The following is a 67,390-nucleotide window of genomic DNA, read 5'->3' on the forward strand; positions in this document are numbered from 1 at the left end:
ACCAGCGGCCGTTCTCTTCAACGGCTTGGGGGGCATGACGCGGTGAACAATGGGATAGGTGGGCGGGGGGATGGTGGGCAGCGACCGTTGGAGCTCGAGCTCGAGCTCACCGCTTTCCAACGTTTAAAAGGACGCAAGATTCCAAACCAACAACCGCCGCCGCCGCCACCACAGCCCGGAGACCGCGCCAAACAACACGCCGCTTCCGATTTGTGCGTCACTTCCTTAGCAGCGCCGCCAACCCAGCACAAGTCCTATCCTCTCCCTCTCTCTCTCTCTTTCCCCCCTCCACCCCCAGTCCATTTTAAGGGTGAGTTATTTGCCGAGCAGGTATTACGAGTTACAGCGTTATCCGGCTCCATTATGCTATACTTCCCAATGTTGACCACTCTCATCCCCCGGGCAATGACATTCCGCCGTCAATAGAGACGATTTTGAAGGTTTACACACAGGCTGAGCCGTTCCAAATGGTCCCGACCCCTGCCCTGATTCATGTTAATGTCATTAACGTGATTCCAAGGTGAAGGTCCTATCGGACCCATCGTCACTTTCCAGCGGCCCAGAATCATAAACCGGAATTTTCCCCACCCTCCAGCAGGCTGCTCCTACCAGACACATAATCCTCTCTCCCTTGTCAGCATTCTGTATGGCCCACACTTCTGGGACACCCTTTCCACTCCTGTTACCCATCCCAAAGACCGCTTCCAATGCAATTGCGGAAGGTGCAACACTTACCTGTTTAGCCCTTCATTATCTAACGGCCCCAGTCACACCTTGAGGTGAGGAGACAATTTACCCGCAATTCGCTCATGGGAACAGGAGTAGACCATTCAGCCCCTCGAGCCTGTATCACCATTCAATGAGACTGTGGCCTAACTCCATATTCCTTAACAAATAAAAAACTCCAAAATTAACAACACATCCAGCATCCATTGCTGTATGTAGTAAAGAGTTCCAAACAACTACCATCCTTCGTAGAAGTGCTTCCTAACACCTCTCCTGAATGGTTTGGACCTAACTGTCAGAATATGTCCTCTAGATTCTTCCATGTGTGGAAATAGTTTACCTTTACTTTATCTTTTCCTGTTAATATCTTGCCTTGTTCTGATTTTTTTTATCAGATCACTCCATAACCTTCTAAATTATAGAGAAAATAGGGCTAATTTGTTAAATCTCCCATTATAACAATCACTGAAGTCCAGATATCATTCTTATAAACGAACATTGTAATTCAAAGATTTGGATATCCTTCCTAAGGTGTGGTTCTCAGATATGCTCATAGTACTTCAAGTGGGGTGTAACCAAGGATTTCTATGACAGCAGCATAACTTCTGCATCCAGTCTTCTCAATATCAAGACCAGCATTCAGTTCACTTGATTATTTTGTACATCTGTCCATGTCATTTTAAAGAACCCTCAAGTCTCTTTGCATATCCATTGTATTTAACTTCATTCCATCTAGAGAGTACCTTATCTATCCTTTTTCGATCCACAACGGATAATTTCAAACTTGGTCAGTTCTCCTATAACGCGATGGTTGTGTTCTCATGTAATCCTGTCTCATGAAAAATCGTGCTTTAACAAGTGCTTAGTGTTGCTCCTGTAATCATGTATAAAAATTCAGACTGTAAAAACAGCATCCCCAATTCGTCAATGCCGTTTCAGCGAATAAGTGTTGATGAACCGTGCCTAACAAAACAAACCGTATGTATATTAAATTTCACTTGCCACAGTTTTACCTACTTAGTCTATCGATATCCCTTTGTGATTTTATGCTATCATCTACGCTGAGTACAATGCAATCTAACTTTTGTGTAATCAGCAAGTTTGGATACATAACTTTTTATGTCATGATCCAAGTTGTTCATAAATAATGTGAATAATTGAGGCCAGAACATAGATCACCACCAGGCTCATCCTGCCAATTTGAGTACTTTTTGTTAATGCACTCGTGGGACATAGGCATCGCTGACAGGCCAGCAGTTGTTCCTGATGAAAGGCTTTTGCCCAAAATGTCAATTTTCCTGCTCCTCGGCTGCTGCCTGACCTGCTGTGCTTTTCCAGCACCACTCTAACCTAGACCCTGGCCAGCATTTATGGCTGTCCCTAGTTGCCCTTGAGAGGGTGGCAGTCCACATGCTGAAGGTCGACCCATAATACCTTAAGGGAGGGAATTCAAGGATTTTGACCCAGAGACACTGAAGGAATGGCAATATATTTCCAAGTTGGGATGGTGAATGACTTGGGAGGGAAATTTGCCAGAAATGGTCATGTGTTTGGAAGACTCATGATCTTCACACTTTCAATCCCCTGCCACTCAACCAATTTCCCCGCCATGTCAGTACTTCAATCTAGTTTACTGTACCTGTATATGTTGTTTACAATGTAGTTTCTTCTACATTGGGCAGATGAAACAGACTGGGTGCTTGCCAATATTTCTGTCTCAGACCTTCTGCGGTGCTCCTATGAAGCTCAATACAAGCTTGAGAAACAATACTTCATATTCCACTGAAGAGCCTTACAGTTTTCAGCATTCAGTTTAACAATTTCAGAGGCAAACCGCTGTTTCCTTATCTTTTTAATCTTTTCCCGGGTCCTGTCACAAAATGGGCTGCTTTCTGCACAGTCAGCCCAATTTCAACTACAGGTACTCAAAGTCTTCATTATCAGCTTCTCTTCTACCCTTATGGTCAACAATCCCTTTGTCAATACTTTTATTCCCTTCTGAGCTCCATCACCACCTAGCCACTCATTCCTCCCCCTACCTTTTCCTGGTTGCTTTCACTTTTTCACACAGGGTAGTGACTGCCTGGAAATTGCTGCCAGAGGAGATAGCAGTATTCAAGAAGCACCTGAATGAATACGAAAGGAATAGAGGGATACAGATCCTGTAAGTGAAGACAGTTTTAGTATGGAAGGGCAAAATGTGTCAGTACAGGCTTGGACAGCTGAAGGGCCTGTTCCTGTGCTGTATTGTTTTTTGTTCACTTCTGAAGTATTGGATTTGAAACATTAATTCTGCGCTCTCTCCACAGAAATGTTCAGTCGAGTTTTTACAGCGGTTTGCTTTATGTAAACCAATTGCGTTTGAGTACATACATGAGAGTTACTAAGCCAAAGGAAGAGCCTCTGGTATTTCTCACCTCTCAAAATGGTCGGTTGACAGTGACCGTGTTTGCGTGTATCCAGTGCCCTTGCAGTGTTATTTATAAACTTGAGTTTTAAAATGGACAGAATCACATGTAGCTAAGTTTGATTTTATATTTCCATATTGTGTAGTTCAAGAAGGGGAAGTCCACTATCTCTGATTGGCCCTACCCTCACTCTGGCCCTCTTCTTGTTCCTCACATAAGTGTAGAATGCCTTGGGGTTTTCCTTAATCCTTCCCGCCTAGGCTTTTTTATGCTCCCTTCTAGCTCTGCTAAGTCCATTCTTCAGTTCCTTCCTGGCGACCTTGTAACCCTCTAGCACCCTGTCCAATCCTTGCTTCCTCAGCCTTAAACAAACTTCCTTCTTCCTCTTGACTAGATGTTCCTCATCTCTTATCATCCAAGGTTCCATCACCCTATCATCCCTTCCTTGCCTCAGTGGGACAAACCTATTCAGCACTCAGAGCAAGTCTTCCCTAAACAACCTCCACATTTCTGTTGTGCGTTTCCCTGAGTATGTTGCCAATTTATGGTCCACAGTTCCTGCCTAATAACAGTGTAATTCCCCCTCCCCAATTAAATACTATAGTCATGAAGAGGGATAGGAGCAGACAGTGTGGGGAAAGTAAACAGCAAGGAATTGTGATCATGATCACCAAAACGCACTCCCACCAAGAAATCTGACATCTGATCAGGTTCATTGCTCAGCACCAATCTAATATGGCCTCGCCTCTAGTGAGCCTATCTACAAATTGAGTCCGTAATCCTTCTTGGACACACCTGACCAAATCTGCTTCATCCAAATTATTTGAATTAAGGAGGTTCCAATCAATATCAAGGAAATTGACAACCATGACAACCCTATTACTTCTGCACCTTTAGAAAATCTACCTTCCAATTTGCTCCTCTGTGTCTCTGTTGCTATTGGGGTTCTACAGAAAACTCCCAATAAAGTGACTGCTCCTTTGCTATTTCTGACTTCCATCCATACTGACTCAGTAGACATCTCAAGGACCTCCCCTGCTGCAGCTGTGATATTATCCTTAAATAACAATGCCACTCCCCCACCTCTTTTACCTTGCTCCCTATTCCTTTTGAAACATCTAAATCCCGGAACATCCAACAACCATTCCTGCCTGTGATATCCAAATCTCCATAATGGCCATAACTTCGTAACTCTTCGTAATCCATGCTGTAAGTTCATCACCCTTATTCCTGAAATTCTTGTGTTAAAATAGACAATTCAACCCATCACACAGACTGCAACTTTGCCCTATGAACTGTCTATCCTTTCTCACGATTCGGCACATTCTGTTTGCCTGTTCACCAGCTACTCCATCATCTGATCTGTAGTTTCGGAAGCCACCAGCCACCACCCCCCACCCCACCCACCCCCCCCCCCCCAAAAAAAGATATGTAGTTTAAAGTCTCCCAAAGAGCTCTAGCAAACCTCCCGCCCAGGACATTGGTGCCCCTCCAAGTCCCTCCTTCCCCAGAAGGTATCTCAATGATCCACATATCTGAAGCCTTACTACTGCTGAAGTGGAGGCAGCTATCATTGTGCATTCATCTGAATGTCATCAATTCAATTCTGCAGCATTCAAATTTCTAATATCCTTTTCTATCCCCTCTGTCAAGAGTTCTGAGACTGTAAAAGATCAATGCCAGATAAAAGATTGTAATGCCTTACATATTCCTTATTTTGTTTTGGTTTCTTTTCTTCAGCACACTGTCAAGATCCAGTAAGCAGCTCCTCAAGTGCTCCCTCATCATGGCACATGCTCTGCTGTCCTCCTCCTTATAATAATGACATTACAAGTACATTGGCAGCTTTTTTTTATGTTTAGTAATTGACCACTATGGTAAACAAATTACAAACATAAAATATGGTCTATAAAGACAACTTTCATTCAATAATACTGGACAGTTCAGATTCCAATCAACCATGATCATCGCAGGTAGCAAAATACATTTTCCCTTTGATTCATTGTACTACAAATCACATCTGCTAGTATTGCTATTCACTGTTTAAACCTTAAAGCAGTATCAACCAAATAGATTTTAAGTAGAAACTCTTATTGATAATATACATGCAGTAACAATGTTGCTATATTAAATACGAATGGATACAAAGTATTCAATATTATTAAATGTTAAGTTATGAATCTGATCCAAAGTAATCAGAAGCACATAAATCAAAAGCAGTTGGTCAACTTCTGACGAAAAACTTGAAGCAACGAAGTGGAACACTGCAGATTATTTGTTTGGTGTTTATGTCATGAAGCTGGAGGAAATGGCAGAGGATGAATAGTGTTGAACATGCAGGCTTATAAAATGCAAAGTGTGAGGTTGAGGCGAAGGAGTGAGAGCAGAGATACACAAATTAAACTGACAGATTAGATCCTTCAATCAACCTTGCTTGGGGGAAAATCCTCAGTTGATGAATCAGAAGCACCAATCTGGAAGGTTGCTTCATTGGAATAGAAACAATAGAGTCTATAACAGGAAGAGTCCTTACAGAAAGCAGGACGTGAGGAAGATTCATCATTCAATAGTTTTAATAGCAAGAACAGTGCATAAGATAATTCAAAAAGTTCAGACTAAATTGAAAGTTTCAGCATCATTACAACTGCAAACTTGATCATTCTTATCCAGAAATTCTTCATCCACACAAATCAGCTCAGTATGCAGATGAAAAGTCCACCAATACAAAAACTAATTAAGCTGATCAAATATTTGGCCTCCTATTCTCTGATCTCTAACAAATATTCTGGGCTCAAAGTTCATAATGAAGAAAAATTCTATAGTGTTCCATTAACCATATTTCGTAAAGTACTGGATTAGATTTTCCAATGGCCAAAGTCTGAAGATGACACTATTGCTACAGATATTCCAAATTAAATCTGTTTTTTTTTCCCCCACAAAGCCACATGCAAAATTTGTGTATATATTTCAGCATACCAATATAATGTTCTGTGGAACTATGTCTTTTGCTGCAGGCAAAAACTATATTTCTTTAGAATTATTTTGAACCAGCTTTGAACTAAAAAGAAAGCAATCATAGAAAATTTAGTTCTTTACTTCAAACAAAAGATTTCATCAATAGTGAAAGGCATATACAAAACCCATGGCATAATGAACAAAGTGCTCCATTTACTGTTACAAACAAATTAGCTTGCATAACAACAAATTAGTCTTTCCAAATTTGAGAATATTTTCAAAGGGCAAAAATTGTCTGACTGTAGAATTATTTTTAAAATTAATTTTCACACAATTTGAAAAAAGGCGGAGATATATTTCAAAGGATTCTGCAAGTGAAGAGTGAACAGACATACTAAGACAAAGATGCATTTCTTTGAAATTTGATTACAGAAACTACTTATTACTATCAGGAATTTCTCAATGAGCTTCATCTCTCATTTCACTTCCCAGATCTGCCATGCACCTGGTCTTCCCCCTTAGTACTCATTCCCAACTATCTCCAGTGGCCTTAGCTACTCATTTAGCATCATAATCAGCTGAGATTTTGGCAGCTTGTGATTATTTCACTCATCTCTGAACTGTATTTCACCGTTTATTTGCTTATAACTTAATAAACTGACTAATCAGCAATCCACATTATTCTTCATGTGCACTTCAGTATGCAGGATTTCAACCTAACCAGGTCTGGGAAGATAACAACCAAAAACAGTTTCGTACTTTGAAGTTGTTCCTTTTAAACCTACTTCTCCAAATTATCTCCAAGAAAAAGACTTCTATTGATAAGTCAGAGCAAAAATGGATTTTCATTTCTAAACATGTGTTCACCAAGCCATCCTCTAAACAGTTAACAATTATTAAAGATCAATCTAATCCTGCAGATTGACTTGATGGAGGGCTCATGTATAGAATTGTCTTTAGCTTTAAGTGAGTCCCTATGTTTTATGACATCAAAGTGAGCTGTACCAGAAAGCATAATTATCACTTAGCGAGTTTTGAGAAGATTTGTAGTTCAAGTTGAGGTTCTAGCTGTAGGTTTGCTCGCGGAGCTGGAGGGTTCATTTCCAGATGTTTTGTCACCCGACTAGGTGACATCTTCGATGGGCCTCTGGGCGAAGCACTGTTAATTCCTGCCTTCTATATTTGGGTTGATGATGTCATTTCCTGTTCTTTTTCTCAGGGGGTGGTAGATGTGTTCTAACTTGATGTGTTTGTTGATTGAGTTCCAGTTGGAATGTTATGCTTCAAGGAATTCTCGTGCATGTCTGTGTTTGGCTTGTCCTAGAATGGATGTGTTGTCCCAGTCGAAGTGGCGTTCTTTGTCAACTGTATGTAAGGATACTAGTGAGAGTGGGTCATGTCATTTTGTGGCTAATTGAGGTTCATGTATCCTGGGGGCTAGTTTTCTGCCAGTTTGTCCAATTTAGTGTTTGATACAGATCTTGCACAGTATTTTGTAAATAACATTAGTTTTGCTTGTTGTTGAATCTTTCAGTTAAGCGAGCAAACCTACATCCATAATTATCACTTATTCTTACTACAGCTCCCACCTCCACTTGAAAACTCAGGGAAAACAGGCAGTAGCTTTTATTCTCCAATCTTATGTAACATTTGTTGTAGACAAATAACTTGACCTTGTAATACAGAATGGCTTCTTTCTACAGCATAGGGCAGGTTTATTCATTTGTGTAGCAGCTCATATGCTTTAGAGTGGTAGAGCAAGATCTTTCTCTATCCCTATGAGCAAGTGCAATCAGTATATCCTGGGTGGGTGTTTGTATTCAGGAACAAAACATTTGGGAAAGTACAATGGCACAATTGATATATGTAGAAAAAGGGAATTGTTTGAAAAGGACTGGCAGGGAGCGGTTTGGTAGTTTGCTAATAACAATGGGAACGATTGCAGTTTTTTAAAAAATGAGTACATAAAACTGGTCAAAAAGCTTGTTCGAAGTGTTATAAAAAGGAGACAGGACTGGTCAGTTTGGTTTTAGAAAAAGTAATGAATTCCCAAGAAATGACAAGTACAAGAGTCAGGAGATTCTAGGAAACTAGAGAACCATAATTTTAGCAATTAAGTAGTTTTGAATGGGCCTTTGAGAGGAAAAAATAATACTGCCCACTTCTAATTTCTCTAGGCACTAAGAATTAACCAGATAGCATCAGATTTGTGGTACATGCAGAGCAAGCCAAGTAGAGCCAAGCAGGATATTCTTCATTTGGATGTTTACAATGAAGCTCCTGACAGGTCAACTCCAGCCCAAAAATGATCAAGATTTATTGAATTCTATTTCAACAGCGTGACTGTAACCTCCTCTGGATAGTCAGCCCAGTAGATCACAGCACAGAAACAGACCCTTCAGTCCAACTTGTACATGCCAACCAGAGATCCCAAACTAATCCAGTCCCAGTTGCACAGCACCCGGCCCATATCCCTCCAAACCCTTCCTATTAATATACCCAACCAAATGCCTTTTAAATGTTGCAATTGTACCAGCCTCCACCACTTCCAGCTCATAGCATACACGTACCACCCTCTGTTTGAAAAAAATTGTCCCTTTATCTTTCCCCTCTCACCCTAAACCTATGCCCTCTAGTTTTGGACTCCCCCACCCCACGGAAAAGACTGTCTATTTATCCTATCCATGCCCTTCATGATTTTATAAACCTCTATAAGGTTAGCCCTCAGCCTCCAACGCTCCAGGGAAAACAGCTCTTGCCTATTCAACCTATCCCTATAGCTCAAATCCTCCAACCCTTGCAACATCCTTGTAAATCTTTTCTGAACCCTTTCAAGTTTCACAACATAATACTACACAGATATTACATAGCTGAAGCCTTTAGAAATTGTGTGGGGGACAAAGTAAAAACCCTCTAGCTTTTGTTACCTCTATACCAATAAATGAGCAGGCATCGATCACAATGCCGAAAGCTTTTTCCAGTGTTCAATTTTAAATCTTCAGAAATTTTAAATTCAGAAAGGGAAATTAAAAGATAATTAACATATAGAACATTACAGCACAGTACAGGCCCATCGGCCATCGATGTTGCGCCGCTCTGTCATACTAATCTGAAGCCCATCCCACCTACACTATTCCATGTACGTCCATTTGCCTGTCCAATGACAACTTAAAATGCACTTAAAATTGGCAAATCTACGACCATTGCAAGCAAAGTATTCCATACCCTTACTACTCTCTGAATAAAGAAACTACCTCTGACATCTGTCTTATACCCCTCGCTTTAAAGTTGTGTCCCCTTGTGTTTGCCATTCCCATACTTGGAAAAAGGCTCTCCCTGTCCATCCTATCTAACCCTCTGATTATCTTGTGTGTCTGTATTTAGTCACCTCTCACCTTCTCTCCAACGAGAACAACCTCAAGGCCCTCAGCCTTTCCTCGTAAGACATTCCTTCCATACCAGGCAACATCCTAGTAAGTCTCCTCTGCACCCTTTCCAAAGCTTCCACATGCTTCTTACAATGCGGTGACCAGAACTGTACACAATACTCCAAGTGTGGCCATACCAGAGCTTTGTACAGCTGCAGCATAACCTCCTGGTTCCAGAACTCAATCCCTCTATTAATAAAGGCCAAAACACTGTATGCCTTCTTAACAACCCTGTCAATCTGTGTGGCAACTTTCAGGGATGTGTGTACATGGACACAGATCTTCTCTGCTCATCTGCACTAGCCCAGTACTTTGCATTCCGATTACTCCGGCCAAAGTGTATCACCTCATACTTGTCCACATTAAACTTCATTTGCCACCTCTCAGCCTAGCTCTGCATCCTATTTATGTCTCTCTGCAACCTACTACATCCTTCGTCACTATCCACAACTCCACCGACTTTAGTGTCGTCCGCAAATTAACTAACCCACCTTTCTAAGCCCTCATCCAGGTCATTTATAAAAATGACGAACAACAGTGGACCCAACACCGACCCTTGCTGTGCGCCACTAGTAACTGGACATCAAGATGAACATGTTCCATCAACCACAACGCTCTGTTTTCTTTCAGCAAGCCAACTACTGATCCAAACTGCTATGTCTCCCACAATCCCATTCCTCCGCATTTTGTATAATAGCCTACTGTGGGGAACCTTATCGAACACCTTACTGAAATCCATATACACCACATCAACTAGTTTACTCTCATCTACCTGTTTGGTCACTTTGTCAAAAAAGTCAATAAGATTCGTTAGGCACGACCTACCCTTCACAAAACCGTGCTGACTGTCCCTGATCAGATTATTCTTTTCTAGATGGTTATAAATCCTCTCTCTTATAACCTTTTCCAACACTTTACCAACAACTGAAATGAGACTCACTGGTCTGTAATTACCAGGATTGTCTCTACTACCCTTTTTGAGCAAGGGAACCACATTTGCTATCCTCCAGTCCTCAGGCACTATTCCTGTAGACAATGATGATTTGAAGATCAATGCCAAAGGCTTGGCATTCTCTTCCCAGAGGATTCTAGGATAGATCCCATCTGGCCCAAGGGATCTGTCTATTGCAGTATTTCTAATATCTCTTCCTTGTGAACCTCTATCTCTTCTAGTTTAGATGCAAGCATCTCTATGTTCCTCGCCAACATTTTCATTTTCTATAGTGAACATTGTAGAAAAATATTTATTTTGTGCTTCCCCTATCTCCACACACAACTTCCCACTATTATCCTTGATTGGCCCTAACTTAACTCTCGTCATTCTTTTATTCCAGACATACCTATGGAAAGCCTTAGGGTTAACCCTGATCCTATCTGCCAACAACTTCTCATGAATTCTTCTGAGCTCTCTCTTTAGGTCTTTCCTGACTTCCTTGTAACCCTCAAGCGCCCCGAGTTTTCACATTTTGTCCTAACATAAGCCTCCTTCTTGACCAGGGATTCCACTTCCTTAGTGAACCACGGCTCACGCGTTCTATATCTTCTTCCCTGCCTGACAGGTACATACTTATTCAAGGAAAAGCTCCTGTGTCTCCTAGATAAGCTCCATATTTTTAATGTGCTCATCCCCTGCAGTTTCCTTCCCCATTCCATGCTTCCTAAATCTTTCCTAATTGCATCGTAATTTCCCTTCCTCTCGCTGTAACTCTTGCTCGGTGGAGTACACCTATCCCTTTCCATCACGAAAGTAAACCTGACAGAATTGTGATCGCTGTCTCCAAAGTGCTCACCTACTTCCAAATCGTAACACCTGGCCAGGCTCGTTACCCAGTACTAAATCTAAAGTGGCTTCGCCCCTTGTAGGCCTGTCGACATACTGTGTCAGGAAGCCCTCCTGCACACACTGGACAGAAACTGACCCATCTATAGTACTCTTACTGTACTGTTCCCAGTCAATATTTGGATAGTTGAAGTCCCCCAAGACAACTACTGTCTCTCGCACTATAAAGAATCATCTTTGCTATCTTTTCCTCTACATCTCTGGGACTATTCGGAGACCTGTAGAAAACTCCCAGCATGGTGACTTCTTTCCGGTTTCTAACTCAGCCCATACTACCTCAGTTAACGAGCCCCCAAACATCCTTTCTACAACTGTAATATTGTCCCTGATCAACAATGCCACATCTCTCCCTCTTTTTCCATCTTCTCTGTTCTTCCTGAAACATCAGAATCCCGGAACATGCAACAGCCATTCCTGTCCCTGCTCTATCCATAATGGCCACAACATCGAAGTCCCAGGGACCAACCCACGCTGCCAGTTCACCCACTTTATTATTTCGGATGCTCGCGTTGAAATATCCACACTTCAAACCAGGTTCTCGCTTGCCAGTGTCAGATACTTGATTTGGGAACTCCCTACTCTCATCCTCTTCTGTACCTGCCCTACAATTTTGGTTCCCATCCCCCTGCTGTATTAGTTTAAATCCACCTTAATAGCTTTAGCGAATTTCCCACCCAGGATATTGGTACCCCTCCGGTTTAGACGAAGACCATCCTGTTTGTAGAGGTCCCACCTACCCCAGAAAGCGCTCCAATTATCCAAGAATCCAAAACCCTCCCTCTTGCATCATCCTTGTAGCCACGTGTTCAACTCCTTTCTCTCCCTATTCCTCACCTCACGAGCACGTGGCACGGGCAGCAAACCAGAGAAAACAACTCTGTCCTAGCTCTAAGCTTCCATCCTAGATTAGATTAGATTACTTTACAGTGTGGAAACAGGCCCTTCGGCCCAACAGGTCCACAGCGCCCCGCCGAAGCGTAACCCACCCATACCCCTACATCTACATTTACCCCTTACCTAACACTATGGGCAATTTAGCATGGCCAATTCACCTGGCCTGCACATCTTTGGACTGTGGGAGGAAACCGGAGCACCCGGAGGAAACCCACGCAGACACGGGGAGAACGTGCAAACTCCACACAGTCAGTCGCCTGAGGCGGGAATTGAACCCGGGTCTCAGGCGCTGTGAGGCAGCAGTGCTAACCACTGTGCCACCGTGCCGCCCAAGCTCCCTGAATTTCTGCCTCAAGTCCCCATCTCTCTATCGACCTATGTCGTTGGTGCCAATGTGGACCATGACTTGGGGCTGCTCTCCCTCCCACCGAAGGATCCCAAAAACATGATCAGAGACATCACGCACCCTGGCACCCAGGAGGCAACACACCAAATGTGAATCTCTCTCGTTCCCACAGAACCTAACTATAGAGTCCCCAATGACAACGTTCTGCTCCTCTTCCCCCTTCCCTTCTGAGCAGCAGGTGCCCCACTGCTTTCCCTTGGTAAGTAGTTTTTTAGATTAGATTACTTAGTGTGGAAACAGGCCCTTCAGCCCAACAAATACACACTGCCCCGCCGAAGCGCAACCCACCCATACCCCTACATTTACCCCTTACCTAACACTACGGGCAATTTAGTGTGGCCAATTTACCTGACCTGCACATCTTTGGACTGTGGGAGGAAACCCACACCGACATGGGGAGAACGTGCAAACCCCACAGTCAGTCACCTGAGGCGGGAATTGAACCCAGGTCTCTGGCGCTGTGAGGGAGCAGTGCTAACCACTGTGGCACGGTGCCACCCTCACAACAGTATCCAAAACAGTATACGTATTAAGGGGAATGTTTCCTCTACTCAAATCAAGTTGAGATGATAAATGTATAAACTGCATTCAGAAATGTTTGAGCTTTTGACAGTACTCTGGGTGACAGTGCAAAGGAATCAAACAAACGTGACTAAAGTAGTAGCATATATAATGAAAACAAAGTTGCAATATATAGGAGCCAACTAAAATATGGAGAGGAAAACAAAATTCAAACACGGTACTGAAAAATTAAAGTGACCAGAAATCAGAAAAATATGGTTACACTTGTAAGCTGTACAATCGCAAACTGCTCTTCCCACAGTACAGCAGATCACACTGTAATCAAATATAAGTTGACATTAAAAACAAAATCACTAAGGAACACCTCAGGGGCCTGGTTGTCAAGATGAAAGAACAAAATGGAAAAGACCATCTAAACAAGATCATGCAAATCCTCATTACCATGTTCAACTCAGCTTGATTTAAAAATTCTCATGGGCATGCTTGCTAGCTGGCATTTATTACCCATCCCTACTTGGCCCTGAGATGGTGGAGGTGAGCTGCCTTTTTGAATCACTGCAGTCCATCTGCTTTAGATGAACCTACAATGCCATCAGAGAAGTATGACCAGAATCCCGAACCAGCAACAGTGAAGGAATAAAGATAGGGCAGCGAGTGGCTTGGAGGGGAATTTAAAAGTATTCCCATGAATTTCTGTCCTTATCCCACTAGGTGGAAGTGGCCATGGGTTTCGAAGATGCTGTCTGAAGATCTTTGAATTTCTGCACTACGTTTTGTAGATCATATGCAACGATGCTGAGTATCAGTGGCGGAGGGACTGGATGCTTGTGGGTGTGGTGCCAATCAAGGGGCGTGCTTTGTCGTGATTGCTGTTGAGTTTCTTTAGTGTTATTAGGGCTGGTGGGAAATAGGTAAGTGAGGAGTATTTCACCATCATGCTATCTTGTCTTCTTGATGGTGGGTATCCTCACTTCCCATTAATTAGCCAGATTACTCGCTTTAAAAGCATGCTTTTACAAAATACCTGCCCCCATCAACTTTTTCAAAATGTATTGCTGACCTCCCAAAAGCAGTCACACGATGAACAATAAATTTAAATCCTTGTTTCCAAATCCCATTCTCCTTCATCCCACGAATTCTCTGTAAACTCAGATCAAACTCCAATTAAATCCTCAATGTGTTTACAATCTCACACGCTTTTCCCAAGCATTGATAACACCTTGGATGGTCTCAGGCTGCTTTTCTCATACTCTTCTTGTCTGTAGACAGAAATTATGTGACGATATTCTCTATGTCTCTTTTGTCCAACCATCACCAGTGAATCAGCGTCAGTTCTTCCATTTGGCTCAAAGCATCTGCTGGTTAGTAAATAAATTGCTCAATGTAGTATTTCTTTCTAATGCTGATCTATGGGATATGGGCACATCGGCTAGATTAGCAGTCAAGAGTCAACTACATTTCTGTTAATCTGGGGTCACAGCAGACCAGGTAAGGATAGCAGTTTCTTTTGCTAAAAGACATTCGTGAGCCAGATGAGTTTTTCCGACAATGGTCATCAAAAAGACTTCATTACAGACTTTCACTGAATTCAAATTCCACTATTTGTCATGGGGGGATTCAAAATCAGGTCCTCAAAAATGACCTGGGTTTCTGGTTTAATAGTTTAGCAAGAATACCACTAAACCTGTGTATAGCGCTGATCAACGAATCACAAAGAATATTACTGCCCAGCTTTGGAAGAATCTCAATCTTATACAGTAGATTGCCCTGTTTATTTTAAAAAGTCTACCTCCAAACAAGCGTGGGTTGTCTTTCCCAATATCTCCTTTGGCTCAGTCTGTGTTTTCACTGATTACAATGTGAAGCGTCCTGAGATGCTTCGCCATACATTAAAATAGTACGCAAATACACGTTGTTAAACATCCCACAGAACAAGTTTAAAAGATTTTATTTTGTTACATTATACCGTATACCGGTTATGTACACTAAATCAGTATGGGTTTATCATAACTTTTTTTCTTTCCCACCCCTACCCCAGTGTATATAGATTAATACGCAGGTATTTGAAATGGAAAAGAACAAGATGGGATAGTCTCCAGTTTTCTTCCCACCTATGCAAAGAAAGTGTTAATTGTGGTGGATTAAATTCCAGTCTAGTACATAGTCTACTATTAGAATTAATAAAAATCTTGATGACTAGCCTTTTCTCACAATCTACTATTGCACCTTTAGAAATCTGCCTGCATCTTACACTTCCAATAGTAGTTAAGCTGAGATGAAAATTGCAGATGTACAAAAAAACCCTGTTTCATCACTATGTTTAAAAAAGATAAATGCATTGCACACCAGAAAAAAAGGAAGTGATTTTCTGGGCTCAGCTCTGAGCCTGCATTGGTTGTCTTCTGTAATTACTGCTCACAAATGTGAGTTTCAACTGCAACCCGGCTTTCAAAATGGAGAATCGAGAAACATTTCTTTACATCTCGCTTTTCGATACCTAGGAGGGAGAGAAGAAAATTAAGCAAAGTCCTATTTGCAAAATACTGGCTCAAAAGTGTAGCTAAGTTTTCTCCTGCTGGTTGCATGCATACTCTTTCACTTTCCACTGAAAATTACAAAATTTGCTGGAGAACCTGATTAACAGTGCCAGTCATGCATCAATTTGTGCTTTTAAACTATCTTCAGTTCATCTTTGATACTGCAACTGCACAGCATTATATTTTGAGCAATATTGCTGCAAGTCAGTCAATACAACATCTTTTAATTAGTCAATCCAATATATATTCTCAAAGCACTAGACAGGACTATATTACACTATCAAAAACAGAACATGCCCACGCGACACCAGTATTTTTGCTGCAGATTAGTCATAAGAAAAAAAACTGTTTGCTTTCTCCTCCTCACCCATGTTACCTTCAGCCCGTTAGTAACTTTGCCATACCTCAATCAAAATGATCATCCTACACACAAGCCTAGCTATGGAGATCATTGTAGGTTATTCAGTCTATGAAGGCATGATAATCATTCTTTATTTTTGTCTCTCGCAACAGTCACTTTATAAGAGGAGATCTTTCGAAGGAATTCAGGATCTATACTGACTGCTATTCACCTACCTCCCAGCCAGGAACAGATGTGACTTATAAAGTTCACAACAGATATAACAAATTAATACATTATCCACCAGGAATCAAGTCCAGGTTAGATTAGACCAGTTTTAGAACTGTTTTTAAAAAAAAAGTACAATCAAGATATTCTACATTTTAAAAATTACCTTTACCAAGCTCTCTGCGTTGAAGCTTGAAGGTCTCCTTCCCACGACAAAGGCGAGCAATAAAGTATCCAAGCTCGTCCACATTTTCAATGTAATCAGTAACCACCATCTCTTCGTGGATCAAGTAAGATTGGGGCAAGTAGGTACCAGCCTGTTTAATTAAGTACATGTTTAAGTTGTTAGCAATCACTTGTAAAGTATTTTTAAGACTGTCTGTTTACATCTCTTCACTATCCAGTTCTGGTCAGCTGAGTTCAAAGTTTAATGATATCCAGGAGAAAGATTCCTTCTCATCTCCATGCCACACTCCAACAATACTTGTCAATTTGACTTTTTAAACTGTTCTGCTTTTAAGGATTTATAGCTAGTGGTCATTCAATTTCACCTTCATTTTTAGTCATTCATTTGCTGGTTTCTAAAGTCTGCGAAATCTTCTGACATACCACTCAGTTGTATGTTTGATTAGGAAAGATCAGTGTTCAGTACATTTTAGCATTAAAATGTTTCTTACATATAGTTTAATTCTGTAAAGCTATCTTGACTAAAGCTATGCTGCTTACCTCAGTCTCTTTCACACAGCAAAAAGTGTTATAATTTGTCCAGCCAATAATGCTTTCAAATGCTTACGCTACAGATTGCATTTCCTTTAATTTGATACTATCCTCACATTTCTTAATAAGTAATAATGGTGAATTCTTCTGAATTTCTCCCTCGCATGGAATATATTATTTAGTCGTCAGTCTGCTCACTGTGGCACACTTCAATGTACTGAAAGCATTAATACACAAGACCTTGTTCTTTCTGTCTGCAAAAAACATGTCTATGTTCTATGACTGTTTCCTCACAAAACTGGTTATATCCATTTCTCAGAATCAACCTGCCTAGTTGAAAATATAAGTTAACTACAAACCTGTCAGTCATCATTAACTGGTGCATTCTCAATGGAAACACCTTTACCAGAGTCCACTTGCCAAGACACAGTATAAGTGATATTTCCCCTTCATTTTGGTCTCCCCTGCAAATTATCCTGCTAAGTGCAGGTTGAAAAATGTCTTTTTTTTTTAAGAAGTCCCCATCTGCTTCAAAGAACCAAGTCAAGGCCATTTTAAGCAAGGGTCAAATTCAAGAACTACATGATGGAGTACTGTACCATCTACCAGACAGGAAATCAGAAACATTCTCCAAACATTACACCTTCAAAAGACCTGCATTAGACAGAGAATCTGCATTTTGGGTCAATGCTTCTCTATGGATTTTCAATCCAGAAAGTCAGTACCTCAATTTTGAGCTTTACATACCTTGACATTGATTAGCAATTCAAACAAGTTCCGGGGTGGCATGACAATAGTTGAATTCAGTGGAATCATGTAGCATTTGTTCAAACTGAGATCCAAATATGCTGTGAGACCCTAGGAAAGAAAATTTGAGGGCCCTTAAGCCAGTTTCACCTGGTTTCAATATTATGCTAAACAGGTTAAATTAGGAGTATGAGTTGACCAAAAAATAATGTCTCATTAAAGTAAAATCTCCTACTTTTTCACATTTGGACAATTTTACTCCTTTTTTTTTGCATACATATAATTTATACAGACACTGATAATTCAGTTTTAATTATTTTGTAAAGTATGTCATAAAGCAAATTTATAAAAGAAAAAAATTGTTAAATGAACCCCAAAATTCAAGTTGATATGAAAAGCATGTCAGTATGGCAGTTAATACAGACCCTGTGGAAATCATGAACAATATCTGCTGGATCGCCATCAGCAAATTCAGGGACAAGTACATTGATCAATTCAACTTCATCATCCTGGAGGATCCTGATGTTTTCTTTAATCGATTGGTATGGAGCCAATTGTGGAGCAACATCAACATCTTGGACAAGATAATCTTCAGGATCAATGTACTTTAGGCCACAAAAGAAGGCTTCACCTTCCTGGAAGAAATTACCATGAGAAATAAATGTTTATTTTTGATAAACTTTTGAGGACAGGTTGATTTTTTTCCTGCCAGAGAAATGAGACAGTACTCAGGAAAAGAATATTCAAGTCAACTTTGATTGGAATTTGAAAAACTTGCAAATGATCTCAGGAGATTAATACAGAAGCTTAAGAAATGAACTTTGGAAAGGGTATTCTTACTTAGTGTTGTCAAACTGTACTGATTAAGGGAGGAGATGCCTGCAGAGTCCAAATAGAAACCACCTGCATTTGGAATTCACATAGCAGCTATATAATCAAGCTAAAATGAAAGTGAATAGAATTTTCAACTGCTTATATCAATCAAGTCCTCAACTAATACAGGTCACATCATTGGAAAGTACAACTTCAAATGAAGAAATATTGTACAAATCAAGTTTTACCACTATAGCTCATGTAAAAGCAGTAGTTAGATCCTACAGAACTTGTGACTTCAGATTAGACCCAAAATGAAAACATTTTAATTAAACTCCCCAGTTGCTATTCATGAAAATAGGGCCTATTAAATGAATGTTGTCAAAACAGAACTTAAAACAGCTTACCACATATGAGGAGAAAGTGAGAACTACAGATCAGAGTCAAGAGTGGCGCACTGGAAAAGCGCAGCACGTCAGGCAACATCCAAGGAGCAGGATAATTGATGTTTCGGGCATAAGCCCTTCATCAGGAATGAGGCTTGTGGCCTGGGGGCTGAGATAAAAATGGGTGGGGGGGGGGGGGGGGGGGGGTGGGAGATTGTAGCAGAGAATGCAATAGATACATGAAGGTGAGGGAGAATGCGATAGGTCAGAGAGGAGGGTGGAGCGGATAGATGGGAAAGACGATGGACAGATCAAGAGGGGTGGTACTGAGTTGGAGGCTTTGGACTGGGATAAGGTGGGGACGGGAAATGAGGAATCTGGTGAAATCCACATGAATCCCATGTGGTTGCAGGGTCCCAAGGCAGAAGATATGGGGTTCTTCCTCCAGACATCAGGTGGTTAGGGTTTGGCGAAGGTAGATGACATCACCCACGCCCTTCACCTCGTCCAAGACTTCAGTTTCCCTGGCACCTACGCCTTTTCTTCATCATGGACATCCAGTTTCTGTACGCATTTATCCTCCATGATGAATGTCTCCAAGCCTCAGTTTCTTCCTCTCACGCCATCCCAACCAGCACCCTTCCACTGACATCCTCATCCACCTGGCTGAACTGGTCCTCAACCTCAACAACTTCTCCTTCCAATCCTCCAAACCAAAAGGGGGTGCCATGGGCACCTGCATGGGCCCTAGCTATGCTTGTCTCTTTGTCAGGTATGTGAAACAGTCCATTTTCTGCAGCTACACCAGCACCCCCCACCTTTTTCTCCAGTACATAGACGACTGTATCAACGCCACCTCAGGCTCCCATGAGGAGGTTCAGCAGTTCATCAACTTCACTAACACCTTTCACCCCAACCTCAAATTCATCTGGACCAGCTCGAACATTTCCTCCCCTCCCTGGACCTCTCCATCATCGGCAACTGGTTAACCACAGACATCTACTAAAAAACCGACTCTCACAGCTACCTGAACTACACCTCTTCCCATACTGTCGTCTGTAAAAACTCCATCCCTCATTTCCAATTCCTCTGCTGGATCTGTACCCAGGATGACCAATTCCACCACAGAAAATCCCAGATGGCCTTCTTCTTCAAAGGCAGCAATTTCCCCTCCCAATGCAACAAGGACAGAACCACCGGTCCTCACCTTCCACCCCACCAACTTCCATATACATTACATCATCCTCCCCAAATTCCACCACCTACAAACAGACCCCACCACTAGGGATATATTTCCTTCCCCACCTGTCAGCATTCCAATGAGACAATTCCCTCTGCGACTTCTAGTCAGATCTGCTCCCCCACCAGCCCTCACCCCATTCCTGGCACCTATCCCTGCTACTGCAGGAAGTGCAAAACCTGCACCCACACCTCCTCCTCCTCCCCCCCCACCCTACCCTTCACTTCCATCCAAAACCCCAAAAGATCCTTCCACATCCAACAGATATCTACCTGTACCTCCACCATGTCATCTATTGTATCCATTGCACCCAATGTGGTCTCCTCTATATTAGGGAGGCAGGGCGCCAACTTGCGGATCGTTTCAGAGAACATTTCCGGGACACCCCGCACCAACCAACTTCACCGCCTCGTGGCTGATCACTTCAACTGCCCCTCCCATTCCACCAAGGTCATGCAGGTCCTGAGCCTCCTCCATTGCCAAACCTTAACCACCTGACACCTGCAAGAATGCCTCATCTTCCACCTTGGGTCCCTGCAACCACACAGGATTAACATGGATTTCACTAGTTTCCTCATTTACCCTGTCCCCAACTTATCCCAGTGCCAAGCCTCCAACTCAGGACCACCCTCTTGACCTGTCCATCACTTTTCCCATCTATCCACTCCACCCGCCTCTCTGACCTATCACCTTCACCCCTACCTTCATCCACCTACTGCATTCTCAGCTACCTTCCCCCCAGCCCCTCCCTGCTCCCATTTATATCTCAGCCCCCCAGCCCACAAGCCTCATTCCTGATGAAGGGCTTATGTCGAAACATCAATTCTACTGCTCCTTGGATGCTGCCTGACATGCTGTGCTTTTCCAGCACCACACTCAACAGCTTACCATTTATGGTTTGGCAATTCTGAACGATGCAACCACCCTTTTAACTGAACAAGTAATTCCAAGGTGTAGATACATTGCTCACCATTGAAAGTGTTTGCCACTCATTATGTTTGAAGCACTGCAACCTACTTTGCGTTATGGACAAAGAGCTGGGAAGCAAGATAGGCTGGATAATTTGTTTTCCTCCCCTAAACACAAATGGTCTTTTGTTTTACACATTTCTATGATTCTGCCATCTCCCAAGCTGCAATGTGGGCAAAATTAAGCTAGCACTACATACAGAGTCATTTAAATATTAATTTATGATCTACATTTTCCATGTTATTTAAAGAACTATTGAATCAATATTAAAAGCTTTGATTAGCATCTATGGTTGCCATGACTACAGAAAGGCCATGTCACAGTACTACTTTGGCTTGACCACTTCACCTCTTGTTTAATTATTGTAGCTTTTTGCGCCTTAAGTACGCTTTGCAGTTGTGGCACAATGAAGGGTACATGTGAAAGGACAATGGCTGCATATACTCCTACAGATATCTCCACAAAGTGCAGGAGTTCACAACTCATTAGGGTCTCACAAAGAAAGACCAGAACAAAACAGTTGCTTTTCTCCAGAGAACTGATCTTTTGCCCAGAGGGCAGTTAAGAGTCAGCCACATTTCTATCAGTCTGGAATCGCATCTCGGCTTGACCAGTTAAGGATGTTCTTACTCTTATAATCTATTGCTGACGAGAAAGGCAAGTATCCTATAAGCCTAAACTACCTTATTAACTTGCCCAATTACTTTCAGGGATCGCTCTGGGCTGGCTGGTGTCCTGCTATAGTCCACAGAAGGGCAGCACAGTGGTTAACACTGCAGCCTCACAGCACCAGGGTCCTAGGTTCGATCCCAGCCTCAGGTGACTGTTGGAGTTTGTACATTCTCCCAGTGTCTGCATGAGTTCCCTCCAGGTGCTCCGGTTTCCTCCCACAGTCCAAAGATGTGCACTTCAGGTGAATTGGCCATGCTAAATTGCCCATAGTGTTAGGTGCACTAGTCAGAGGGAAATGGGTCGTCTGGGTGGGTTACTCTTGAGGGTCGGTGTGGACTGGTTGGGCCAAAGGACCCGTTTCCACACTGTGGGAAATCTAATCTAATCAAACCATCTACCTGTTTAGGAACATTCAGGACTGAAGAAGAGAGGCACATATAACTAGTAATAAAGGAGTAAAACAACGCAGGACCTAAAGCAATATAAAAACATCAAGGGGCAAATCAAAGTATTTGGAAGAACAAAGAGGAAGCATGGGGAAAACAAAATCTGTCAAGCAAGATTAGGAAGAATCCCAAGATGTTCTACAAATATATCAGGGAAACAGAATTACCAGAGAAAGAGCTGGGTTCAATCAGGACTAGAGAGACAATCTGTACATGAAGTTAGAGGACATTGGTAGAGTATTAAATGAGTGCTTCACATCTATCTTTACTTAGAAGATGCAGGAGAAAGTGAGGATTGCAGATGCTGGAATCAAAAAGTGTGGTGCTGGAAAAGCACAGCCAGTCAGATAGCATCTGAGGAGCAGGAGAGTCAACGTTTGGAGCATAAGCTCTTCATCAGGAATCCCACTCTCCTGCTCCTTGAATGCTGCTGCCTAACTGGCTGTGCTTTTCCAGCACCACACTTTTTGACAGTGAGTCTGCCTCATTTTTATACCTAACCTCCATCCACAGAGCCTTTATTTAACATCACTACTATAATCCCTCCTTACTGTAATAATTAATTCTAACTAAATGCGAGACCACCTCCATTTTTGCACAACCCCCTGTCCCACAGGATGTTGAGTTGCTGGTCTTGTCCCTCCAACAACCAAATCTCTAATGGCAACAATACAATACACACGTTCATCATCTCGGGGAGGGGATTGTCGAGTGGTATTAATCAGATTGTTAACCCAACTGACCTGTGTAATATTTTGGGAACTTGGGTTTGAATCCAACCAATACTGACGATGGTATTTTGGTTCAATAATAAAAATCTGGAATTAGGAGTCTAATGATGACCAGGTTGATGGTCAGAAAAACCCATCTGGTTCACTAACATCCTTTTGGGAAGGAAACTACCATCCTTAACTGGTCGAGCCGAGATGCGATTCCAGACTGATAGCAATGTGGCTGACTCTTAACTGCCCTCTGGGCAAAAAATACTAACTAGCCAGCAATGCCCTCATCTCATGAATGAAAAACCACACCCTTATCTTACCGGCATTATCTCTAATACTCCTAACATTAGAGGCCATTCAGCATCACCTTACTCCCTTGGGACAACAGTTACACCTTCTCCGTACCCCTGTTAATCATTCACATTCAAACATTTACATTCAATCATTTACATTCAAATACTGTATTTAACAATTGTCTTTTAAACATAATTATTGGTGAATATAAATTTGCCTTCAATCTTCTTTAAGGAAGTACCCCAGCTTCTCCAATTTCACAACAGAGTTGAAGTGTCACAATCACTGTAATATTCTTATAAATCCTTTTTACACCTTATCCCAAGATCAATATCCTTCCTAAAAAAAAGTGTCCAGAGTTGATGAAAACACAGGTTATAGCACAGAAAGATGAGAAAGGTGTGTTAAAAGTAAAACTCTTACATGATTTCCACACATATTCAATGTCTCTTACTTAAAGAAAATAAACAGCCTTTACAATAAAACAAAACAAAGATGCTAAAGATCTAAAAGAAAAATCTGAAACTGCCGGAGAAACTCCGATATGGTTGCATTTGTAAAGTTAACTCTGCTTTCTCTCTACAAATCCAGGTTTCTGAACTCAACATTAAATCTGCTTTGTCTTCACCGATGCTGCCAAACCTGCTGAGCTTCTGAAACTAAAACAAACTTCTAGGCATCCAAAGCATGGAATACATTTTCTGTTTCGTTTTGTATCATTAAATTATTCCTTTTTGACAAAAATAATCTTTGTATTGTTAACTCAGTTTTATTCACACAAAGCAGGCATCGCTGGCATTATGGCATATTCAGTGACTATCCCTAATTGCCCTTGAACAGAATGGTTATCAGGCTTGTATATAGATCAGTTAAGAATCTATGATCACGTGCAGACTGAACATCTGCCTATAATAATGATTTGTATGTGGCTGTGATACAGCCGGGGGTTGGGAAAGAGTTGTGGTTTGTTAACATGACACGACACGACACAAAGTATTGAACTTCAAATGGACCTACTGTCAGGTAGAATCCGGATTTAAATTGATGCAAGTGTAGTAAATCCAGTCTCCCCTGTCTCATATGCAGTATGGACTCCTGTTGACCTACTTCCAAAAGATCTCTTACAAAAAGATGTAAAAGCTTGAAAGACTATGTCATTTGCCCAGAATTCCCACACAACATTCCAGCTGTTGCCAAAATTGCATTTTATTGGGGATTAGCATAGTGTGCTATTTGTTTTAAACTCTATGCCTCTAATTATGAACTTCAGGAGCCCACGTTTTAACAACTTTGTTAAACTATTGTGCCACCTTCATTTAGTTGCACACAAACACCCTTTGTCTATCTGACCTTGCACTTATTAAAGTGTATAAATTTTAATGTGTTGTCTCTCATTTTATCCGACAAAAGTGCAAACTTTACTGCGTTGAATTTAATTTGACATGTCATTTCATCCTATAATTCGCTATGGTACTGTTTCAATTTTCCCCCCCTCCTACAAAAGGCATAGTATAAGAATTTAAATTTTAAATTACACAGTACAAAAATGGAATTTAGTACACAGTTATTGCATAACAGGAAATTATTTTAAGCAATGCAGTCGTGAATGTTTTTGCTGTTTATTTTGCCGAAAAAATTGTTTTTACTGGACAAGAGAGCTAAATATATTTAATAGGTGCAGCACAGTAGCTTAGTGGTTAGCACTGCTGCCTCACAGCACCAGGGACATGGGTTTGATTCCAACCTTGGGCGAAAGCACATGTCAGGTATAAACAGGATAGATAAGGTGAATCCTTAGAAGAGTATAAAGGCAGTAGGAGTATACTTAACTGGGAAATCAGTAGGGCAAAAAGGGGACATGACATAGTTTCGGCAAATAGGGTTAAAGAGAATCCAAAGGGTTTTTATAAATACATTAAGGACAAAAGGGTAACTAGGGAGAGAACTGGGCCCCTCACAGATCAGCAAGGCAGCCTGTGTGTGGAGCCGCAGGACATGGGGAAGATACTAAACAAGTAATTTGCATCAGTGTTTACTGTGGAGAAGGACATGGATATCTTCTGTAGAATGTAGAGAAATAGATCTATCTTGAAAAATGTCTATATTACAGAGGTGTTGATGCTGGATGTCTTCAAACACAAAAAAGTGAATAAATCCCCAGGACCTGATCAGGTATACCCTAGAACCTAGTGGGAAGCTAAGGAAATGATTGTTTGACCCCTTGCTGAGATATTTGTATCATCGATAGTCACAGGTGAGGTGCCAGAAGGCTGGAGGTTGGAGGTTGGCTAACGTGGTGCCACTATTTAAGAAAGGTGATCAGGATAAGCCAGGGAACTATAGACCAGTGAGCCTGACGTCAGTGGTGGACAAGTTGTTGGAGGGAATCCTGAGGGACAGGATTTACATGTATTTGGAAAGGCAAGGACTGATTAGGGATAGTCAACATGGCTTTGCGCATGGGAAATCATGTCTCACGAACTTGACTGATTTCTTTTGAAGTAACAAAAAATTTATGAGGGCAAAGCGGTGGACATGATCTATATGGAATTCAGTAAGGCATTCGACAAGGTTCCCGCTGGGAGCAAGATTAGATCTCTCAATACAGGGAGAACTAGCCATTTGGATACACAACTGGCTCAAAGGTAGAAGACAGAGGGTGGTGATGGGAGGGTTGTTTTTCAGACTTGAGGCCTGAAACCAGTGGAGTGCCACAAGGTTTGGTGCTGGGTTCACTACTTTTCATCATTTATACAAGTGATTTGGATGTGAGCAGAGGTACAGTTAGTAAGTTTGCAGATTACACCAAAATTGGAGGTGTAGTGGACAGCAAAGGAGGTTACGTCAGGTTACAACAGGATCTTGATCAGATGGGCCAATGGGCTGAGGAGTGGCAGATGAAGTTTAATTTAGCTAAAGCGAGTTGCTGCATTTTGGGAAAACAAATCTTAGCAGGACGCATACACTTAATGGTAAGGTCCAAGGGAATGTTGCTGAACAAAGAGACCTTGGAGTGCAAATTCATAACTCCTTGAAAGTAGAGTCACAGGCAGATAGGATAGTGATGAAAGTGTTTGGTACGCTTTCCTTTATTCATCAGAGCATTGCATGAAGGAGCTAGGAGGTCATGTTGCAACTGTATAGGACATTGGTCAGGCCACTTTTGGAATATTGCTTGCAATTCTGGTCTCCCTCCTATCGGAAGGATGTTGTGAAACTTGAAAGGATTCAGAAAAAATTTACAAGGATGTTGCCAGGGTTGGAGGATTTAAGCCACATGCAGAGGCTGTTTTCCCTGGAGAGTCAGAGGTTGAGAGGTTTATAAAATCATGAGGGGCATGGGTAAGATAAATAGACAAGGTCTTTTCCCTGAGGTGGGAGTGGAGAGCCCAGAACTAGAGGGCATGTGTTTAAGGTGCGAGGGGAAAGATATAAAAGGGACCTAAGGGGCAACTTTTTCACACAGAGGGTAGTGTATGAAATACCAGATGAAATGGCAGTACAATTGCAGCATTTAAAAGGTATCTGGATGGGTATATGAATAGGAATGGTTGCGAAGGATATGGGCCAAACAGTGGCAAATGAGACTAGTTTAGGGTGGGATATCTGGTCCAACTCATCAATGCCGACCAAAGGGTCTGTTTCCATGTTGTACATCTCTGACAGTCTGCATGGAGTTTGCACATTCTCCCACTGTCTGCGTGGGTTTCCTCCAGGTGTTCCCGCTTCCTCCCACAATCCAAAGATGTGCAGGTCAGGTGAACTGTCCATGCTAAATTGCCCATAGTGTTCAGGCATATGTGGATTAGGTGCATTAATCAGGGGCATGTGTAAAATAATAGAGTTGGGGCATGGGTCTGGGTGGGTTAGTCTTCAGAGGGTTGGTGTGGACTTGTTGGGCCGAAGGGCCTATTTCCACACTCTAGGGATTCTACACTATTGTAAATGTAACTAATACCTGGATGCTGTCATCACTGCATCTTACAATACCTTTATTTCAGCTCACATTTAAAATCAGTTTATTTGGCACGTTCCTACCTGCAAGATAAAATATCTGTAGAGATATGCACCACCAACCACCACACCAGACAGCATGAGAGCTAGTCCAAGACACATGCACCAGCACCAAACACGAGACTGGCGTCGAAATGGAACAACAACAACATCCTCTGGATCCTGTGTATTAAGAGAAAAGGGCTGGTTCAGTATGGTATCAAAACAAATTTTAATGACATTGTAAATCTGCAGAGAACTCAAACTCTTAATGTATCAGTTGCCCTTAACTGAAGTGAATATGACTTGCTTTTACCAATGATATACATTTTGATTGTATATTGTTTTAATTGTAAATTAATTAGATAGTTGAAACCACAAATCTGGGAACATTTAAATTAAATTGATATTTGATGAGAAACAATACTGAATTGAACTCAAAGATGTCTAATTTAATATTATGGATTTATTCACGACTCCAAAGTACAAAACGAGACTTCAAATTGTCTGGAAACTAAACACATTGGTTTAAATCACTAGATGGAATCTGCTCAATGAAAACTGAGATAATAGTTTATGCACAACATTGCATCTCTCCCCATGTGGTAGATATGAAACTAGGTTTTATTCGGGTGATAAAAACTGAAAGAACTGCAGATGCTATACAACAAAGTTCATGCTTTGGGTCCTCTGAGAAAGGGTCACCATACCCAAAATGTTAACTTTTGATTCCTCTTCACAGATGCTTCCAAACCTGCTGTGCCTTTCCAGCAACTTCTGATTTATTGAATCATTTTTAGCAATTTGAGGTCAAGATTGTCTTCTGACAAGCACCAAGTTGACATGTCTAAAACGAGGCCTAACAAAAAAAGCAAGTTTGCTTTTCAAAATCCATTTTTACCCGACACCAGGTTGACCTCGGGGGGGGGGGGGGGGGGGGGGGGGGGGGGTGTCATGGGCTGCAGTCAGCCGGTGGACAGTCTTTTGGGTGTGATGTGTGGCACAATGGTTAGCACTGCAGCCTCACAACACCAGGACCCCAGCCTCGGGTGACTGTCTATTTGGAGTTTGCACGTTCTCCCTGTGTGCGCACGGGTTTCCTTCCACAGTCCAAAAATGTGCAGGTTACGTGAATTGGCCATGCTAAGTTGCCTGTAGTGTTAGATGCATTAGTCAGAGGGAAATTGGTCTGGGTGGGTTACTCTTCTGAGGGTCGGTGTGGACTGGTTGGATCGAAGGACCTGTTTCCACACTGTAGGGAATCTTATCTAAACTCAATTAATCATCTTTATAATTGGGAAGTTTGGCCCAATAGATCAATTTCCATACAGAATATCTAAGTTAAGGAACAGGCACAAAGACAAAATGAGAATGCAAGGAAATTACCAAAAATTTAGTTGAAAATCTGGGATTAGTAAATAGATTGCTTTAAATAAAGTGAAGTGATGAAATTAATTCACATTGGAGCAAGGGAGCTGAACAGCAAGTGTATGCACAGAACAGGAATGTATGGCTGGAATTGTTTAAGAGGCCGGGGGCTGCAGAACAATATCAGGAGGCAAAAATTAAATTCAGGACTACAGATTCTCATGGAATGAATAAAGAGCAAGCTGAGAAGTTCAGAAAACAGTTTTAAGGAATGAAAACCAACAAAGAGCCTGGAATTGGGAGAAACATTCAGGAGGATTTTGGTTCTAGTCAGGTGAATTGGGCTGGGTTGAGCATGTATAGGGTATAAGCAGGCAAGGAAACCGTTCTGAGTTTTGTGAAACAAGAGGTTCAGCTGAGCATGACTCAGATCAAAGAAGTACTTACAGTTAACAATGGGGTGCTGAAGTCAAGGGGAATGGGTTAACAAGGTGGAAAAGCATTCATTATGTAGAGCCATTTAACAATTTTGGAAGCATTCAGTATGCAAGGTCAGCTAACACGAAAATATCCACTGTATGAATCCAGTTAACAAGGTTAAAAACATTCTGGGCGGCACAGTGGCACAGCGGTTAGCACTGCTGCCTTGCAGCGCCAGAGACCCGGGTTCAATTCCCGACTTGGTGTGGAGTCTGCGTGGGTTTCCTCCAGGTGTGTCGGTTTCCTCCCACAATCCAAAAATGTGCAGGTCAGGTGAATTGGCCACACTAAATTGCCCGTAGTGTTAGGTGAAGGGGTAAATGTAGGAGAATGGGTCTGGGTGGGTTACGCTTCGGTGGGTCGGTGTGGACTTGTTGGGCCGAAGGGTCTGTTTCCACACTGTGGGGAATCTAATCATCGTATAACAGTAAAGGGCTTGGTCTCTGCTATTGATACTAATTGATTCTAACGGTCACCCAATTAATATGTAGGTTGCTGTAAAAATGACTATTTAATTCATTGATGAACTGCTGTTCCAGAAAAGACAGTTAACTCATGTCTTTGTGCACACGGGCAATCGTTCTCTCTCCCTCCAAGGCCCGGAATAAATATGGAGGAGGTAAAGCTATACTGTGCCTGATAGTTTTGCTTCGACTGAGGAGGGAAAACAGTACGACAGGGTGAGCTTGCCAATATTGCACAGATGGAAATAAGCATCATTTAATTTTACAGCCTTGGTCCAAACGTATTGAGTATAAAGCCAATGTATTTATTTCCCAACAAAAAAATCTGCATCACTAATTCATAGTTTTAAACACAAGTGTTTATTGCAGATGGATTAAAAATTTAGTCAAAGTTGTTTGTTTGGAGGACGATAGGAAAGTTGTTAAACTTGAAGGGGTTCAGAAAAGATTTACAAGGATGATGCCAGGATAAGAGAGATTGAACTAAAGGAAAAGGTTGAAATGACAGGGAGGTCTCAGCCTGGTTTGAAAACAAACAAAAAAGTTTTAAAAAGATGCATTCATTGTGAGTCAGCTGAGTTAGCACAGATTGATGGCAAGTACATTTGGTGGGCATTAATAGACAATAGGTGCAGGAGGAGGTGCCCTTCGAGCCTGCACCACCATTCAATATGATCATGGCTGATCATCCTTAATCAGTATCCTGTTCCCTGCCTTATCTCCATAACCCTTGATTCCACAATCCTTGAGAGCTCTAACCAACTCTTTGTTAAATGAATCCAGGAAGCACATCTCAAGTTTACACAGTGTAGGACAAAGGAGGCTGGACTGTAATTTGCAAACAAAACTATCAGATCTGGAGTCAGAAATAACTGAAGGTAAGCTGGACACAGGCAACATTATGTCATGTGGTTGAAAGCTAACCCCAGGGTCAAATATGACTATTACTGTGGCTAAGGTTTAGTCTAGAAAAGAGAAAGTGATGGATTCACCAGCTAGAGTTTGAGGTGGATATGTTCTCATGGCTTCAGATTTCCAAATATTTAGGAATTTTCTGATCGTCCAATGTTGGATGTCAAATATCGTACACCAATCAGAATTTAAGGAGAATGGAACAGTCAAGATAGGTCATGGTTCCAAATGTTGTTAATAGACAATTTATGAAATCCACCTTATACTTTTTGCTCTAATTGAAAATGTTCTCAATTTTCAAACTTCTTTGTACCTCCTCATATGAAAAAGTGTTCTAGGCAAGTCTGGGCTGTACGCTCCAACACAATTTTTAGAATATGTAAAATATTGTAGAATATTTTAATTGTACAATACATGTAAATGTTGTCTCAGGTTTCAAAGATGCAGAAATCTCTGCAGCGCAGTCTAGTTACATAACATCAATCTTGAAGTTCTTTATGTTTATAACTGGAATTCATACAGCTGTTGCTGATTATGTTTCATGCCCAATTAACAGCATTCAACAGAAGCACTTCATTACGCAACACTACCCTAATATCATTCAGTGGTATGACAGGACTTGGAAATGAAACCTACCAATTATCATCACAAAACTCCCATAGCGTTACTAATAATCCTGAGACCACATTACAGTGTCAGAGACATTTCTGGCAAATTGTCAATAGCATTCTTCAAGTTATTGGACACAAAACACAGCAAAACGTACATCAGGTAGTGGGACTTGATGTGACATCGATATAATGCATCTCATAGTCAGTGAGTTTTTAAGTATTTTAGAATACGACCAATCACCTATCCTTGTGGATTTACATAGTCTCCTGATCCTCCAAACATAAAGTTTAAAATAAACAGCATAAGTTTATCCAACTTCTACCAAACCCTTCCCATAATATCATCTGGCTACATAAAACTCCAAGACATTCAAAGTGGGAATTCCCGTGAATCCCCATATTTAATTGCTTGCTTGTGATTTTTCAGAAGATTTGTAGCTCAAGTTGAGGTTCAGGTTATAAGTTTGCTCGCTGAGCTGGTAGGTTTGTTCTCAGACATTTTGTCACCATGCTAGGTAACATCAGGTGAGCCACCTTTGAAGCTCTGGCGTTCTGTCCCACTTTCTACTTCTGTGGCTTGGTCTGTTAAGGTGGGTTATATCATTTCCAGTTCTTTTCCTCAGTGGTTGTAAATGGGTAAATCAGTGAGTTTATTGATGGAGTTCCGGTTTGAATGCCAGGCCTCTAGGAATTTCCATGTGTGTCTCTGTTTAGCCTGTCCTAGGATGGATGTACTGTCCCAGTCAAAGTGGCATCCTCCTTCGTCTGTGTGTTACATGTGAGACACACTCTGGAATTCCGAGAGGCCTAGCATTCAAACCAAAACTCCATCAATAATCACATCAATTTGGACTCCTGATGAAGGGCTTATGCCCGAAATGTTGATTTTCCTGCTCCTTGAATGCTGCCTGACCTATTGTGCTTTCCCAGCACCACTCTCTCAACACTAATCTTCAGCATCTGCTGTGCTGGTTTCTCCATTTAAGAACCTCTGAGAAAAAGAACCAGAAATGACATCACTCACCTTAACAGACCAAGCCACATAAATAGAAAGCAGGACAGAACACCAGCACTTCACCAGAGGCTCACTGATGATGTTACCTAGCATGGTGACAAATCATCCAAGAACAAACCTACAAGCTCAGCGAGCAAATTTACAACCTTAAATCTCTTGCTTTTTTGTGGCTGTGTCAAGGTCATAAGCACTATCATTCCATCCTCCAAACTCTTCATCCCTCTACCCTCCTTTAACATATTTCTTAAAACCTCATGTATCAAGATTTCACAGAGATTGTGTGTAGTGTCTTGGAAGTAGTCTTCTAAAGGGAAACACTCCAAACTGTACAGCAAACCCAGTGACCATATCAGCTAGAAGAACACCTAAATCTCTCATTCTGGGATTCCGTCCATATAGCTTCCACCTCTCCTCATTCAAAAAGCCATTTTAAAAATCATTTGACAAACCTTTGATCACCATTGCATTCCAAATACATACAGAACCATTTTTATTTTGGAAATCAGTTTTTAAATCTAGCTTAAATTGTGAAAAGACAGGCTAAAGTCAAGCTATCAGATAGATGTGAATTCCTGGATCAAAGAAGGAAGCCCTACTGTATTGCTGGAGTGGTGGCGAGGTATTCACACCTTGTATTACAATGGCCTCTCTAAATATCTTGGAAGCACTAGCTTTCAGAGCACTGCTCCTCATCAGATAGTTGTGCACAACCATCTGACGAGGAGCAGTGCTCCGAAAGCTAGTGCTTCCAAATAAACCTACTGGACTATAAATTAGTGTTGTGTGATTAACTTTGTACACCTCAGTCCAACACCAGCACCTCCAACTCATAAATAGCTTGAAGAGACATGCTGTAAGCACTCAGAATATTCCACATTAAAGTGAAAGTCAGTAAAAACAGTCAGTTGGGGGGGGGGGGGGGTGAGCAGCTTAAATTTTTCTTGCAATTCTCAAAAGATGTTTGAAAACATCAATAAAAAGATCTTCAAGTACCTATATTTTTCACATTTGATAGTTTATAGGTACTGTATTTGAGAACAGGCTATGTTCATTTGCATTGCTCAAGTTATGGGGACAGGACTGTGGGGTTTAGCAAGGTTCCTTTGTCTTAACATTCCTGCTCTTTAACAATCTGAGTGTTAAAGATCAATTGTAGACAAGATTGCCTGTATCAGTCATGAAAAGAGGAAACTCTATCAAAAACTAAACCAGGAGTGCTTCTATGGGACTATTTTCTTTGTGTGCCTCCTGCATTATGAAAAATCAAAAGATTGCCAAATCTACGAAGGTGCAATGAAATTTGCAGGGGGTTGCTTTTAGAAACTAAGCAGGATCTTTAAATATCTTAGTTGAAATAACAACCAGAAAAGGAGGAAGAACCGAGTCCGCATTTTTGGTTTGAAGTGCAAGCGCTTACTGGATAGCTAACAGCAATTTAACTTTTTCATTGTTATATTCAGGTTTTCTGCCACTTAAAGGGATCTAATGCTTGATCTTCGCAGCTAATCCATTTCAAATTGGATCTTTTTTAAAAATTCAGTTCATCAGAAATCTTAATTGCTAATCTGTCCTGTCCTTGTTTTCCCCGATCCCAAAGTATTCCAACAATGATATAGAAGATTGGTGCAGACACACTGTCATTGACTCTGAAAGTTGTAAGCGCGTTCAGCAATTTGCTGCCATGAGATTAAGTGATTTTTTTCCCTCTCTTCAGTAACACCCCGCCTACTGAGGAAACACTGGCCACATCCAGATCGGATTTCCTTCACACCACAAACAGAAGCTTGGCTGCCCCGGAGACAGGGCACTTGGTGATCGCCCGAGAGTGCGGGCAGGTCCCCCCCCCCCCCGGTGACGCCGCTGCTTCCTCCACAGGGAGGAGAGGGACGGGGGGGGGGGGGGGGGGGGTCAGGGTGAGGCAGGACAGGCCCAGGCTCAGGCCCAGGCCCAGGCCCAGCCACACCGTCAGCCATTTTACGGCGAACGGTCCAAGTCCCTGACTCCGCGCGCACCCAAGAACGGGGACGGTGACCCAAGCCCACGATCCGGGGGGCGGGTGGCGCACCGAAAGGCGAACAGCTTCCGGCCCACCAAAGGCTACCCTCCGGCTCACAAAGCGGAAAGCGAAAGCCCGGATCCAGAACACTGCCCGGACTCTCCCTCCGAGGCCCGGGGATAGCCTGCAAACCCCCTCCGTCCGTCCGTCCGTCCGTCCCTTTCCCTGGGAAACGCACCTTCTCGGGGACGATGAGCGCCTCGTTGTTCTCCTCCTTCTTGGGCTCCTTCTGACTCAACGACGAGTTAAAGGAGACTTTCACCATGGCGCCAGCGAAGCACAGACCTCACAGCTCTGCTCGGTCCCCGGGAAATCCGCCCACTTCACTGCGAGCCGTGCCTGGAAATCAGCCGCCTGACGCACTTCCCAAACACAAATCCGACCGCGTTCGCGAAAGAGGTCCGACCTCCGCTCCGCCCCCGGCCCCGGCCCCGCCCCGCCCCCGGCCCCGGCCCCGCCCCGCCCCCGGCCCCGGCCCCGGCCCCGCCCCCCTTCCCTTACAGCGTTGGGGATGGGCCCCGCTACCAGGGCGGGGGAAACAACATGCCCCCGCCCCCCCCCCAGTGACTCTCGAGGGCATGCCCCGCCCCAAAGAAAGGTTTACCCCTTTCCCCTCCCCATTTGTCCAGTGGGGGCTCGAAGGGCATGTGGGGTCCTGGAAGGTGAAGGTGATAATCTGCAAGACGCTGGGACTGCGCTTTCGTGCTGCAGTGGTAATCAGACCAGAAGAGTGGAAGTAAGGCCATTCGGCCCATTAAGTCCACTCGCCATTTAATCATGGCTGATGGGGCATTTCAATCCACTTACCTACACTCTCCCGCAGCCCTTAATTCCTTGCAAGATCAAGAATTTATCAATCTCTGCCTTGAAGACATTTAACGACCCAGCCTCCACTGCGCTCCGTGGCAATGAATTCCACAGGCCCACCACTCTCTGGGTGAAGAAATGTCTCCTCATTTCCATTCTAAATTGACCCCCTCTAATTCTAAGGCTGTGCCCATGGGTCTTAGTCTCCCTGCCCAACGAAAACAAATTCCCAGCATCCACCCTTTCTAAACCATGCATTATCTTGTAAGTTTCTATTAGATCACCCCTCAACCTTCTAAACTCTAATGAATACAATCCCAGGATCCTCAGCTATTCATCGTATGTTAGGCCTACCATTCCAGGGATCATCCATGCGAATCTCTGCTGGACACGCTCCAATGCCAATATGTCCTTCCTGAGGCATGGGGCCCAGAATTGGACATAATATTCCTATTGGGGCATAACTAGAGCTTTATAAAGTCTCAGTAGCACATCACTCGCTGCTTTTACATTCCAACCCTCTTGAGATAAATGACAACATTACATTTGCTTTCTTAACCACGGACTCAACCTGCAAGTCAACCTTTAGAGAATCCTGGACTAGCACTCCCAGATCCCTTTGTACTTTAGCTTTCTGAATTTTCTCACTGTTTAGAAAATAGTCTATGCCTATATTAATTTTCCCAAAGTGCAAGACCTCGCATTTGCTCACGTTGAATTTTGTCAGCCATTTCTTGGACCACTCTCCTAAACCGTCTAAATCTTTCTGCAGCCTCCCCACCACCTCAGAACACCTGCCTTCATATCATCGGTGAACTTCACCAGAATGCACCCACTACCCCCATTCAGATCATTAATATATAAAGTGAACAGCTGCGGCCCCAACACTGAACCCTGTGGGACATCACTTGTCACTAGCTACCAGTCCAAAAAAGAATCTTTTATCCCAACACTCTGCCTTCTGTCAGACAGCCAATCCTCAATCCGTGCCAGTAGCTCACCTCGAACATCATGGGTCCTCACCTTACTCAGCAGCCTCCATGAGGCACCTTATCAAAGGCCTTTTGGAAATCTAGGCAGATAACATCCACTGGATTTCCCTGGTCTAACCTACTTGTCACCTCTTCAAAGAATTCTAACAGATTTGTCAGGCATGACCTCCCCTTACTAAATCCATGCTGACTTATTCTAGTCTGACCCAGCACCTCCAAGAATTTAGAAATCTCATCCTTCGCTATGGATTCTAGAATTTTACCTACAACTAAGGTTAGGCTAATTGGCCTATAATTTTCCATCTTTTGCCTTGATCCTTTCTTGAACAAGGGGGTTACAACAGCGATTTTCCAATCTTCTGGGACTTTCCCTGACTCCAGTGATTTTTGAAAGATCACAGCAAATGCCTCTGCTATTTCCTCAGCCACCTCCCTCAGAACTCTAGAACGTAGCCCATTCGGGCCAGGAGATTCATCAATTTTTAGACCTTTTAGCTTTTCTAGCACTTTCTCTTTTGTAATGGCTACCATACTTAACTCTGCCCCTTGACTCTCCTTAATTGTTGGGATAGTACTCATGTCTTCCATTGTGAAGGCTGACACAAAGTATTTATTAAGTTCTTATCTCCCATCATGAGCCTTCCTGCATGAATTTGGAGTGGCCCAATTTCTACTTTTGCCTCTTGTTTGTTTGTTATGTATTGAAAGACACTTTTACTATCATTTCTAATATTACCGGCTAGCCTACCTTCATATTTGATCCTCTCTTTCCTTACTTTTCTCTTTGTTGTCCTCTGTTTGATTTTGCAGTCTTCCCAATCTTCTGATTTCACAGTGCTCTTGGCCACTTTATAGGCTCTCTCTTTTTCTGTGATACATTTCCTGACTTCCTTTGTCAGCCATGGCTGTCAACCCCATCCACTACTGCATAAATGCTGCACCCCCTCTCCCCCACCCCCGCCAGCTTCACACTTCACTTCAGCTCTCATGAGTCATCTACACTTGAAACTTTAGCTTGCTTTCTCTCCATGGATGCTGTCTGAACCACTGTACTCTCAGGTATTTTGTTTAAAGTCCCACAAGCTCTGTAGATGTCTTATAACGTCTCTTAACAGATTGATTAGAAGAGAAAAGAAGATGCTAGAATTACAGGAGGCTTTTGATATGAAATGTAGAAAGCTAAGGAGCAATTTGAAAATAAGGAAGGGAGCTAGGATGTGGACAGTAGAGCTTTTGGATAAGCAAAATTTTATGTAGAGAGGAAGCTGAGAGATCAGCCAGAAAATGAATTAAAGTAATCAGGTTTACTGATAAAAATGGTGTGAGCAAGGTTTCAGATAAGCTGAGGAGATGCAGAGATGGTTATGTTATGGAAGTGCAAATGGCCACATTAGTGATGCTGAAGCTCAGTTCAGGGTGTCAAAGTTGCAAAAAAATTCAATCTCCAAGAAGATGACTACAAAATAGAGTTGATATTGATGTCTATGGCTTTGGACTTCCCAATATTTAGTTGAAATATGTTTCTGCCCACTCAATGATATAGCAAAAACACTGATGGAGTCGAGATAGGTGGTAATGAAGTGGAACCAGAAGTCAGTGTGCATTTTGAACCAGACATGTTTTCAGATGATACCGCCAAGGAATAGCATGTAGGTAAGAAATAGAAAGGGGTCAAGGTTAAACTCTTTGGGTTCCAGTGTGGAAGCAGGAAGATAAGTCATGATAAATGTTTCTTTGGCTACCACTAGGTTGATGAGAATGAATTCAGACAGTCTTCCTACCTGAAGTATAATTTAATTGTTTAGAATTTAATTGTTTAATATTTATGCTGCTGTTATAGGGAAAATCACTAGTCTTGGCATCTGAGTTAGGGTTCAATGACAGAGTTTATTGAACAAGGAAATATCGGAGCTCCAGGGAGAGAAAAACACCAACAGCACAGTGGTCAGCTGCAATTCCTCTCTCAACCTGGAGCACATATCTTTATACATCTCATGATACAATAGGTCAGTGCTGAGATTATTGTCTTTGTAAGATGATTTGGTTTATGGCAATCATTGCAGAGTCAGAGTCATTGATAGTTTGGATACAGCCATTGTCAATTCCAGTGCAGCCTTTGTTAATTTCAACAGGGTTGTTGTTAGTTTCACTGCAGACATTGTCAGTTTCAAAGTCTACGCGGAAGTCCATTGCTACAGTAATAGGCGCTAATTGCTCTTCCTGAGCAATTTAGATTAGAATCAGCCCAAACATTATGGCACAGACAACAGGGGGTTAACACCTTCAACACATTATCTGGGCTGACACCAATTGTTAAAGTTCACCTGAGAATGTAACTTTTTTAATTTAAAAAAGTTTTGTGATTTACATATGAATGAAGTGAAACTAACATGGTCATTCTAACAGATGAGAGACTTAACAAACAATCAAGATATTTTTCAATGTATAATTTCAGTTACATCACACAGTAAACTTTTGCTATAAATTGTGTCTTATAACTGTATACTCCACAACTACTTGATGAAGGAGTAGCGCTCCGAAAGCTGGTGCTTCAAATTAAACCTGTTGGACTATAACCTGCTGTTGAGTGATTTTTAACTTTGTACACCTCAGTTCAACACCGGCACCTCCAAATCATGACCACCGTTGTCAGGCAGAATTTCCTTAATTTGAAAGATTCTCAAAATCATTCAGTTTTGAATTTTCCCTTATATTGCTACAAAAATCAACAATGAATTGCACAAGAGCTGAAAACGTGTTGCTGGAAAAGCGCATTCCTGAAGAAGGGTTCATGCCCGAAACGTCGATTCTCCTGCTCCTTGGATGCTGCCTGACCTGCTGCGCTTTTCCAGCAACACATTTTCAGCTCTGATCTCCAGCATCTGCAGTCCTCACTTTCTCCCAATGAATTGCACAACCCAATAATATTCAACAATTGATTTTCAAGTTGCAAAACTCTCCTTGTTTTTCAGTTGCAGTCCAACTTCTATTTCAATCTATTTTTCCAAAAACTAAAGCATGTTGTCTCCTACAGGAAATCCAAGATCTTACAAAAAGAGAGAAAAGTATTTGTTTCAACAGAACAAATACTTCCAGAAGAGATATTCCTGAGATTAAAGGTTTCCCAGATGATCTCACCTGAGTTAGTAGCAGAATTCTTCTTCAGTAGTAGAGGATAGACCCTCTGTGTGAGCATGTTTCCTCTAATCTGGGTAGTTGCGTAGTCACACCGAGGGTCCGAACAGACCTATCAGTGTGCCGTACAATTTCTAGTACTGACTTCAGGCTCTGCTGCGCACGGACCTCGAAGGTCAGTGCAGAAGAAAACAAAATTAAAGGAAATCAAAATTGTGAGTCCAAACAAAAGAGCACTTGTTTTACCTAACAAGGTAGTTTTTTATTCGCATGACAGCAATAGTTACAGTTTAGATTACTTTGTTCCACAGAATTATTTAGGACTTTCAGAAGCTGTGCAGACCAGTTGGCTTCTCTCAGGAACTCAGATGTGTGACATTATCTAATTGGTGGACACCAGTTCAACATAAACATTAACTCCTTCTGAGCCATCATTTTTAAAATACTTCTAACCCCAAGTTGTTATCCCCCACAGTTAATCATTTATGCAATCTTGCAATTAACTATGATACATTTATTATTGCCCATCTCCCCAAAGCCTCTGACTTCACAAATTCAGGTGATCTAGATAGTTCACAATTTCCCCAGAATCCTCCACTCTCTTCAGACTTGGGAGATGAGAGGTAGATTGCTTGAAGACTGTCCTCATTGATTCTGAACATTGTCATCTAATGAAGGAACAGCTCTCCAAAAGCTTGTAATTTCAAATAAACCTGTTGGACTATAACCTAATGTGACTTCTGACCTTGCCCACCACAGTCCAACAATGGCACGTCCACATCTATAAATTAGATTGAGGATCTCTTATCTCTTGTATATTGTTCACTTGGACGTCATTCCTGGTACACTGTCGTTGGTATATTATCTTCTCTGAGGAACCATTAATTTTCTGAATTTCCTTTACAGAAGACAGGCCCTAAATTTAGCAAGTAAAAACTGAAAGAACTGCGGATGCTGTAAATCAGAAATAAAAACAGAAATTTCTGGAAATGCTCAGCAAGTATGGTAGCATCTGTGGAGAGAAATCACAATTAAGGTCCTTAGGACACACCATTCCTGGATTTAGCATACTGGCGGCCACAAACTATCCAAACTAGAATACAACACTATTCCAACTAAGAAACATAGGTGTTGGAATAGGAATGCATTTATTTATTTTTCTAATTATTCCTGTGATTTGTAATGCTGGACATTTTATTTTACAAATAAGAATTTGTACTTAATAATCTATATCTAAGCATCTTTGTATCTAAGTGGCGACTTGTAAACTTTTCACTGTAATCATGAGTACGTGTGACAATAAAACTAATAATATCTCTAATTTTAGTAGAAACATATGGAATTGTGCGCAAAGGTAAATAAAACAGGAAGAGATTAATCTGCAAATCAGGCAATATTAATGAACATATATTCACGATAATAGTCCAAACTGTGAATTACTCTATTTCTGCACTGCAATCTCGACTGTGAACACCAGCAAAGTTTGCACCATCGGAAGCTCACGCAGCCTGAGTTGAGACTGGCAAACGCGCAGGCGCAGTGGCAGCTGGCGGTAATGGCGGCGTCGGAAAGAAGTACCAAGGAGAAGCTGTTGTCCCTGCTGGATGATCTGGAGGTGCTGTGTCGGTAAGAGGCCGAGTTTTTAAAAAAAATTTTTTTGCGTCCCGAGGAGTGGATTGTGTCTATTTCTTTTATTTAGAAGGGATTTCCGACTCTGGGCTCCAACGTCCGGTGACCTCTGAATGCGAGAAAATGTCAGCTATTTGTGACAAACATTTGGAAGAGGGATGTGGAAGGGACCTCTAGAGCACCGAATCTGGATAAAAGGGGAGGGGATGGGAGAAAACATTTGTTGGGGTGGGAATGTAGGGCAGAGGAAAGGAAAAGCGAGGACGGAAATGGGAGTTTAGGAAGCCAGTCGAGCCCTGGATGTCAAAAGATGGAAAGCTGGCATTTCAGAATAATCCAGATAATGACTCGAATCCCACCAAACCAGTGTAAGATTCTGTATTAATTTCAAGATAAATTAAACATTGGTGTCAGTAAAAATGACCGTGGACCTGATTGTTGTAAAAATACATTTAAAGATGGGAACTTGTTTCTGTGATTCCAGTCATGCATTCACACGGTTGATTCGTCTAACTGTCCTCCTAAGCGGGTATATCAAGATACGAGGTAAAAACAATGACTGCAGACGCTAGAAACCAGATTCTGGATTAGTGGTGCTGGAAGAGCACAGCAGTTCAGGCAGCATCCGAGGAGCAGTAAAATCGACGTTTCAGGCAAAAGCCCTTCATCAGGAATAAAGGCAGTGAGCCTGAAGCGTGGAGAGATAAGCTAGAGGAGGGTGGGGGTGGGGAGAAAGTAGCATAGAGTACAATGGGTGAGTGGGGGAGGGGATAGGTCAGGGAGGAGAGGGTGGAGTGAATAGGTGGAAAAGGAGATAGGCAGGTAGGACAAGTCATGGGGACAGTGCTGAGCTGGAAGTTTGCAACTAGGGTGAGGTGGGGGAAGGGGAAATGAGGAAACTGTTGAAGTCCACATTGATGCCCTGGGGTTGAAGTGTTCCGAGGCGGAAGATGAGGCGTTCTTCCTCCAGCGTCTGGTGGTGAGGGAGCAGTGGTGAAGGAGGCCCAGGACTTCCATGTCCTCGGCAGAGTGGGAGGGGAAGTTGAAATGTTGGGCCACGGGGCATTGTGGTTGATTGGTGCGGATGTCCCAGAGATGTTTCCTAAAGCACTCTGCTAGGAGGCGCCCAGTCTCCCCAATGTAGAGGAGACCGCATCGGGAGCAACGGATACAATAAATGATATTAGTGGATGTGCAAGTAAAAGTTTAATGGATGTGGAAGGCTCCTTTAGGGCCTTGGATAGAGGTGAGGGAGGAGGTGTGGGTGCAGGTTTTACAGTTCCTGCGGTGGCAGGGGAAGGTGCCAGGACGGGAGGGTGGGTTGTTTGGGGGCGTAGACCTGTCCAGGTAGTCACGGAGGGAATGGTCTTTTCGGAAGGCAGAAAGGGGTGGGGAGGGAAATATATCCCTGGTGGTGGGGTCTGTTTGGAGGTGGCGGAAATGTCGGTGGATGATTTGGTTTATGTGAAGGTTGGTAGGGTGGAAGGTGAGCACCAGGGGCGTTCTGTCCTTGTTATGGTTGGAGGGGTGAGGTCTGAGGACGGAGTGCGGGATGTGGACGAGATGCGTTGGAAGGCATCTTTAACCACGTGAGAAGGGAAATTGCGGTCTCTAAAGAAGGAGGCCATCTGGTGTGTTCTGTGGTGGAACTGGTCCTCCTGGGAGCAGATACGGTGGAGGCGGAGGAATTGGGAATATGGGATGGCATTTTTGCAAGAGGTAGGGTGGGAAGAGGTGTAATCCAGGTAGCTGTGGGAGTCGGTGGGTTTGTAAAAAATGTCAGTGTCAAGTCGGTCGTCATTAATGGAGATGGAGAGGTCCAGGAGGTGTCAGAGATGGTCCAGGTAAATTTAAGGTCAGGGTGGAATGTGTTGGTGAAGTTGATGAATGCCTTGAAAGAATTGAAGCAATCAAAAATCTTGGACATAAGACAGCATTTACACTAAATTAGCTGAAACCTGACATGGTGAATATATGCACTAGGTCATTCTCTTTCCTTTTTAGTATGTCATTTTTTTTCTGCTTTTAAAAAAAAACTATATTTGAATGACCATAATATTTCATCTTTGCTCACTGTTTCTTTTTGGCAAGACAGAAATGTTTCCTTTGGACATTACTTATGACAAACAATATTGAGGCATAGCATTTCTGTTTTCATGAACATGCCTGGCTCTGCACTTTCCACAAAAGTAATGATCATCACATTGGTGCTGTCCATCCATGCCTTATCCAGCTGATCATTCACTTTGTTTGAACCTGGGCTTTAAGCTTCATCAAACGGTTTGTCATTTGGGGCTGGGAGTGGAGGTGGGAGGGAAATTAATGACCTGTCTCACTTGACACCTTTATCTAAACTTTTTGTATTTAAAAAATACATAAAAGTACATTACGTGACATTTCAGTTTTCCTCTTGATTTTACATGAAATATACATAAGATCAGTTTCTTGCAACGTGATAGAGTGGCACCCTGAGGTACCTCACTACAATTCGAATTACTGCTTATACTTACAACATTTCACTTGATATTCACATTTGTCAGTAGGAACTGTTAGTTTGTGTCAAGTGCACATGAGCAACAGGTTATGATGCAGCATTATAAATAAAGCACTGGAAGCCTCGTTGTTGATGAGACAAAATAGATTTTATAGAGGAAACAGGTACAACAATGAATGTCTCTGGTCTCTGCTGGTCCTAAAGATTTTGCCTGAAGTAAGTTTTTAAGAATTTTTTACAGTTATTCCTGGATGTGAGAACACAACACTAAAGTACTTATAATGTGACAAAGAAAAAATCTATTCATTGAGCCAGTCAATAATGTTGACTGACCTACAAAATGTTAGATTGGTGCAGTAGAATATGCTGTTTCAAAGTTGTTGCCATGTTAATTCAGAACAGACTTAGAGGAACACTTTCTTTACTTCTGACTATGCCATATTTAACCCGGGAGTACTTCATGTTATTGTTGGTTGTAAAAGTGTTATTTTTTGCAGTGCTGACACCATTTCAGCTTGATGAATGCATAAAGTAATATGAATATGTATGGCCTGGTTAGTGAAAGGTGTTTTTCTCCAAGACCAGAAGTCATAAGTTTATTTCCTTTTCTAATATTATTCCTTTTTGTCCTTAGGGAATTAATTGAGCTGCTTGCATTATCCAGAAACCAGAAAATTGCACAAGCAGGAGAGGAAAATCAGGTGAGGAATGAAAGATAAAACCCAAAAGAACTGAGGATGTTTTAAATCAGAAACAAAACCAGAAGTTCTGAGGAAGAGTCACTTGACCGGAAAGGTTAACTCTGATTCCTCTCCACAGATGGTGCCAGACCCCCTTGAGCTTTTCCAGCAATTTACGTTTTTATTAAGGAATGAAAGATGCCTACCTTAGACAAAGCACTTAATCTTGAATTATTTGCAAGACACTGCCACTCCCATCACTGTAGGAACAGTTGCTGTTCATTCAACCCACACTGTAGCTGCCGGTTTGTGTGCAATTGTTGTTGCCTCTGTTGGCAGGGTGGAGTTTTTCTGTATCCGAAGTACTATATTAAATCCCATTTTGTAAAACTGCCTATTTATTATCACTTTGGATGAGAGTAAGTGGGGTCATTAATAAATACAACCATTGCCAATGAGGAAATGTCATTAATATTCCTGACTCTTCTGCAACCCCCCCCCCCACCCAATTCTCACACTGCCACAATCTATAATATGTCAGACGATGAAAATAAATGATCTTATTTAAATACTATTTTATCCCCAGCATGCTAAGGTTTCATTCAGAGACCATCTCCCATATCAGTGCATTAGGTCATTGATAACTGGACTCAAACCTGCGGATGTTTTGAATTATGAGTTTTAATTTCTTAAGTATCGTATGGTTCCGTGATTGGCTTGTATTTAATTAAAATGTGTTTTGCTTGATTTTTTTTTTACCAAAAATATAATTAATTTCTCCTCATTTCCTACATTAGTGGAACAAAGGAAGTAGGAGCAAGGTTAGGCTAGTATTTAGAAATCCTAAGAAATCTGTTCTACCACTGAAACAAATTGTTTATCACTGTTCCATTTTGCCCATTATCCTTACATCCCTGATGTTGTTCGTATCCAGAAATCTGTTGATTTGTGTCTTGAATATGCTCAAAAATTGAACTTCCACAGACTTTGGGTTAGAGAATTCAAGAGGTTCACGGCCTCTAAGTTAATAAATTATTTTTAATCTTGTTCTGGGTGGCATTCCCTTTATTCTGAGAATATGTCCTTGTTTCCAGACTCACCAGCTAGGAGAAATATTCCTCAATATCTCCCATGTCACATCCTGTAAGAATTTTCTAAGTTTCAATACAATCACCTATCATTCTTTGAAACTGTAGCAAATAAAATTCCAATTTCTTTAAACACTTGTCATAAGACACTTCTGTCAGGCAAACAAATTGTCAAGTAAATCTCTGTTGCTCTCCCTCTGTCAAACACATCCTTTGACAAGGAGACTAAACAAAACTATACACTGTACTGCAGGTGTAATCTCATCAGGATTCCATATAATTACAGTCAGACAACTTTACTCCTGTATTCAAGAAGACTATCATGCCATTTTCCTTCCTAATCATTTGATGTACTTGTACCCCAGTTTTTGTAAATCATGAACAAGGACACCTTTTGACAACAACTCTTCCCAAACTCTCATCATTTAAGAAATACCTCACCTTTCTGTTTTATCAATCAAAATTTTACATGTTTGCTTTGTCTGGATAGCATACAAAATGATACTTTTCACTGTATCTTTGTACATGTGACAATAATAAATCAAATCAAAATTGATAACTTCACGCATATTCATGTTTTATTCTATCTGCCATGTTGTAGGCCTTTCACTCCTCTCAAATTAAATTCCAACCTCATTTTATGGTGTCAATAAACTTTGAAATTTTACATTTGGTCCCACATACCTATCTGGTTGCTATGACACAACTGTTGACTCTGATTCTTCCAACTCACTCACTGAAACAGCCTGTCATTCTGAGACTCACACATATATTCCTATTTTCTGCATGTTTACAACTCTCAAGCTATAGCAATAAATTATCCACAATTCTATGTGCTTTAATTTTGTTTACTAATTTCTTCTATTGGATCTTTACTGGAAGTTTTCTAAAAATGCAAATATCACGACTAGCTTTGGATGCTGGGAATCTTATTTATTGAAATTTCCTGATACATTTTCATTCTCTGAATTGTCAGAGCATGCTAATAAATAATGGGTAAGGTAGAAATGAGAACTTGTTTTGATTAAGGACTGTACCAGTGCTTGAAATACTCAGGATGGTCACTGGATCCTTCCTGGAAAACAGCCAAGTCACCTATGAAAGTTCAATTATGAGAGCAACTCTTCTGGGAAAAGTCATTGCTGTAGTGGAATAGTCAGAACTGGTGAAGAACTGCTCCTTGAATCACAGGTTAAGTTCGCTTTCTTGAGCTTGCTGCTGAGGGATTCACCATGAATCCCTCAGCAGCAAACCTGAGAAAAGCACAATGTGATTGGAGGAGGAATGTTGTGGTGAGTGGTGGTGGTAAACAAATTCTGTTCAGGCTGGAGCAGTGCCAATTTAGGGATGCTAATGCGATCAAAACCAGAGAAAACATGGCTAGAGGCCTGAGCAAGTAGGGCCACAATTAGGTGGTCAGGGAAAGTGGGACTGGGAGGAAGTACTGGTCAAAGTAGGACTGCAAGACCAAAGACAGTGTGGCCTGAGTGTGGGTGGGAAGCAAGGCCAGAGCCCAGAGACTGAAGATTGGTGCAAAGAGATTGAGGAGAGGGACTTCAAAGTCAGAAAATGAAGAGAAAGGTACTGCAAAAGTGGAGATGGGGGAAGAAGTACTGCAAACACGAGAGAATCTTAGACTTCTTACCAAATGAAGAGTCAAATGTTTGGATATTGCTTTGTTGATTATGCTCAATTAGTTAATATTTGAAGCTTTATTTCATAAAGATACACATGTGCCATCAAGTCTTACATTATCTTATATACAGTCACTTGTTTCAATTTAAATACTGTAGGGTTCGAAATTAATGCTCTTCTTAAAAGTTGTGGCTTCAAAGTTTAGTGGAGCAGCGATGAATATTAAGTGGCTCGATGGTTAGTACTGCTACCTCACAGCGCCAGGAACCTGGGTTCGATTCCGCCCTTGGACAACTGTCTGCGTTGGGTTTGCACATTCTCCCAGTGTGTGCATGGGTTTCTGCCAGGTGCACTGGTTTTCTCCCACAGTCCAAAGATGTGCAAGTTAGGTGGATTGACCATGCAAAATTGCCCATAATGTTCAAGGATGTGCAGGTTAGGTGGATTACAGGAATTGGGTAGGGGGATGGGTCTGGGTGGGATGCTGTTCAGAGGATCTGTGTGGACCAGTTGGGCTGAATGGTCTGCATCCGCACTGTAGGGATTCTATTCTACTCATTCTATTCTGTTTTATGTTTTGAATTCTTCCAGTGCAGATATCCCATATATCAACACAAATGCCAAAGGTAATGTTACTATAAGACTGTTTCACCTAATAAAGGTGTTAGTGTGAATTTACGGAGAGCCTCTGCAAACAAAAAGTAGCCCTCAAATCTGAAGAGGAGTTCTCTAAAATGAAAAGATATTTGACCCCTGGACTGCACATATTATTTGCATGTGTCATGTCTATTCATTTGTTTTAATACAGTAGCTGACATTGAGTATTCTTGTTGAGGCACAAATAAAACAGTCTTTATAAGAAGAAAACTTACGTCCAGATTGACTAACAAATTGGTGACTATTACTTAGTGTAAAGATGTAAGTGTAATTGCATTGCTTGGCATAATTGCTTCCAATGTTTCTGTATTATTTTTGTTTCCAGCTACAGCTTATTATGGCACATGATGAGTATATGTTTCCGCTCATGGGGATATATAAAACTGGATGCCATTTAAAAATAAGGGGTCACCTATTTAAGACGGAGATGAAGGAAATTTCTTCTTCTCTTAGAGGGAACATTGGTCTTTGGAATTCTCTTCCACTGAAGTGGAGGCTGGATCATCAAATATATTCAAGGCTAATTTTGATCTAAAACAGAGAGGGGCAGTAGGAAGGAAGTTACAAACAGATGAATCATGATCTTATTAAACAGTGAACAGGTTCAATGGACCCCTGAATTGCTTATTCTAATTCCTATTTCTTATATTACTAAAATCCAGTTAGTATGAAAATAATGGCATAAAGAATCTCAGAACAGCATTCTACCATCAACTTTCAAAACCAGTTAGTTCAAGTATTTGAATAATGCCAGTCAATTGTAGTATTAGTTTAAACAACTTCTTAAAATGTAGTATTTGTTTTTCAGATCCTGGATCTGTTGATTCAGAAAGATGGAGAATTCCAAGAAATAGTAAGAGTAGCAATAGAACAAGGCAAGATCCAAGAGGAAATGCATCTTCTGGAGAAAGAAGTGGAAAAAAGAGATGGTGACATCCAGCAGTTACAGAAACAGCTCAAAGAGGCTGAACACATATTAGTGAGTTACAGCTACTTGGAAATGTACAATTTTCACAGGTCTTAAAATCTGGAGCAGATCTTACCATTGAATATTGGGGATTGGCAGATAATTGAAGTTTCCCTTTTTTTCACTTTGATTTTCTAAGGTTTCAGTCAGATGATGTCAATGAATCTAATCAAGTTCCCAAAATGTGACAGTGGAACACGTTTTTTTTCTACTTCATAAATCTCTTTACTCTTGTTGACTTGGTTTCATTGAGCTACAGAACGGGTTACAACACAGTTGGAAGATATTCGGTCCTCAAATCAAAGCTCCCTTCAAGACCAATTTAACCAAAGCTTCAGCCTGTAACTTTATAAATTTTTTCACTTTATGTGCTTATCTAATTTCCCCTTGAAAAACCCAGATGAATCTCCCTCCATGCCCCCATCAATCAGTGAATTATAGATTTCAAACACTTTTTGATGTCACTTCTGATTCTTTTGCCAAACACTTTCTAACCCTTTGACCACTGGGAACGGTTTCGCTATATCTAATGTTTAGACCCCTTATTGTTATGCACACCTCTGTTACATCTGCTCTCAACCTTATCTTCTCCAAGAACAACAACGTGAGCGTATCCACTTTAACCAGGAAGTGAAGTGTCTCATCCCTAGAACCATTCTTGTAAATATTTTCTGCACCCAGTTTGATGCCTTCACATCCTTCATAACATGTACTCAGAATTAGATGCAATACTCTACCAAGGCTGAATTACTATTCTACTCTTTTTATTTAAAAGTCATCATAAGCTCCTTCCTTTTGCAATCTGCTCTGCCACCTTCAACACTTTGTGGACATATAACTCCTAAAGTCCCTCTGCTCCTACATAGTGCAGCTCTTTTTCTTTCTTACCAAAATGCACCACATCACACTTCTATAAATTAAATTTCCCCTGCTGCATATCCACGCATTCCATCAGCCTGGCTATATCAACTTTATCACCAATTTCCTCGCAGTTCACTGTATTTTCAAGTTTTATGCCATCTGCAAATTCTGAAATTGTGCTGAATACAACCAAGTCTAAATCATACATAAATTCAAAAAAATGTAATAGTCCTACTTAATACATATGCTTGGAAGACTCCACTAAGAATATAAGAAAGGTTTGCTGACCCCATTAGTATGTGCACTAGCAGTGATGTTTCTCATAAATATATTTAAATGGAGTAAGTAATATCTAAAAATGAAGATGTGAGAATATATATATAGTGTAAGAAAAAGTGTTAAACATAGAATTTTAATTTTAATAATCAGCTGAATATTGCATCTGCCTGCACATTTGTGAGTAATTGGTGAGAATACGCTGTCAGTGCAGATTATTTGGATATTTGGTGTCAGCAAATATATTGTATTGCAGAAGAATGTGTGTGAAAGAAACCATGCAAAATGTTCATAAAATTTTGGTAACTGTAAATTATCAAATCCATTATCATGGCTATCTATGCTAAGAATTTGATGCAGATGGTAAGAGGATATAGTCCATATCAGTTAGTTTTTGGTTGAAATCCTGAAGTTCAGTCATTAATAAGCGATCAGCCCCCAGCTTAGGAGGGACTTTCAATTAGCCTACTTTTTTCAAAACATGTTCTTGCCCACAGTCACTGTCTCAGCTTGCTCTGCATTTTTATGCTATCCATTTTTGTCCTTCATGTATCTAATTCAGAAGCCTAACCTCCTCTTAGCCTGTACATTTAATCAGTTATATTTTCCAACTACTGTACATGCAACAGTTCCATTTCTCCACTGATTAGCCCCTTCAGATAAACTTTTAGCTTCTGTTGCCCATTAGTATTGATGGCTGACTTTGAACATCCGAATGTTTTTTTTCATTCAACAAGCTATCAATTACGAAAGTCTGATTCTTTTGGCTGTATTACATATCATCATCATTACATACCTTGTTCCTTCTTACTTTCAATCTATCATTTTTTCCAGATACATAGGACAGTACCATAAGTTGAATGCTTGCCTTTATTATCAGACTAATTACTTAAGCTCATTTAAAGTCTTCAGTGGAATTATTTTCCAAGATGCCATAGAATTCACTTGAGCCCATGACTATTATATGGATACTATTTTGATCTTCATTGCATCTTAATTTTATTTTTCAGAAATTTGCTTGGACCCTATGTTAATATGTGCAAGCTTAACTTAATTTTTTAAAGTTGCCCTTTCCTAAGGCTTCTCAATCAATGGGGCTGCTTAACCAGTTTAATAGTTGTTCTAAAAAAGCCACATTTAGATCTGCACTTTTAGTTGATACTTAGACAAAGTAAATTTCTACCTGTTAAATGAAGTACTAATTGTGTTCATTCTTTTCAGGCAACTGCTGTGTATCAAGCCAAAGAGAAATTAAAATCGATAGAGAAAGCAAGGAAAGGTAGACATTTTCAACTGGAAAGAAACTTTGAACTGTTGCAGCTACTGAACTGCAGAGACAATTAACGAAGGTCTAATAACAAGACTTATTTCTGAATGAAGTTGTTATAATAAAAACATCGAATATAAGAAATAGGAGCAGGATTAGATTGTTCACCCCTTGAGCCTGCTTTGCCATTTAATAAAATCAGCCTCATTTCATTTCAGCCTCCATTCCACTTTTCTACCCGCTCTCCATAACCCTTCAACCCATTACTACTTACAAATCTGTCAATCTACTTAAATTTATTTAATATCTCAAGATCCACTGCACTCTGGTGTGGTGAATGTCACAGATTCACAAAACGTTTGAGAGAAGTAATTTCTACTCATCTGCTTTAAATATATTACACCGTATCCTAAAACTATTTCGTTCTAGATCATAAACATTCTATTGTATGTTTTTGGATTAGTTTGTACCCTTATTCATTTTCTGATATCTCTTAAGTTCTTCTCTTGTTTTAAAACTAAATTAATGGGAATGTGGGCATCACTGGCTTAGTCAGTAGGAATAGGTGATAAATAATTCCCCTCCAGAAGGTGGTGATAAGCTGCTTTCTTAAACAGCTGCAGATCTTGCCATGAAAAGAAGTGAGTTCCAGGATTTTAACTCTGTGACAGTGATGGAACACTGATTATAATTCCAAGTCAGGATGATGAGTGGCTTGGATGGGAACTTTAAAAGATATTCCCATGCATATGTTACCCTTGTCCTTCTAGAAGGAGAGACATTGAGTTTTTGAAGCTGCTGTTTGTGAAATCCTGTTACATAAGGGTTTCTGATAACATACCCCCTTTTGTTTTTACACTGGAGAATACGACTAAAACATCCTTGGTAGCAAGCTTTTTGTAATTCTCCTAAAGTTTTATGTAGGATTGGTTGTACTTTTTAGGGGCGGCAGAGTCGCTCAGTGGTTAACAATGCTGCCTCACAGTGCCATGGACCCAAGTTTGAGTCCAGCCTCAGGCGACTGTCTATGTGGAGTTTGCACGTTCTCCTAGTGTCTATGTCGGTTTCCTCCCACAGTCCAAAGATGTGCAGGTTAGGTGAATTGGCCGTGAGAAATTGCCCATAGTGTTAGGCGCATTAGTCAGAGGGAAATGGGTCTGGGTGGTTACTGTTTGGAGGGTCGGTGTGGACTTGTTGAGCCGAAGGGCCTGTTTCCACACTGTAGGGGAATCTAATCTAATCTAAATGTGTGTGTGTATATATTCACTACACGATGACTATAATGTAATACTCATCATCAATTGTGCTTTGGATGTCTGGCGCCTTCCTGAAATGTGACCTGCGATAGAGTTAGGGTTAGTGTTCTGTCGTCTTGTGTGAGTAAATACGTTTTTTTCAAAGTTCAACAATTTTTTTATCTGGTTAGGCAGCTATACTTTTACTTTTTTTTTGAAGATCAGATCAGTAAGGAGTTATGATACTGTTTTCTTTGCAGGTGCCATCTCATCTGAAGAGCTTATTAAATATGCACATCGGATAAGTGCTAGTAATGCTGTAGCAGCCCCATTGACATGGGTTCCAGGTACCATTTTAAATATTATTGCTCATTATTTTAATAAAGAGATATCCTAAATGCATTTGCAGCTAGGAGGTCATTTTACCTGTACCACTAATCTCTGAACGGGTTGTCCATTTATTCCCATTTTGCTGCTATTTCTCCATAGCCATTTCAAAGTTTTGTTTTTCAAATATTTATCCACTTGTACTCCTTTAAAAGCAGTAGTGGATTCTGCTTGCTTGACTGTTTTTGGTCTTCCATCCACTTCATCCATCTGTGCTTAGAAAAATAAATAATTTTGCAAACATTTACTTTAGTTGTTTTGACGATGATCTTAAATAGTTACCAACTTGAGAATAGATGAATGTAGATTTCCCAGATTTACTTACTAAATCAATTCTGACATGTTCTATAATGGTGTAGATTATCTGTTAAAGTACTGAGTTACTGGATTCCTCAGAGAAAGTGGGAAGTACTTTGTGATTTCTTACCATCATTATGATATATGTAAATGATTTTTTTAAAAATCAAGAGCGTTCTAATTTCTAATGAATTATTCAGTTTAAGGCAAGTTACTATCAACATGTTTTGTGTAATGGGGACAGGAACAGGAAGATTACTTCACAGTAACAATTAGATTTATTACTGTGCTTCCAACTGTAGTATGCCATGCAGCCATAACTGAAAACTGTGAAGGTTGCCTGCCTGTACCAGAGAGAAAGACATCACCCCACAGCTGAGAATGAACTTTGAAGACTTGGATATGATTCATTCTTAGCATTATGCTTTTGATATAGGTGACCCCCGGAGACCTTACCCTACTGATCTGGAAATGAGGAGTGGACTTTTGGGACAGCAAAGCAACCTTTCTACCAATGGGGTGAATGGACATTTACCTGGGGATGCATTGGCTGCAGGCAGATTACCAGGTAAAAGCTGTTAACAGTTTACTTAAAAAAAAAAGACAAAAGAAACTATAACTCAATGTAGGAAACTCATTTGGTGGTATTGACTATGAAGTGAGCTTAGGCCATTAGATCTTTCTAGTGAACTTACTTTGTGTCACTTCTTGATCAATGATTAAAGTTTTTTGGCATATTTCATTTTATCCTGATTTGGTTGCTAAAGATTGTCATGGGTGGTTTATTTTTCCACTCAATGCTACATTTACTAATCACAGCTGGTGTGGTGGTAGAACTAGGAGTTAAGAAGGGGAAATCCACTTTGGATTCTAATTGTTGTACAGTAGAAATTACATTTGCATGATCATAGGAACAGGATTGGCTCTGCTGTCCATTGTGACTAGCTGCAAGCGCTCATTTCAATATTTGTATGATTGGCCGGTTAGGTATGAGAGACTAACCAAAGAATTGAGTACTCATTCATGCATGTTATTGATCACAACAGTAAATAACTAAGGATGGTTGTGTGGGCTATTTAATCAGACTATAGAAATCTGCAATCTCTTTTCATCCAAACTTCTTGTTATCAAAGAAATCAACTCCTCTTGAATTATTTGTGTTTCTGCCCCCTCTAATTGTAATAATGTTCCAGAGATTGGATCATATGAAACCATTTGTACATTTGATATTTGAAGTAGTTCCTGATTTACACACAAAACATGCAGTTTTGCACTGTGCATAATGAATATAATACTATGGATATTTTGATATTTACATTGATTTGAGGTGTATGATTTAGAGTCATAGTCATAGAGGTGTACAGCATGAAATAGAATCATACAGCACAGAAACAAACTCTTGGGCCTGACTCGTCCATGTCTACCAAATTTCCTAAACTGATCTAGTCCCGATTGTTTGCATTTGGCCCATATCCCTCTAAACCTTTTCTATCCTTTGTATCTGTCCAAATGCCTTTTAAATGTTGTTGTTGTTGTTGTTGTTGTTGTTGTTGTTGTTGTTGTACTCACTTCTACTACTTTCTCTGGCAGCTCATTCCATTTATGCACTAACCTCTGTGTGAAAGTGTTGGCCTCAAGTGCCTTTCAAATCTTTCCCCTCTCATCTTAAACCTATGTCTTCTAATTTTGGACTCCCCAACCTTAGGGAAATGCCACCTTCTCAAAGGCAACTAGTGACAGACAGGCAATAAATGCTGGTCGAGCCAGCAGCATCTATGACACGCAGGGACAAGGTAGGACTAATAAATTAACTGCATTATTTCAATAGCAGGATACAAATGCTACAGGAAGGATAGAAAGGGAGGCAAGAGGGGGAGTGGCATTTTTCATAAGAGAAAGCATTATAGCTGTGCTGAGGGAGGATATTCCTGGAAGTACATCCATGGAAGTTATTTGGATGGAACTGAGAAATAAGAAAGGGATGATCACCTTATTGGGATTGTATTATAGACCCCATAATAATCAGAGGGAAATTGAGAAACAAACTTGTAAGGAGATCTCAGCTATTTGTAAGAATAATAGGGTGGTTATGGTAGGGGATTTTAACTTTCCAAACATAGACTGGGACTGCCATAGTGTTCAGGGCTTAGATGGAGGGGCATTTGTTAAGTGTGTACAAGAAAATTTTTTGATTCAGTATGCAGATGTACCTACTAGAGAAGGTGCAAAACTTGACCTACTCTTGGGAGATAAGGCAGGACAGGTGACTGAGGTGTCAGTGGGGAAGCACTTTGGGGCCAGCGACCATAATTCTATTAGATTTAAAATAATGATGGAAAAGGATAGACCAGATCTATAAGTTGAAGTTCTAAATTGGAGAAAGGCCAATTTTAATGGTATTAGGCAAGAATTTTCAAAAGCTGATTGGGGGCAGATGCTCGCAGGTAAGGGGACGGCTGGAAAATGGGAAGCCTTCAGAAATGAGAATCCAGAGAAAGTATATTCCTGTTAGGGTGAAAGGAAAGGCTGGTAGATATAGGGAACGCTGGATGACTAGAGAAATTGAGGGTTTGATTAAGAAAAAGAAGGAAGCATATGTAAGGTATAGACAGAATAGATCGAGTGAACCCTTAGAGTATAAAGGAAGTCGGAATATACTTAAGAGGAAAGTCAGGAGGGCAAAAAGGGGACATGAGATAGCTTTAGCAAATAGAATTAAGGAAAATCCAAAGAGTTTTTACAAATACATTAAGGATAAAAGAATAACTAGGGAGAGAATAGGGTCCCTCAAAGATCAGCAAGGCGGCCTTTGTGTGGAGCCACAGAAAATGGGGGAGATACAGAATGAGTATTTCACATCAGTATTTACTGTGGAAAAAGATATGGAAGATATAGACTGCAGAGAAATAGATGGTGACATCTTGCAAAATGTCCATATTACAGAGGAGGAAGCGCTGGATGTCTTGAAATGGCTAAAGGTGGATAAATCCCCAGGACCTGACCAGTTGTACCCTAGAACTCTGTGGGAAGCTAGAGAAGTGATTGCTGGGCCTCTTACTGAGACATTTGTATCATCGATAGTCACAGGTGAGGTGCCAGAAGACTGGAGGTTGGCTAACGTGGTGCCACTGTTTAAAAAGGGCAGTAAAGACAAGCCAGGGAACTATAGACCAGTGAGCCTGACCTCGGTGGTGGGCAAGTTGTTGGAGGGAATCCTGAGGGACAGGGTGTACATGTATTTGGAAAGGCAAGGACTGATTAAGGATAGTCAACATGGCTTTGTGCATGGGAAATCCTGTCTCACAAACTTGATTGAGTTTTTTGAGGAAGTAACAGGGAGGATTGATGAGGGCAGACCAGTAGATGTGATCTGTATAGACTTCAGTAAGGTGTTCGACAAGGTTCCCCATGGGAGACCAATTAGCAAGGTTAGATCTCACAGAATACAGGGAGAACTAGCCATTTGGAAACAGAACTGGCTCAAAGGTAGAAGAGAGTGAGTGGTGGTGGAGAGTTGTTTTTCAGACTGGAGGCCTGTGACCAGTGGAGCGCCACAAGAATCGGTGCTGGGTCCTCTACTTTTTGTCATTTATGTAAATGATTTGGATGCGAGCATAAGAGGTACAGTTAATAATTTTGCAGATGACACCAAAATTGGAGGTGTAGTGGACAGTGAAGAGGGTTACTTCAGATTACAACAGGATCTTGACCAGATGGGCCAATGAGTTGAGAAGTGGCAGATGGAGTTTAATTCAGATAAATGCGAGGTGCTGCATTTTTGGGAAAGCAAATCTTAGCAGGACTTATACACTTAATTCTGGTCTCCTTCCTATCGGAAAGATGTTGTGAAACTTGAAAGGGTCCCGTTGTACTCTTAGATAACCTTCTTCACTGTCCAATATACCACAAATTTTGGTGTCATTTGCAGACTTATTAACCATGCTGCCTGCATTCTCATCCAAATTATTTATACAAATGAGTACTGATCCTTGTGGCACACCACTAGTCACAGGCCTCCAGTCAGAACAACAACCCTGTACCACCACCTTCTGTATCCTACTGTTAAGCAACTTTGTGTCCAATTGGCTTGCTCTCCTTGGATCCCATATGATCTAAACTTAGTATTCAGTCCACCACATGGAACTTTGTTGAAGCTCTTGCTAATGGCATGCAATTCTGGTCTCCTTCCTATCGGAATGATGTTGTGAAACTTGAAAGGGTTCAGAAACGATTTACAAGGATATTGCCAGGGTTGGAGGATTTGAGTTATAGGGAGAGGCCGAACAGTCTGGGGCTGTTTTCCCTGGAGCGCAGAGGCTGAGGACTGTCCTTATAGAGTTTTACAAAATTATGAGGGGCATGGATAGGGTAGATAGGCAAAGTATTTTCCCTGGGGTCGGGGAGTCCAGAACTAGAGGGCATAGGTTCAAGGTGAGAGGAGAAAGATATAAAAGAGACCTACGGGGCAACCTTTTCACACAGAGAGTGGTGTGTGTATGGAATGAGCTGCCAGAGGAAGTGGTGGAGGCTGGTACAATTGCAACATTTTAAGAGGCATTTGAATATGAATAGGAAGGGTTTGAAGGGATATGGGCCTGGTGCTGGCAGGTGGGCCTAGATTGGGTTGGGATATCTGGTCGGCATGGACGGGTTAGACTGAAGGGTCTATTTCCATGCTGTACATCTCTATGACTTCGACTCTTCAACTTATCTATGTCCCTCACGATTTTATAAACCTCCATAAAGTCACCCCTCCGCCTGCTACGCTCCAGAGAAAGAAATTCCCAGTCTTTTGAGCCTCTCCTTATAACACACACAGTTCAGACATGGCAGAGTCCTTTTTAAATCTTTTTTTGCACTTTTTCCAGTTTGATAATATCCTTCATATAGCAGGGTGATCAGAATTCTATGTAGTGCTCCAAATGTGGTCTCACCAAACTCTTGCACAGCCATAACATGATATCACAACTCCTGTATTCAATGTTCTGATCGATGAAGGCAAGCGTGCAAAATGCCACCTTCATCACCCCGTCAACTTGTGACACCACTTTCAAGGAACTGTGTACTAGCACCTCTATGTTTGGCACCACTCAACAGGGCCCTACCATTAATTATGTAAGTCCTGTCCTGATTTGTCATACCAATCTTCAACACTTGGTATTTATCTCAATTAAATTCCATCTGTCATTCCTCGGCCTACTGACCCAGTTCATTTGAGGTCCCGTTGTACTCTAAGATAACCTTCTTCACTGTCCAATATACCACACATTTTGGTGTCATTTGCAGACTTATTAACCATGCCTCCTACATTCTCATCCAAATTATTTATATAAATGAGTACTGATCCTTGTGGCACACCACTCGTCACAGGCCTCCAGTCAGAACAACAACCCTCTACCACCACCTTCTATATCCTACTGTTAAGCAATTTTGTGTCCAATTGGCTTGCTCTCCTTGGATCCCATATGATCTAAACTTAGTATTCAATCCACCACGTGGAACTTTGTCGAAGCTCTTGCTAAAGGCCATGTGGACAACGTTTAACACTCTGCCTTTTAGAAGAAACATCTATAGTTTCAATAAATCCCTTTTTACTTTGTTTGAATGATTTGCAGAAATCTTGCCTTAAGCCGATGAGTAAAAAGTTGCTTTCAAAGAAGGATAATAGTTTAGAACTATTAAGAAATAAATTACGTCAAAATTTAAAGTTCCAGACCAGAAGTATTTGTTTAAAACCCTGACCTGCTTATGTGAAACTTGAAAATCTAAGCCAAGATGTGTGAAGAATCAAGTAAAAGACTAAAATAGGGAATTGAAGCCACAGTTAAATTAAGCCCTTTAGAGATACATTGGAGAGGGAAATTCTCTCTCAGAGCAAATGAATGCTTTTGGGATTAATGACATTGTATTTTGCAGTGTGTTTTGAAATCTTGAGTTGTGCTTTATGTAAATAATTTGGTTTATTCTGTTTTATCTTAATGTCTTTTGTATAACAGACTTGTTCTTATTGTTCGAACCAAATTTGCAGCATTGCATGCTTGTGTTTCAGTGAAAAACTACCTAGTTAAAACCTAAAACAAAATATGATCTATAAAGCCAGATTTCAGTCTAGGATTTGATTTGTTCTATCAGCTGGGATCATAATACATGTATTTCAAGTCAGAGAAGCATAACTTGTGTTTTTTTGATGGGATTTGTGCTTTTTAAGACATTCTTTCAAGTTCTATATTTTAATATCCTTTTTAAAAGGGAACATAATTTGATATCAAGAATTTAAAATGGGGTCATAAAGCTAAATGTATATAAGTAGGGAAGGTATACCATATTCAGGGTTTGAGACCATTGGTGTTTTCTTTTGGCAGGTGGGCAGCGAGAGAGATTGGTTTGTTCAGTAAAAAATATGTTCTGTAAATGATCTTTTGGGCTACTACTAATTATTTTCCAAGAACAGGGTTAAAATGAGAAAGCACACTGAACCAGTAACAGTGGAGACAACATTATAAGTTTCATAATTATCTTGAATAAAATTTTACAAACCTGTCTTGTTACAGATTAAGATAAAATACAGTTGTATTTCATGAAAACTTTCTGTATTTCAGATGTACTTGCACCTCAATACCCATGGCAGTCAAATGACATGTCTCTCAACCTATTGCCTCCAAACCACAGCAATGATTTTATGCTGGAGCCTCCTGGACATAATAAAGAGAATGAAGATGATGTGGAAGTTATGTCAACTGATTCTTCGAGCAGTAGTAGTGACTCTGATTGATTGAAACCAAGAGAACATGTGTTTTTCTGTTCAATGTTTGGACTTCTAACATTGGAAATTCATTTTCTTTCCACTGCTCTTCTCCTTTCCACCGAATACTGTTGATGCTGACCTGGTAGGAACACATCAAGAAAGTGTACTTCGATGAACATGGGTAAAACTTCACTTCAACACAGGAAAAGTTTCTTTTTTTAAACTCATTGTCCAATGTGAATATTCTTGATTGTATTTTATTTTAATAGATGGTGATAATACCAAATAATAGGAAACTAGACGTTATTCGGGTATGAAAGTCTGCAGAATAAACACAGAAACCCAAACGATTGATTTATTATTTGACCTTAATGTTTAACATTATGCACAAGTACAAATAAGTCATTCTCCCTGATTACTGCATAAGTCTCCCAATGGAGTATTCTGATCCACTGTATCTCTCACCTGTTCACTGGACCAGGAAGTTGGCATTGCTGCCTCTCATCCCGATCCTCACTTCACTCTCATTACCTCGCTTGCCATCCGCTTTGTTGTCATTCTGTCTAACAGACAGTGTCAGGTGCAAGCCAAGAAAACAAAACAACAAAACTTGATTGCCATGATAAGTGAAACTGAAAAGAGGAGATTTAATTGCCAGGACATGTTAAATGAACTCTAGTCGTGCATTTTTTTTTACTTGGAATATTAAAGGTTAAGAAATTGAGTGAATCACTGTTTGCTTTTGCAGGCAGTCCATGAGTGTATGCAAGTTGGAATGCAATAAGTGTAACATTACTTATCCTTACCTTACTTGGACTTATTAGAGATAGTCAGCATGGTAGGCTAGTCCAGAAGATTAAGTCACATGAAGTTGGATACAAAATTGGCTTGGTCTTAGAAGACAGAGAAGGTCGTTGTGGAGGATTTTTTTTTTTGATTGGAGATCTGTGACCAGTGGTATTCCACAAGGATCTATGATGACACCTCTTTGTAATGTATATAATATAAATGATTTGGATGAAAATGTAGATGGTCTGATTTTAAAGTTTTCAGACAATACGAAAGTTGGTGGACTTGTGAATAATGAGGAGGTTATCAAAGGATACAGCAGGATGAAGATCGATTGGAAAATTGGCCAGAGAAATGGCAGATAGAGTTTAGTTCCTGGTCCACATGTCCAGACAAGGGTGAGGTGATGCATTTTAGAAAGTCAAATACAAAAGTGTACAGTAAATAATGGCAGGATCCTTAGAAGCATTAGTTTATAGAGGAATGTTGCGGTGTAAGTCCATAGCTCCCTGAAAGTGGTAACACAAGTAGATAGGTGATAAAGGTGGTGTAAGGCATGCTCACTATCATTGGTTAGGGTTTTGAGTATAAAAGTTGGCAAGTCCTATTGCAGCTGTGTAAGACTTTAGTTAGGCAGTTCTGGTAACCATACTATAGGAAGGATGTGGAGGCTTTGGAGGGAATGTTTGCCAGGATGCTGCCTGAATTGGAGTGTATTAGCTATCAGGAGAAGTTGGACAAAAGGATTGTTTTCACGAGAGCATCAGAGGCTGAGGGGTAACCAGATATATGTATATAAAATTAAAGGCATGAAAAGGGTAGATAGTTAAGTATCTTTTTCTCAAGGTGGAATTGTCAAATACATGGGATGTAGGTAAAAGGTGAGAGGGGAAAGCTAAAGATGTGTGAGTAAAGTTTTTAAATGCAGAGTGTGGTAGGTACTTGGAACACGCTGTCAGGGAAGGTGATAGAAGCACTACCAAGAAAATACGTTAACAAAGTTTGAGGTGTTTAGACAGGCATAAGAACAAATAGGAAATAAAGGAATATGGATCATGTGCAGGCATGTGGGATTTGTTTCGAATAACATAATGGTCAGCACACACATGGTGGCTGAAAGGCCTGTTCCTATGCTGTACTTGTTTATTATTCTAGCTGTTGGTTCCATTTAAGTAAATTCATAAGCCAGTTTATCCACCAGTTGGAATGCAGAGCAGTACAATACAAGCAAATGTTCACAAGTTTGAATGAAACTTCAGTCCCTTTAATGGTAAAATGGAATTTCATTCTTTAAGTTGCACATTCATAAGTCAGGAACCATATGTATCTGTTAATTTATTCTCGTCAATGTTTTGCGGTTATACACTGACTTTGGAATTAGTTTTAGCAAGAAGCCACTTGACATCCCTGACATTAATGTCACATGCACTAACTACATGTGCAATGAGTCCAGCCCCTGCAATTGCAATGAAAACAGTAGAGCTATTTGTATCCATTAACAACAGAAATTCTTGTTCTGAGGTTGTGTAAAAGCATTATTAAGATAGGTTGGTGGGATTACACTTTGTATCTCGGTGAGTTGCCTGAATGTGAATAATTATTGCCTGTGGATACTTAAAATACCTGCCTTCAAATTCCTATCTTCTCAAAAGTTGACACTGTTGACTTGGCAAGCCCCAAACAATCTTTGTTAAAAGATAACTAGAGCAACTATTACATTGTGATATTAAAACAAATTTTCCATAAAAATTCAAACTAAATTAGTTGTAAACATTGTTTTGGAGATGTACATTTCATAGTATTATGGTGCAATAAATGTAAATAAATTTTAGAAAACTATATTTTATATCGTCAGCAAATTCGTCTTCATGTATGTACTAGTGAGATTGGCACTTAAAAGTCTAGACAACTGAAGACACAGCAGTTATTGGTTGGGTAAAGGATGCCATGGATGTATAAAATGCGAGATTAAAGGAATGAAGAATTCACAAAGGAATGTTAGGCTGAAGGAGGTTGTGGATTTGGGAGAGGAATGAGGCCATGGAGAAATAAGAACATATGGACTTGTATTTCAAATGTGAGCTATTAGGGGATTGAGAGCAAAAGTAGTGAACAAGACTTGGCAAACAGAATATTTACAGAGGTTTGGGTTAAATATTAAGAGTTTAACAGGATGGAAAGAGAGTGTTTGGCCTATTGTGTTTGAGCTGGCCATCAAACAACCATCTATTGTAATCCTATTTTCCAGTATGTGGCCTGTGGTCTTATATGCTATAACATTTCAAATGCTCATCTAAATAGTTCTTAAATCTTGATCTCATTGCTACCACCTTTTAAGGCAGTGAATTTCAAATACTCCCAACCCTCTGGTCAAAATTTGTTCTTCTCAAATCCATTCTAAACCTCCAGTTCTGTAATTTAAAACTGTGTGCCCTGGTATTGACCATTCTAAGGCAATAGTTCCTCTATATCGATCCTATTCATGCCCCTCAGAACTTTGAACACCTGAACCAGATTTCCCTTCAGCCTTCTCTCCAAGGAATACAACTTCAGTCTTTCTTCATAGCTGAATTGCTCCAACTCAAGCAACATCCTGGTGAATCTCTTCTGCATCCTCTTGAACAATCACACCCTTCCTGCAGTGTGTACACAGTACTCCAGCTCTGGGCTTAGTATTGTTATGTACAACTCCAACATAACCTCCTTGCTCTTGCCTTTATTAGTCAAAGCATTGAATACAACCATCCTATATACTGCCTTCACCACCTTATCAACCTGTCCTGCTTCCTTCAAGGATAATTGATATGCAGACCAAAGTCCCTCTGATCCTTTGCATTTTCTAGGATCCTTCCATTTATTTTCTGCTCCTTTGCCTTGTTAATCCTCCCATAATGCATCACTCTTCATTTTTCAGGATTAAATTCCTACTGCCACTGTTCAGCCCATCTGGCTAAGCAGTCTATATCATCCTGTCCTCCAAGGCTTTCCTCCTCGCTGTTTACCAAGGGATCCAGCACGAATGCTGTGGTTTCCATCTTCAACCATTACCTTATGCTTCCTGCCACTAAGCTAATTTTGGATCCAAACTTCCCTGGATTCTGTGGCTCTTAGACTTCAGTATGTTTTTTGACATGGTCTGGCAGACTGGTCCAGAAGCTATCATCTACTCTATCCTCATTGACATACCAAGTCAAAACCTCAAAAAATTCAAATTTTATTATACACGATTCACCCTGACAAAGCTGTGCTGAGTAACCTTAATTAATCCTTGCTTTTTCAAGTGGAGATTGATTCTGTCTCTCAGATATTTATCCAATAATTTCCCTTGCACTGATGCTAAACTCGCTGGCCTGTAGTTCTTTGGTTTAGCCCTACCACCCTTCTTGAATAATGGTACCACATAACTCATTGTTTTACAATATGGAGTAAAATTCTATTTGCCATCCTTACTACCTGGTGTAATGGTGTATTAACTTTGTGCTTCATGCATTGTACTGAGTATATATAGAGAAATTGCATTAAGTCAAATTCTGATAACAAAATTCCAGGTGTGAAGTTATCAGCTGGCACACTAGAAAATCCAACAGAAGGATGCCTATGAGAAACCGAACTACTAGTAACTCTGGATTAGCTACACACTCACACTTATCAGTTAACTATGCCAACCAATTGAAGTAGAGTTGGGCCAGAGTGAAAACTCATGGATAAACTTGCTGTGATGACTACAAAGTCATCTCATGTCCTCTATGAGATTGCACCAAGAAATGTATAATATGATAAAATTGGACAGCTTTACCATGATTTTACCAGATTTTTCTTTTTAAAAATTTAATGGTAGAAAGTGAATCAAGAAACATGTCAATGGTATGGTCTGCACCAATCTAGATGCCACTGAAAAGCTGCAGCTTCATGTGACTGAAGTACGAGAAGCCACTTTGCACGTTTTAAGTCATTACCCATACACTATGAGGCTACAAAGCCACCTGGACGACAGCCTGATTTTGGAGCATGGATGAGGAAATTAGACAAGATGTATCAATGGAAGAAAAGGAAGATTATCCATCTGAAGAGTTTAATGAATGTTCGATCTGCTGTTTCTTTAGCTGAAGTGTGTGGGATCTTGTGTTGTAACATGAAAATACGTTTGACCACATTAATGACAGGGCAGACTCTTAAAAAAGACAGACCACTAAGCAGTAACCTTTGAGTTTTTCCAGAGCTAACTTCAACATTTTTCAATGATTTTTACTGTACAAGGGCAAGTTGTGAACAAATTGAAAAATGAAAACATTTTTCACATTTAGAGTCATGGAGTCTGACAGCATGGTGACATGCCCTGTGGCCCAAACTGGTCCATGCCGTCCAGAATATCTCTCCAAACTAACCCATTTTCCTGCACTTGGCCCATATGCTTTTAAACCTTTCTTATCCGTGTATTTATTCAAATGCCTTGTAAATGTTGTTAATGTACCTGCCTCAACTACTTCCGTTGGCATATGTGTACCACCCTGTGTAAAAACGTTGCCCCTCAGATTCCCTTTTATCCTTTACCATCTAACCTTAAACTGATGCTCTCTCGTCCTTGATTCCAAGTTGGGATAAATGTGTCACTTTTTCATTTGTAGATAGATGAGGTTACTTAAGAACTTCTCAGCTTTCCAAAATTTTGCTTGAAGTGAATTTGGAGGCAATCTCCCAGCAATTCGACACTCAACTTTACTGTAAACCACATTGCAAGTTCAATACTAAAAGCAGGAGAGAGCCACAGTTCCAATAAAGAATACAAATGCATACATAACTTTTACAAATGCATACATTCAGCCAAATAATGCTCATTTGTCAAGTATTTTTAATATTCTCCAATTTACGGGTACAATATACATATGCGAAATGGTGATTGCTTCCATGTCAACTTAGCAGACAGAAGTTGCAGTCTTGGCTCACATTGGTTTCAACTTCAGTTATACAATAAGTGTATCTAGGACTCCCAATGGTTTGATGTTAGAAAATTTGGTGTATTTACCTACTCAGTCATGGAAGGACTTCTTAAGCTTTGTTATTCATGCAAATGTTTCACAGGGAACCAAAATAACAATCACCTTGTATTTTAATTCTAACAAGAACTAATTCTACAGCCTTCCTTGCATGAGGCAAGACTGTGTTCCTGATGCTATGACATGATAATAAAGCAAAATTGCAACAAGAACTCTAGATGTTGCAGAATGTACACCATTGCAAGGCTCATTAAATCAAGAGAAAGCTAGTTCTTTCTGTAAAGTGGAAAGCTCTTCCAATCCAGAAACAAATACTAAAAACAGCTCCATGACATGCCAGACCATTTGTGAATGCGCTGGTAAAAATTTAAATTTGAGGTACAAATTCAAACTAATGTTAATTGAGTGGCTACAGACAACCAAAATGAATGGACTTTCAGGGGAATGCATAATTAGTAGGGCTTTTCTTGATAATTGAAGGGAATAGAACTAAACTAAAATATGGTTCAGAATGTAACCTTATATATTACTGAAGGATGTGGAAAGAATCAGGGCAGTAGTGCCAATGAGTGAGTATTCATAACGGACAAAATCAAAGGAATAAATTAGATTGGCAAATACCTCCCCTTAATTCCCATTATTTTCAAAGAAAGTACCAGCAAAAAGCACAACATGTTATACAAAGAATATGTTGGGAGTTTACAGAACATAAACCACAAACATGGCATCAACTGCTACATAACTAAACATCACAGGTGGAGAATTTCAAATACAATTTATTTTCCCCAAGCAATTTTTTTGGTATATATTTTTAACATAAAAATACATCTCAATAGTTTGTATTTACTTATTTAATATCATTTTTATGTATATTATTTAAATGTGGGAGATGCACATAAGGCCTAGTTCAAATGACTATTTATTATATTTGTTAACATATACCTTCATAATTAAAATCAGTTGTACTGATCTTCCAATTCAAAACCATAATTTGAGATTCTACACATCTTGGAACAATGTATTTAACTATAGACAATTATGAGAACGATTGCCATTTAATGGTGATTTCCAGCAGCATTTTTAGGTTTTTCTTCAAAAGGATGATAAACTTGTCTTACATGTGCTAAAGGACAAAATAGATCATCAGCTGGTGGTAAATCTTCCCACTTGGTCCACTCCCAACCTAGAATAAAGACAGGCTCGTGTGAAACTTATGCTCTAAACAGGTACTTAATTGGATGGGAAAGACTCGATGAAAGGTATTATGAAAGCCCAAGTTCTATGGTTTTCAGATTTGATGCTGAAACAGCTGAAATAAGATTCTTTACGTCCACGAATAAGCAGAAACTCTAAGTTTCAAATTCAAACTATCGCAATCTCTACACCCATTTATACAATTCCAATTTGGCCAATGTGAGTAGGGTAATCTCTATAGATTGAAAATTGCAAATATTGCTCCATTATTTAAGAGTTATCAAGTCTCCAGTGGAAAAATCTATGTGATTCCATAGTTGTTGGATGAGTCATTCTGAAACCATCTTGATCCCAAAGAGTCACTCAAGATAATCATTACTTGGTGAAATGAGTAACTGACAAGATATTTGCAAAATACTGCATTTGCAGTTGAACTGACAGAAATTGCTGCTTCAAACAAAATCATATCACATCCTATTTCACCACACTTTTTGCTGCATAAAACCCCCATGGTGTGATGCAATAAAAACAAAGTAGAACAACATTAAGGACAATATTGCATTTAACTGATCATACATTCATCTTTGCTAGGATTTAGGCATACAAAACTGACTCCAATGTGTTTGTGCAACATATGAAATATTGGAAAAACAAACATACCCATGCTTCCCAAATATTTTCCCACTGTGACCTAGCTTGAGACTTGAGTGGTGACAGTAGAGGAGAAGACCCATGAGAGAAGGGAGACAGGAGTCAACAAATGTTGCAGAGGAGCTCAACGCCCCAAAGAATCAGCTTGTGACTCAACCCACACTTTGAGAATACCCAGAATACATGAAAATTGACATTAAATTGTGTTACCATCACTGAATCCCCACTATCAACATCCTTGGGGTTATCATTAACCAGAAACCTAGCTGGACTCACCATATCAACATAGTGGCTACAACAGCAGATCAGACACGAGGAATACTGTAGTGAGTAACTCCTCTGATTCCCCAAAGCATGTCCACCATCTACAAGGCAAAATTCAGGAGTGTGATGGTAATAACTCCCCACTTGCCTGGTGCAG

At 40.6% G+C, this 67,390-nt stretch overlaps 4 protein-coding genes across 7 annotated transcripts in view; 1 reads left to right on the plus strand and 3 right to left on the minus strand.

The window, feature by feature from the left end:
* The window catches only part of rb1 (retinoblastoma 1), a 206,405-nt gene extending 206,211 nt beyond the window's left edge, over nt 1-194 (minus strand). For both annotated transcript variants that reach the window (XM_072584569.1, XM_072584568.1), the window contains exon 1: nt 1-194. This exon is cut by the window's left edge and continues 29 nt beyond it. In XM_072584569.1, coding sequence (XP_072440670.1) covers nt 1-36 — 36 coding nt within the window. In that variant the 5' untranslated portion in view covers nt 37-194.
* Nucleotides 195-15,111: 14,917 nt separating this feature from the next.
* On the minus strand, nt 15,112-34,574 carry itm2bb (integral membrane protein 2Bb). Of its 2 annotated transcripts, none has more exons than XM_072584573.1 (6): nt 34,368-34,574; nt 27,329-27,466; nt 18,174-18,383; nt 17,749-17,859; nt 16,457-16,601; nt 15,112-15,676 (listed from the first exon to the last, which is right to left on the minus strand). In XM_072584573.1, the coding sequence occupies exons 1-6, from the start codon at nt 34,452-34,454 to the stop codon at nt 15,588-15,590; spliced, it is 780 nt and encodes a 259-aa protein (XP_072440674.1). In that variant the 5' UTR covers nt 34,455-34,574; the 3' UTR covers nt 15,112-15,587. The 2 variants fall into 2 exon arrangements, with proteins under 2 accessions (XP_072440674.1, XP_072440673.1); XM_072584572.1 differs by having other exon boundaries at nt 16,451-16,601; nt 34,368-34,570.
* Nucleotides 34,575-40,648: 6,074 nt separating this feature from the next.
* med4 (mediator complex subunit 4) lies at nt 40,649-59,688 on the plus strand. 2 transcript variants are annotated; one of them, XR_011962505.1, is made up of 8 exons: nt 40,649-40,749; nt 43,881-43,947; nt 48,115-48,285; nt 50,632-50,689; nt 52,173-52,259; nt 53,033-53,164; nt 54,302-54,389; nt 59,196-59,305. XR_011962505.1 is itself a non-coding variant. In XM_072584574.1 (7 exons), the coding sequence occupies exons 1-7, from the start codon at nt 40,679-40,681 to the stop codon at nt 59,366-59,368; spliced, it is 759 nt and encodes a 252-aa protein (XP_072440675.1). In that variant the 5' UTR covers nt 40,649-40,678; the 3' UTR covers nt 59,369-59,688. The 2 variants fall into 2 exon arrangements, 1 of the variants encoding a protein (XP_072440675.1); XM_072584574.1 differs by lacking the exon at nt 54,302-54,389 and having other exon boundaries at nt 59,196-59,688.
* Nucleotides 59,689-64,962: 5,274 nt separating this feature from the next.
* Nucleotides 64,963-67,390, minus strand: part of nudt15 (nudix (nucleoside diphosphate linked moiety X)-type motif 15) — a 5,306-nt gene continuing 2,878 nt past the window's right edge. Inside the window, exon 3 of the mRNA XM_072584576.1 lies at nt 64,963-66,307. Within this exon, the coding sequence (XP_072440677.1) occupies nt 66,180-66,307 (128 nt within the window). The 3' untranslated portion in view covers nt 64,963-66,179. The remainder of the gene's footprint in view (nt 66,308-67,390) is intronic.

Source organism: Chiloscyllium punctatum, chromosome 15, assembly GCF_047496795.1.
Source record: "Chiloscyllium punctatum isolate Juve2018m chromosome 15, sChiPun1.3, whole genome shotgun sequence".
NCBI lineage: Eukaryota > Metazoa > Chordata > Chondrichthyes > Orectolobiformes > Hemiscylliidae > Chiloscyllium > Chiloscyllium punctatum.

Coding starts and splice junctions, on each gene's coding strand:
- itm2bb (XM_072584572.1), bottom strand. CDS start 34,454: ATGGTGAAAGTCTCCTTTAACTCGTCGTTGAGTCAGAAGGAGCCCAAG. Junction 18,384..27,328: donor ACAGATATTTTATCTTGCAG/GTAGGAACGTGC, acceptor AATTTCTTCCAG/GAAGGTGAAGCCTTCTTTTG. Junction 15,677..16,450: donor ACGCAGAGAGCTTGGTAAAG/GTAATTTTTAAA, acceptor TCTCCCTCCTAG/GTATCGAAAAGCGAGATGTA.
- med4 (XM_072584574.1), top strand. CDS start 40,679: ATGGCGGCGTCGGAAAGAAGTACCAAGGAGAAGCTGTTGTCCCTGCTG. Junction 40,750..43,880: donor GATCTGGAGGTGCTGTGTCG/GTAAGAGGCCGA, acceptor TTTTGTCCTTAG/GGAATTAATTGAGCTGCTTG. Junction 50,690..52,172: donor GATAGAGAAAGCAAGGAAAG/GTAGACATTTTC, acceptor TTTTCTTTGCAG/GTGCCATCTCATCTGAAGAG.